Genomic DNA, 60,948 nt, shown 5'->3' on the forward strand with positions numbered 1-60,948 from the left:
TACACGAATGCGGATTAGGGGAGGGCTCGATGATCTTAGAATACACGATAGAAAACAAGTAAATAAGAAAGAATGTTCGACAGCTTTTAAAAAGTAGGTCATAAGAACAAAAAATAAATTTGACTTTAAAAAAATAAGATCAGAACCTAAAAGTAATTAATTGAAAAGCCTGATATTTATTGGAAAAATTTTGGGGAATTTTACATAAATGACTAACATTTAGGGGTTTTAAATTGGGCATAGCTACATTTTAGCTATTTACATTTCGTAGCTACAGTGCGCGCTACAGTAGTTTGCTACAGTTAATTGTATTCAGAAATCGGATTGTATTCAGAAATCGGATTGTATTCAAAATTAGGTTGAGTCAGATTTTGGTGTATTCAATTCAGATTTTGCTGTATTCAAATCAGATGTATTCAACTAAAACATCAAAAACACAAAAATTTGCACTAAAAAATTAACGAATACACTCAAAAACTGAATTCAAGAAATAAATTTCACTTTATTCATTTGTATACACTTCAAAATTCACTGTATTCATTTGTATACAAGAAATAAAATTAACGAATACACTCAAAACTGAATACAAGAAATAAAATTCCGGTCAGATTCCGGCCAGATTTGGTTGTTCCCGTCCAGATCTGACCGCCTCCACCGTCGTCGTCATCAACACCGGATTGTATTCAAAAATAGAAAGCCATTTCCGGCCAGATCTGACTTCGTCGTGAGGGAGAAGAGAGAGAGACGGTGAACAACAACCACCACCACAGCCAACAACAACAACAACACCGTCACACCATCTTCTTTCTCCCTCCTTCACTCCACCACCATTACATCTCTCTCTCTATACTATTTTTTCTCTCTGTTGCTCATCTTTCTTCTAAGTAAAGCTCCATTTCACCATAAAAATCCAAAATCACAACAACAACAGCAACAGCCATCGCCGGAGCTTACTTCTCCGGCGAACCACAACAACAACAACAACAACACGAACCACAACCAACAGCAGTGACCGGAGCTTACTTCTCCGTCTGGATTTCGCATGAAGCAGTGGTGACGATGAGGGAGCAGTGATCGGAGCTCGTTCGCCGGAGCTCCGACGGCGATATTGAGGGCAGAAGGGAGGGAGAAGGAGGGACTAATACACGAAATTCAAATAAAAGAATGTTATTCGCTAAAAACAGAGGGAAACATCTGTCAGTTAATTTTGACAAAATTAATCAAGCAGTTCATAACTTCATATGGCTTATCCAGAGAGACGGCAAGTTCACATAATGTAATAACCATGGTTTTACCTATTCATTGATGCAACTATATCGGAGGAGAGAGAAAAATATGAATACAGGGGTTGCTTTTTTATTTTAACCTATTTTGTATGTTTTAGTTATGGAGTGTAATTGATATACACCCTTTATTTATGAGGTGTAAATAAATTAAAGTATAAATTCTTAGATAAAAATAAAGTCAATGTTAATATACCACTACGTAGATTTCAAAATTTTGTGAGGACTACAAAAGTCCTTATGTTCTCTGTTATATATAATAGTAATTTCATGCATACTTTTCGGGGGGAAAATAACGTAGCTTTCATGAAGACTCGACGACATGTTCAAAGTCTTCGGAAATGATTAATTAATTGTTATATTAAACTATTTCTAAAGACCAGAAAAGGAGCACGAAACTACCACTTCAGTTGATTGCAACTTCTTTATGTGCTACCAGCGGAATATTTGTTTCTTTTTTCTGGTAAGTGCGACCAACCGAATACTCCATTTCTTAACAATTTCTTTCTAGGAAAACCATGTTCCATGTTTTAAAAAATTTAATATCTCTCTGTATTTTCTTGCTTATGTTATGACAGAATAAATAGCCTATGCCATTCAAGATTCTGGCAGAGAAGTTGGGGTCCTGTGCTCTGGTTAATGGTTATAGCTTAATTCTTCTTAGTTCATTGTATTTTCTACTGGTAAACTTGCCATTTTTCTTATTAATGCATTTCTATGTTTTGCAGTAGTATTGATATCTTTCTTTGAACTCAGAGGATTTGATCTTGAAAATGTCTGCAAATAGATTCCTGGATGAAGGTCCTTCTTACGAGGTTGTGTTTCTTAGTTCTCTCTCTGTCTTTTATTATCATCACCATCATCATCGTCATTATTATTATTAATTGGTTAAATCTATTTGAAAAAATTGAATACAGAACCAATTATCAGAAGATGAGAATGAGGATGTGATTCGTGCTATTGAATTCTCTCTCCAAGAATCAAAGGCAAAAGATATATACATGGGTGGTAAGGGCCATTAATAATGTAGACTTTTCATCTGGCTAAGCTAAATTTTGTTCTATTAAGGAGTTAGTATATATATTCTGCTCAAGCTCATAAGTTTCATGATTTTGGAGCTTCACTTGGTTATTTTGACAAAACTATAAAGTGCTCAACTAGTTTCTTACTTACTTTAGGCCAGTAGTCTCATATATAAATTTGGTCTCTTCTTTATCAGATATGGAGTTTCCAGAGACTGATGATGTAGAAGAACTTGCACAAGCACTGGAAGAAAGCACATTATCTTCTACAGACGAGAGGTAAATATGCCCTGTGATTAGCTTGTCATTCCGTTCTTATATGGGAAATGAATACCATTATCCACTGAGTTCTGAACCACGCACAACTAGCTCTCGGAGATTTCTCAGATAGAAACAGATATATGGGAAGTGAATATTTCCATGTTTCCTTAAATCACATATACTCCTATGTAATTGTCCTATTCACCTCCCTTTTGTCACGAGCTGATTAAGTTTAAGATCAGATAATTGTTTACTAAAGGTTTACCTTATTACAGCACGAGTACCGGAGGCAGAGAACTGAAATGGTGGAAACTTTTCAAGGAGTTAAATCCATTTGTCCAACCATCAAAGTAAGTGTTACACAATTCAAGTGCTTCTACATAAGTAATGAAGTATATGCAATTAGGTCTTTAGTTATCCATGCAAAAATCATGCTTCTATTTGTTCTCTTGATAATGCTTAGGAAGTAAATCCTTGAAAAGGTTGTTAATTCCCGATTTTGGAAAAATAACAAGCAGTATAAGAAAGTAAAGACATTCACGAATACAGTTTCTTATCAATTCTTTTCCGGGTTTCATTGTCAGATTATCATCTGAAGTATTTTCGCTTAGATACTTTCTTCTGCTTACCATTTAATCAAATTGACACGCTTTAATGATGATGTAGGAGCACTTCTTTCTGGAGAAAGAGTCGCAAGCGGTGCAATAAACTTGTTTGTGATGTTTGTGAAGAACAGGTTTGTGTTCCCTTTCCTTTCCTTCCCTTTAGTCTTTCTAAACAATCTATCCCTGTAAATCTGAAGATGATCGGAAAATATCTGAATGAGTTACCTCATACTTCTGTTATCTTTCGTACAGATTTGCTCGGATTGGTTAGTGTGTACCTACTGGCGCCAAACTTTCTGTGAGAAGCATACATCTGATGGAACTCCTCAGTGCCACAGCTGTTCAAGATTTAAGGTTTTCAAACGCCTTCTATATTATTAGATTGAAGATGTTTCTGATTGAATCTATACTCTTTAAAATGAAGGTCAATAATGAGCTAAATAGGAACCACTCAATCAGCATGAGAATTATTAAAAATGAGAGTGCAAAGTAATCTTTTTGAATAAATCAACCACTTGCAATTGCATGACGAATATTCCCGAATAGCAAACATAAACAATGAGCTTTTTAGCTGTGACACTGGCTTTACGTTCAATGATACAGTACTAGATGTCAATTACTCAGCTTATAACATGTTAACTGAGAACTTACTCACCTATTTGTAGATAGGAGATGTGAAGTATATCACCCTGAATGATGGTCGGAAACTTTGCCCTGATTGTCGTTATACAGCAGTGATGGATCCTGGAGACTGCAAGCCCCTTCTTGAAGAAGTGCACAGATTTTTCAAAGGATTAAACATGAAAGTCAGATATTACATTCCAATTCTGTTAGTTGATGAAAAAGAGATGATCAGAAATGATAACAACAAGGTAGGCAGAGCAGGTGTTTACATTAGCAAGAGGAATTCTGTTACTTCCATCACATTCTGTAGTAGTAAATAGGTATTTGGTTGGTTTCACAGAGCTCACTTGGCTTGACTATTTATGAAAAATCTACATTGGACGCCGTAACTTATGTGAGTACATTTGTTTCTATTATAGATTTCTCTTGCCTATTGTATGAAGTGATCTACTCTCTCACGTTGCATTTCATTCACTCATGCTAGGTGTCAAAGTCAATACAAAAGGGTGAAAAAGTTAAAGTGGTGAAAGAAGTAGAACATCTGGTTGAAGGACGCAAAGTGAAAGCAATGCTGCTTTTACACGGCTTTCCAAAGTAATCTTCTTCTAAACTTCTATACCATCACATAAGTAGTCTTCTTGATGGATCCAGTATATAACTACAAGCAATTGTCACCTAGTAATTTCTGGGAGATTAAGCAGGAAATATATCTCATGATCTTCATCTAGATAGGATCAGCAAATAAGAAATTTCACTTTTGACTTATTCAAAGTTTTATTTTATGCAATGAGGTAGATGCCCAATAGGTTTATCTACAAAACTATATAGAAATTAACATCTAAAATAAGTCTGCATTTTCATATTTCATGTAATAAACAGTCATAAAATGCCATTTTGAATGAACACAGCCATTTTGTATGAACACATCCTATAATAGATAGTACGACCAGCTGAAGAAGTGAAACTCACTTAGAATAGTAGAGATATCACTCATTAAAAAACAATTTTTAGGATTCACAGAAGCTATCAGAAAAATCTGCATTGTTAACAACCGTTTCCAGCTACTGTTCTTGCCTTAAGGTAGGTCCTTACATGTTACTCATCCCAAGATGTCACCTAAATCGGGAGTGATGATGTCCGTATTCAATCATTTTTGGTCTGTGATATGCTTGACTTAAGATCGAAGTTAAGAAAAATGCTCTGTTGTTTTCCAGAAATAATATGATTCCAGCTTTAAGAGGTTATGTAAGGTTGAAACAAGTTCCCTACTTTAATTTATGGTATGCATCACTGGCCTTTGTAAACAGGATGGCCTTGGGAGCAACTTTGGCTCATGAAATGATGCACGCTTGGATGCGAATTGAAGGTGGTTTCCAGCTTTTAATATAATCTCTAGTTGCTTTTTGTGTAACTTAACTAAAAATAAACCAGTGAACTACATTCCTCATGAATCTACCTTTTTTCCATCTGACATATAGGCTATAGAGGGCTGTCCCTAAACATCGCAGAAGGTATTTGTGAAGTTTTCGCTCACAAGTGGCTAGAATGGCAATCTTTTACTGGTGATGACAACATAAAGGGTACAAGTGACAATGCTCAGTTCTTGAGAAATCTGAAAGAGTATCTGAAAGAAGGAATAGAAAAAAACCATTCTGAGGCATATGGGCATGGATTTAGAGAAGCAAAATGGGCAGTTGAACGTTATGGTCTAAGATCCACGCTGGAACATATATCTCTTACAGGCATGTTACCTGAATGACTTAATTTCGGTCAGTATAACATTGTCTTTATGTTCAACTCATTCATCATTTGGTGGAAACTGAAAAACTGATGGCTCTTGGACGGACATTACTGTGAAATACCTGTAAAGAAAATTTATACTTGACTTTGAGACACCAGATTCAGGTCATGTAAGTACTTGGTTAAGACAGATACAGACTGAAGTGAACATAAATTTCCAGCAGTCATGTCAACACTGACCTGTACAACGGACGAAATATCCCCTGATGATCAGATGATAAATTTGGCTTTTTTGTTAGTTCTATATATATATACTAGCTGTTTCCCAATATGTTTTATCGGACTTTCTGCCTTAGAAGAACTTCATGTGTCATACATAGAATTCTTGAGATCCTGTCTTTTGTCTGTGAATTTCTGGAGATAAAGATTTCCAAGCATGCGTGTCATAAAAGAAATCCATTTAGTAAATTTTTTGGAGCGGGATTTACTTGCATCCCATAAAGATTACAAAATTTGCATGTTCATCATACCGTTATATGCATGATAGTACAGTAGTTTAATCCATACCTCTGCTACTACTTGGGGATTTCATCACTAATCAGAAATACCCCACCTAACCTTGTTTTGCTGGACCATGTCTACAATATATATATATATATATATATATATATAAACTTTGTGAAGTAGAACAGTATGTAGATTTTAATGGTAACCAACAGGAGCAGCTGACTCCTGCAATTTCTTTCCTTGATAATGGATATCCTGCACAACAAGAACAATAACTAAATCAGTTGCATCATTAACTTTTACACAGAATGCAAACCGAAGATAAAATTTCCAGCTAAAACGTGGAAATTCGCAATGATGTTTAAGTTTAATCTAAGAAATAGAAGACGGACACTTACAGATGCGAAATGGTTAACGTCTCTATGATGAGCTTCATCAGCACGGATGACAGTAATAACATCCTTTAGAGTTGCATCCTTAGGCAGTCTCCAGTAGTCAATTGCAATGGCAGGAGCTGGAACATTTTCAATTTTACCGCGACCAATATCATTAAGATACAAAGTATATGAGTGTATAGCCTCCTCTTCCAGATACCCAACAATTCTGTGTGCAAGTTTGGGGGACAGCAAGTACAGCACGAAGTAAAAATTGAAAAACACTCCCTGCACAGCAATAACTAACAACCTCTCGTACCATTTAGGTTGTACTAGCTCCACCATAGTCATCAGATGCATCCTCTCATTCTCAGCTTCTTCTAGTAATGCTTTTATCCAGCCACCACTTTGCTCAAACTTGCGCAATGACCTCAGATGTAATAGCATACCTCCCACCATTCCAGGCACACCTGCCACTGTTTCCAACATCATTGCACGGCAACCGTATTTTTCCTGCAATACAAATCAGATATTAGAATCAATGGTGACAAGAAGGTATTTGATATAAAATCAACTCGAGGATTACTGTTGTAGTGTCCAGAGCAGAGAAGTTCTTCTGTTATACATATTTCCATTACTCTTAGTTAGTCCATGAAGCAATAACTGTAGTAATTTTGGCATGTGTTTCTTTTCACAAAAAGATGTACTACTATAGAAGAATGACCTAAAGAGCACATCTCCGTGGCATCCTGCTCAGGTGTGCCATCAGAGCAATTGGCCACATGTACATATGTTCATTACCAGACCTTTCACATGACGTGTGCATGACCAGTTGCACAAAACTGAAGGTGGTGACAAGCAAGAGGCTGAATCAGTATCTGCCGGTGGGCCCGGTGTCATGATATTAATAAAAAATGGCTTGGTGGTGTGGTATGTTAACGAATTGATCCACTACAATTGATTGGACAACATATTCTTTGCAAAGGTGAGTGGAAAGCAGACCTTAAAAAACAAATCGGTTGGAATCCTGAGAAGTTTCACTGTCCAATAAGCAACCTTGTCAAGGAATGTCTTGGGCACATGGTGCTTGCTTAGATCAATAGACAAGTCAGCCTGATATGTCTCCCAGGGCTACAAACGAAAACAGAAAATAGATATAAATTAGTTAAAGGCAAGACTTTCTTTTGTCTTTTTGAGCAAGTAAAACAAGACATTGTCAGATGAACTTACATGACATCTTGTACCCAAGGACAAAGGAAAAAAGAAAAAGACACAAGAAAGTTTCAATTAAACATTTGCAAGATTCCCTAAATAATAGGAGTACTTAAAATCAGAATAAACAAAAGAAGAATAAAAACAGCTCCAGCTCTTTTATACAAGCGCGATAAAGCAGTCATTTCAAATATAAGCATTCTATCTCCGAAAACTACAAATCATAGCCATGTAGTTAATTTATATTATTTCTAACTGGAAACCAAGGATAATTGTTTTCTATCAGCAACTTCAAACACTAATATCAAACTACGAACTTCCAAAATCTAGTAGACTCATCAACTAGTAATGCCGCCTACACCAAGACATAAACCAGCAATTAAAACAGAGTAAATAGACATGGAAAGCAGGGCAGAAAGTAAGCAGCAGTCAATCAACTTTATCCCCAGGAAATTAAAGGTGATCTAGCAGAACCTCCAAATTATTGCCTGTTATTTGAAACTTTGAAAATTAACCGAAGAAAAAAGACTTAATACAGAGTCAACTCTTAAACTTGTCAAGATATTCCATTTAGACACTCGAACTAAGCGTTGTTCCAATTGAACACCTCAATTCCCAACAAAGTATTCCAATTAGACACATTCGGTTCAAATTTTGGGAAAACGTTTGCACGTGTTTTCATTTGTTTATTAGGTAGTTACGTTAACCCCATAAAATTTGTTATCTCTTTTAATTATATGCATCAACTCAATGTTGGGAGTTTTATGACTTATTAAGGCGAATGCGTATAATTAAAGAAAATCCAAAATTTGAACGGAAAGTATCTAATTGAAACACTTTATTATAGTTAATGTGTTTAATTAGAACAAAGACTTAGTTTGAGTGTCCAAATGAAAATACTTAAGAAAGTAACAAGTTGTACAGTACCATGAAGCAGTTCCAAGGCCACACAGAGCCATCTTCTTTTGTAATCTTTGGCCTCGATACACCCCAATAACTGGAAACAGCTACTTCATCTTCCCTTTCCATCTTCTCTACAGAATCACCACTCGTTTTCTTGTCCTTATCGTCCTCCTTCCTCACTACAGTGGACTTCGAATTCTTGGTTGGCGGTTCACTAGTGGAGCTCATCATCCTCCACCATTGACCAGAGAATATCAGCCGTTGATCACTCATCATCACAACTGACTCACTACTCGGCTTATGAACTTCCCTCCACACTACCAACGGCGGTGATGACAGTTGTGACGCTATGCAACGGTTACAGGTACTGCCATAAACCAATCGCCTCATCACCGACCTTGCCAACAACAACTGATTCATCTTTCCGATCATAAACGGGGGCCAAAATCGGAAGTTTGATTATTTACTTCAGTGATAAAAGAAGCGGTTAACCGGACACACTCGTAGAGCAAAGCATGAGTTAACCACACGACGAACGTTGTACGTTAAGATTTAGTGACGGTTAGACTTTAAACGGGCATCTGGCTTTACCTGTGCTCCAAGCGAACTGGAAAAAAGGAAAGGAAAAGAAAAAAGAGAGACAAGGAGGAACTCGTAAATTTAAAGCGAACGTGGGCCTTTATGGTCTGGATACGTGGCCGTAATGACTGAGGAAAGAACAACGACAACAACATACCCCATGGTATGGGGTCAAGTGGCGGAGTAAAATATCTGTCACACGCTTACCCTGCATAAATCAGGAAGGCGAGGGGAGATTTGTTTCCCTCGGCTCGAGAGAAAACATGATGAGAATGATTGAGGAAAGAAATGATGACTAAAAGCTTAGCAAGAAAAAAAAATTACAAAGTTGGTGACGATGTTGACTTCCGTGACCCGGTGGAATAGTATAGTAGATGTATTTGTGAAGTCCCACCTCCGTGGGATGAGGATCATTTGAACGGAACTTGGATAATTTTTCTCTCATAAGCTAACTTTTATAGATGAATTAAGCTCATGATCCATTTCTTTACCGTATCATTTCATCTGGATAGATCTACAAGCCTACAAATGTCTGTTCAACTTAATCATGATTGAATAAAATTGTTTGCATACCAAAAGCTTTATCAATTTCTTGTCGAGAAATTGCTTTTCCTTTCTCTTTTTCACTTTGAACTAAGCATAAATTCTGGATGGCTCCTCTAGTAAAGTTTACAACACTCTTCTTTGACAATAAATAATGGAGTGCAGTAAATTAGGATTCTCATCATAATATAAGTTGAAGACATGTAAATATAATAATTTTATGTCATGCATGCATATGTATAATTCTTTCCTACTTTTTTCTACCACCTTAGCTCCTATGACTAACAAAATGTTCAATGAATTTATGATATAGATGGAGAAAAGGCATGAGCAAACTTATTTTAATTAAGGTGGGATATTAACTTTTTTATGTGGGCTGAACCTATCGGGAGACACTCGTGATTGACAATATCTTTCACTTAGACACCTTGATGGATATAAATTATTCATGTAATTTCGATATATATAAATGAGATTTCAAATTAAAACATGAATAATTATATCCTATTCTTGTATTTTTCTAACAATTCTTGGAGGAAAAGAAATACATGGAAAAGGAGAAATGAAAAGGCTAAAAATCAAAGAAAAGAAGAAGAAAACTACTTTGGCCAATATGAAGATGTAATCTTGTCAACTTTGTGGGAAATAAAGAAATGAAGTCACTTTGCCCAAAGTAATCTCATTTACTTTGGCCAAAGTAATCACACTTACTTTGGGCAAAGTAGAAGCAATCAAAGGAGCATTCTTGTTGCTATAAATAGCCACATCTTTTGTCTTAAAAGATCATCCAATTGTAAGAAGAACAAGAACTAGTCTTGGTCTCCCTAGGTTCTTTCTCGTAGAAATAATATTTTTTTAGTCTTTTTAATTATTTATAGTCTTCTAAAAGACCTTTTTTAGTTTCCTTACTCCGTAATGGAGTAATCTCTTTTTGTTGGGATAGTTGATGAAGCTTGATACATATTTATGGTACTACCTTGGTTTTAATACATCCTTGGCTTGAAATTTTCTATTTATATTTCAAACTGTGCAAGAATGATAGTTCTTAATTAATCATTATTATCGCGTCTATATATTTTATGTCTAAGTTATAATTATATTGATTTTGTATTCTCACGGAGCAAAATTAATATTTATAACTAACGAGTAGAATAGTAGAGTGATAGTAAATTTTAGTTATCTATTATTCCAAATCTTTATCTTCTTTCTTTCAATCCTATTCTTATAGAGGGATCGAATCAAATAATTTATTGATTTGAGAGGTCGTTATCTTATTTCTTTCAGTCCTATTCTCACGGAGGGATTAAATCAAATAATTTTATCGATTTGGGTGGTATCTATCTTAGTTCTTTCAGTCCTATTCCCATGGAAGGATTGAATCAAATAAGTTTATTGATTTAAAGGCTAATCGCAAGAGGTCTTTACACGTCCTAGCACAATTCAAGCAAGAAAATATTTCGGTTTAATTGTCACTAGTCATAAATTAATTAATCGACATAACCTCACGGAGTGTTAATTAATTATTTATTTCTTAGTGAGAAAAATATAATTGTATTAGCAATAAGCAATTATTCTTTAGAGAAATATGTGTGAAAACTAAGATTTTATTATAATAATATTATCAAGTGAATTCATTCAACGATTCCCAACTCTTTCTAAAATATAAATCTTCCGAAAGTGATTTGTTTCAAGTTAAGTAGTTTAGAATTCCAAACTCACCTTTCATCAATTTGATTCTCTGAAATAATAGTCAAAATATTATAAGCTTGTAGCATAGATTTTTCAATCTCTGTGGGACGATATCATAAACTATACTAGAATTTAACAGAGTACGAGCAAAAAATCCTATCCATATTGGCTTCGTAACACCTCAACATAAGGGTGTTCGTATTGAGCACGCAGACTATATCAAATTTGTTTCAATTAAATATTTTTTTGACAAACAGCTAAAATTAAAAAGTGTGTGTAATTCACTCGCGGTGGCGTGGCGTGATGACTAATTAAAAGAGGACATATGACATTTGGGTCCAGAATAATAATTAAAAAATAAATTATAAGGAAAAATAAAATAAAACCTATTTTTCAATAAAAAGAAAATAAAAAATGTATTTACTAAACCCCACAACCACTTACCCACCCCTCCTTCCCTCAGAATCCTCCCGCCGGCATCGTCTCCTCTTAAACCCAATTTCTTCTTTCTCTCTTTTGTTTTTGGTTGTTATTAGATTTGATTATTTCTTTTGTTTTTGGTTGTTATTAGATTTGATCATTTCTTTTGTTTTTGTAGATCTGATTTTTTCTTTAAAATTCTAAATCTGACGTTTTCTATTTCTCGTTTGAATCCAGCCGCCACCGGCCATCTATAGTCGCTTCCTTTTCGTCGTCGTCGTCCATCCTCAATTTTTTTTCTTTTTTCTTTTTTCTTTTTAGATCTAATTATTTCGTCGTTATTAATTTTTTTTATTTTTAGCAGAAGAGAAGGAGGGAGAGAGAGGAAAAAAGAAAGAAAGAAAGAAAGTGGTGATGGTCTCTTGTTTTCTCGGCGAACAAGATAACAATGGTTTTGAAGGAGTTTGAGCTTGAGGAAATGGTTGGGCAAAAAGGGGAAGAAGAAGAGAAAAATAAATAAAAATTGACTAAATAACGCTACGCACGCGCCACTAATGTGTGTATCACACTTAGCATGTCAAGTCAGCAAAAAATGTCTAAATGATACAGTCTGGCCCTATTCCAAGTGTCGAAATGGAACAAAGATGTCACGCCCCGAACCATAGCTTAGGCATAACACGGCACTCGATGCCTTGCTGAATGTGACCGAGTTAACCATATGGCTTCTTTGAATCAACATGGGATATGTACTGATATGGGATATAGGTTAAATCATAAAAGTCTGAATAAGCATGAGGTTTTGTAATCATAAGTCTGAAAATAACGTTTTAGACATAAGTACGGAAATCATGATAATGTAGCCGACAAGGCTAAACACAACTGAGTATCTAACATGACATGCTAGACTAATCTATGAAACCTCTGAACATGATTCTAAATGCTAAACTGTTTACCGGGACAAGGCTCCCAGCATACCTCTACTGCATGACATGACATAGACATAAAATAACAATAACATCCTGAATGAAGTGGGGCTCACCAATAACTGATACGAAAAAACCTGTTATACCCCATTTAGACCGGGTTAAATTAGGTACAACATATTGGAGATTCCTATTTTGCTTTATTTTAGGAGTCGCCACCTAATTGATTTTAAGGTGAATTAGGGCACCTAATTATTAACTAAGGTGAAGCTAACTAAACCTCCGTTAATGGTCTGCTTAATTTTCAATTCTAGGTAAGGGTTCTAATTATCCTAAAGGGAAGGGGTTAGGCATCCTCTAGGATCCGTTAACTACGGTTCTCTTCGCCAAACTTAGATTAATTACTTAAGGTTAAATAAGGTGCCTAAATTTTAAGAAAATGGCCTATAATATTACTAAGGTTTTAAAGAAAAATATAATAACGTTGTTTAAAATAAGATTTAAAAATATGCTAAGGCTTTAAATGAAAATGCTATTTTAAAACAAGATTTGCACGAAAAAAGAGACTGCGAATGTTATTTAAAGTAAACTATAAATATTGCTAAACTTTAAATGATAATGTTATTTTGAAAATGAAACTTGCAAAATAAATGATTCGTATACAAATAGAAGCTTTTTAAGAAAAGATCTAGCCAATTTAACTTCAGGATAAAATTACATTATGTGGGTATAGTGGTGTAGAAAATCTAGACTTATTTTATAAATAGAATGCAAAATATGATGAGTTTTCTTTTCTTTTTTACTAATTTATTTAACGGTGCTCGGCTAAAATATGTATAATTGGATGAATCTTGAAAACAATGTTTATAAAATATTCTTAAGTTTATATTTGCGTATTAGTGACGTTTTGAAATGTATATGATAGTAAGGATAAAATATGATTCCCTTTACTTAAAATATATAGTCATGCTATTTTGCAAATCAATTATTCCCAAATAAAATAAATATTTAGATATTACGAATAATTTTCACATAAAAAAAAAAAGAAGAGAATAAAACTCGAGGAATTAAAATTTTTTAGTTTTCCTTAACCTAACTACCCACTACCGAAATTAAACCTACTAATTCATTAAGGTTTATCTAAACTAAGAAAAACAAAACAAACAAAGAGTTAGTTGTATGATACAAATTAAATGCAAGATGATGAAATATAGGAGCAAGTAAGTTAATGGGCTCAGCCCATTTTCAAGACGGCGGCAATCTGGGCTGCTGTTGAATTTCGGCCCAATAATAATTTTTATGCTATTGCGGATGGATTGATGAGGAATGACTCGAGAAGATTGCATTGGGCTTTTAGCCCAACACCGAATGCAGGAGAAGAATGAATCCCTCGACCTCGTAGGCGGTGATCATGCATAAAATGAGAAGGAAAAGGATTAGTGCGTGATCAAGATAGTTACTAATGCAAAATTCATAACTCAAAGAAAGAAACTTCAAATACCATCACATAACAATAAGAAAATTAAATTTAATTGGGTTGTCCATACACCAGCATATCCATACACGAAATCAAATTTACGCATGTTTCATGTTTTGGACAAATGAAATCATAACAGGCCCAGCAAAGAAAAACAAACGTGAAACTTAATTACAAGCACAACTAAAATCGATAGGATTCAAAGAATCACTATGCGAGTCATTTTTAGGGACAGAGCAGGTTAAGAGAAAAGCACATTTGCTAAGTTAAACATATTCAGATCAGTAAACTTTCAATCGAGTATAGAAAATCTATTCTTTTCAAAATGTGGCCTCAAGTTAAATACTTTTCCATCGGCCCAAATATGGTATTTATGCTCAAATAAGCGAGATCTGTTCGCTTTAAACTTAAAGGGTTCAAATAAGCTATAATGGTAGCAATAGGCAGCCATAATACGTAGCAGGACAACAGCAATATGTCAAGAACACATCAGCTCGTTTGAGGAAAATACAGCAGTAACTATTTGCCTCGAAATGTCTCATGAATGCAACTTTTTTTTAAAATCTCAATAATGCAACAGTTTATCCTTTGAAAGGCTAAGAGACTTGCGTCTTTCAGTCCTAAAACGCAGTAATCATTTGCCAATAATGCAGCAGTTCACCAAAAGAAATAGCAGCAATTCACCCTCAAATGAGGCAGCAACTAAAGTGTGACAGTAAACTGCCTCAAGTAAAGTGCCTGCTCTTGATCAACAGCCCGAATCTCGACATGCTGCCAAAGCAGCTCGTCAAGATTGCAGCAGCAAATCAAGTGCAATACTGTTCCTTGTCAAATTTCAGGAACACAAGAGATGTTGGGATGAGCACATAGATCGTCACATAGTTGGGCATAAAGGCCAAGCAAATATTACGGATTATGTTAAAGTTATGTTAGGCTTGAATCACCTAGAGCAACTACGTGACAAGCATAAATGAGCTGGATAGGTTCATACCCCTTTAGACACATAGTGCGACAGTACTATAACCTAAATCAGATCCCTATATACCCCAAAATCCATAAGTGAGCACCTACTAATTTATAAACAGCTTGAGAAACTCATTTTTTCATATTATCATCTTTACAAGCATAGACCTAATCAGACCTACCATACTTGCGAATCATCAAATGCACTATGAACAAGATTTAGACCATATTCCCCCAGCCAAACCTTATAAACACGGAGGACGACTACTTAGCACGTCGTTTACAATAATTAATTGATTTGAACTTGACTAACACAAGGACAGATTAATGCACAGGTTGTTTCCCACCTTTAAGCTAACCATATGATTGTTAACTGATTTACATTTTGATTGACTAAGTCATATTGAACTAGACTGACTCAATTAAACTAATATGAACAACCTTAAACAATAAGTGCTTATACATGCTTAACCAAACCTTAACCAAATTAACTAGGAATAAAATCTAAATAGATCTGTAAAACTTACTAGATTGAATTATCAGCGTACAAATAAACAGTATTCAAACTAAGCCAAACATGCGAATAGCTTAAACTAAATTTAAGTAATAACAGTAGCCTCCAACAGGATCTAAACTAAGCTAAAACATAATAATGACTAATCTAATAACTAAGCCGAACAGTGAACTAAACCAAACAAGCATGTCAGCCTACGAAACTAAAATAAAAGGAATGGGATTTCTTTGTTCGAATAACACATTTGTTTGAAAATCCTAAAGGATATAATCTCTTTTGTTACACTCCAACACATTCAGCAAAATAGCATACATTACACATTAATGGTGAGGCAGTTTCTCAAAAATGCCGATAACGTGCTACATATAAACATATTTTCATAAATCCCAAGTATTCCTTAAACCAGTAAAGAATGAACACTGATCTACATCCTAATATGGATAACAACTAACATATACAGGGGAGTGTTTTCATTGGAAAGGAAACAAATTTCATGCTTTTATATGATAGTGAAACAGAGATCTTAAGTCACATTTTTAGAAAAGAAAAAAAAAAGAAAACACATGAGTATACTAACTAAGCACCAACCATTATCAAGAGACGAATTTAATTTCCTATTTACGACATCGGACGTAACTTTCTATTTTACGACATCGAACAAACAAATCTTAACACAGCACCATCTTGAAATTAAAACACTTTAAACATACAAACAAAGCATCTAAATACGCATCGAAAATCAAAACAAACTAAAAAAAGAGTGGAACGAAGAGATTGCATTGACCTTTCTCGTGTGCAGTGAACTGAGCCGGTGTCAAAAATCTACTCGAATCCCGATTTAGAAATGATGCAAACGGAATGGAGACAATATTGACTAATTGTTGTGAAGGGGATATGCGGCTAAAGAACTTTTGAGCTAAAAAAGTTGGCTGATAAAAATTTACAGAGGTATATATGGGACGATTCTCTCCAAAACCAAAAAAAAACCCCGTCGAATGACCCAAAAGCGAATATTTATAGGAAGATTTCTAGGGTTTGCTGGGTTCGAAAATTTAGGCGGGATTTTCTCATCTAGGGTTTGAAAATGGGTCAAAAGAAAGCTGTAAAAATCTGAATATGGCCAAAATTCGAACAGATCTTCACGTGACGACTCAGATCTTACCCGAAAATGGTCGACCATTTTGAATCATTGGAGATTATATTGCGTCTTGAGGCGAGAAAGGGAAATCTTCAACAGAGCACACATGGTAGGCAGATGTAGCGACGAGTTTTGCACGGAAATGGGATAGGCAAGACCTGCATATGGCTGAGGAGCGGCTGACATCGATGCAGAAAATGGAATGAGAGAGGAAGGCGTTGAATCGCTGAAGATTAGGTTTTTTTTTTTGTTTAGGAAAAATGGGAGAGGGCTGATCGGGTATAATGGAGTTGGGCTCGGCTGAAATGAATAAATGTGGGCTGATTTTACACAGATTGGGCCTCAACTTTTCTTTTGGCTGAATTAACATAGTGATAAATAAGGAACATATATGTATATGTGATATTAATAATAATTGAGCCATTAGAATTAATAAGGCGTAATTTAATAAAATATAAGTAAGTAGTAAATGAGGTTTGAAATTAAGTAAATGCTATTGTCCAATTGTATAAAATAAATACGATGCGTTTTACATGAGACAGTAAAAGAAAAATGTTAAAAGCGACTATCGCGATTATAATATTAAGTGCTCGCAGTATAATGAAAAATAATAGTAATAAAAGCAAATAACCGTGGTAAAGTATACATAACTATTTGCAAATAAATATTTCGAAAAAGGGGCGGGACAAAATCGGGTGTCAACAAATCCTAGTGAGCAAATCTGTTGTCATGTAAATCAATGCTTGCACGGGTAAAATGGATGTAAGTACATTTGAATTGCACTTGTATGTAAAGCAACTGAATGAAAGAATAGTAAGTGAGGTGTCGGGGAATGGGCAAACCAAATTAATAACATTGATACATTAAGAAATACGAAACTGAAACTGAAACTACAAGCTGAGCAGGAACATGAATAACATCTGACATGAATATAATATAACATAAGTAAAACATTTTTAAGTGAAAAATCCTTAGTATAACCGACAACATGAAATCACCACGTGAATACGTAGAGTCTGTTACCTGACCCGACCAGCAGAGCAATCCATACCTTGCCGGACTATGAGACATAAACATGACATGAAAGGATTCAATTAATAGTCTGAAGGTATCGTCCTAACTGGGCAGAGCGATCCTGACCCTACGTTGGCATACATAGTTTCAAGTAGTCTACACCTTCTCGGTAAACCTATGCTACTCCCAAAATAAGAATATGAATACAGGTGGCATCTGAGCCCATGGTTTTTATAACATGACATGTAAGCATGATTTGTAAACATGGCTTGTAAACATGACTTGTAAGTATAATATTACATGTATATAGATATATAACTTGTGTAAAGCATGGAAACATGTAAAATGCATGGAGTAGAGTAATCTTGATTCATGAATTGTAACTGAGAACCTATGGAATTCAAAACATGAGTACTCACGGATTACGAACAGATTCATGGTAATCGAATTGATATTCATGAATACAAATAACGGAAACATGATTGAGCAAGATAATATAGAATTATTGACATGTATCTAGGGTCTATCATGAACTGAGACATAATTCTCTAACTCTAAGGAGAAAATGTGTTTCATGAATTAAACGTGGCGTGGGGAAGAACAATGATGTTCCCACACATTGATAGAAGCCCTATATACCTTAATTCATGCCTTGAAGCGTACTACAATGTTCGTCGCTTTCTTTCTACTTTAATCTAGAGCAATATGCGTCAAAGGGAATCAATATTAGTAAGAAACCTCATGTTTTGGTTATCTAAGCATTTTATCAAACATTTGATGGGTATGAAGCTCCACAACTCTCATCAATGGTGTTTTTACACCCAACAACCCATCCTATTGCGTCAAGATGATTCTACAATCTTATAATGCTACAAGTATCATCATCCCTCATCACCCATAAAATAAACAACACCGAAAGTCAATAATCAACAACCCAAATAGATAATCGTTCATATTTTTCTATCAAACCCATCAACTCATATCTCATGAACTTATAGTCTATAATCACCAGTACAAGGTTATAATCAATTGAAGTAGGAAAGTCTTACCTTTTGACATTCAGGTCTCCTGTATTCGGATTCTAGGGTTGTTTTGTCCAAGACGAAGATTCAATTGATAATCTACGGAATAGACGAGGATCCTAACGTTAATCTTTGTTAAAATGATGTAAGGAACTCACATTGGATGCTTTGTGGAAGTCCAAGGGTGTTTTCTCTCTAAAAAAAAAAAAAACGATTTAGAACGAAGTGGGAAAAGCTTTACGAAGTTAGGCTTTTATAAAAATTCGGGAAAAACTGCTTCAGGCATAAAATGGCTGGGATGCTTTGTGGAAGTCCTAGGGTGTTTTCTCTAAAAAAAAACGATTTAGAACGAAGTGGGAAAAGCTTTACGAAGTTAGGCTTTTATAAAAATTAGGGAAAAATTGCTTCAGGCATAAAATGGCCGGGCACGGCGCGTGTCACGCACGATGTAAATTTCTATGGTGTCAAAATTTTAAGTTTTCCTGGAAATTTGGCCTGACAGGGCGTCGCTGGGCGCTAGGCCATTCTGGAAGCATTTGGTAAAATGGGCATAACTCCTAGCACAGAGCTCTGTTAGGGTTCCACCATATATCGTTGGAAAGGAATTTCAAAGGGCTACAACTTTAATGTTTTAAGTTTTCTCAAATTCCCAACAGATTTTCACGAAATCAGGATGGAAGGTAGACTTACCGTAAACTTAGCAGATTCTATCGAATCTTATGCTCCTCACTATTCGTCTTGATTCCGAAACAATTATTTCCACCCAAACTCATTCCGATGCGACTTCATGTGGCTAAAATGTTACATTAATACTCATTTAACACGTTCACACTTAATCCGGATTTACGGAGTGTTACAAAAGAGTATTTGAGGTGTTAAAGTGAAAAAATTTGACGACCACAGGGGGCCGCCGATGGATTTGGCCTTTTTATGCGACTTCAATAATAAGTCATTATTTTCATGAGATATAATTTTTCATTTCAACCTACAAGCAAGGATGGATGAAAATGTTCAGTTACATGTTCACGTGAACCATATTTTACCCAAAATTAGATGTGTGTGCATATATATATTAAAGTTTCACTAAATATTTATAAATATTTGATTGTAAACTCAATTATTTATAGGCAACCATAAATTTAAATTCTGGACCTGCCATGCAAGTGGTGGTTATACAAATGAGGCGCAAATCCATTTTGGATAATTAGGAGTAGTACTACTTTTTAATGATTAACGCTATTCCGTGATTGAAAATTGTGTTTAATTATTTGACCGAATTACGTATGCGTATATTCGTTTCCCACGAATTTGAAAGTTGAGTGCAAGTTGGATTAAGAGTTCCTATCAACGACAAATCATTATTCTGAAAAGTCCTTGTCTATGACTCATTCCCTTTAAGTTACAAATTCAACACCTTTTTTCCACCTATAAATCTAAAATCCTTCTTAATAGCCGTCAACAGTTGCAAGGAAGTTAATTTCTTTAGGTAAAATCATGATGGTTCCAAAACAATTTATGAATATCTCACTTGAAACTGTCGAGTCATTTTTGAACTCAAATGACACGTTGAACGATCAAAACGGCCTCAAATAGTCCCTACTTTGGATTTTGTCATGCGATCAATTTATTTTAATCTTTTCTGGTGACTTTTTTTTTTTTTTTTGTTAAAATTGTAATTTCAATATCAGAGGAAATATCTATTAGTTTAACCCATCGTAAAAGATAATATGATTTTTCTAACTAAAAATGATATTGTAGTCATTGAGTAGTATATTTTAATTATACTTGTACCAAAATTGTAAAAGTAGAAACCGAAGAAGATATTTGAATATGCATGGTGGGATAATTTATAGCTGGGAGAAGTGGAATAGTAATGACATTATTTTTTCCAACCAATAATATGTCATTAGTACTTAAAACAAAAACAAAAAAAGTGAACATTTTGAAAATATTGATGAGATTTCAGATTTTACTCTGCATTTTAACAGGCTGAGTAATAGCTATAATTTCCCTCCTTTTTATTAACTTCACGGGGCCATTTTGATAGTGGAATCGGATTACTTCAATTCATAAAATAATAAAATAAAAAGTGAAACAAGAGAATTAGCCAAGAAACTTAAAGAACTTTTTTTATTTCTTCTTCTTGATCTGTTCTCAATAGGACATTAGAAAGCCTATTTATAGGAAACCAAATTTAAGTTTACAGCTTCCAATTTAGGAAATCACATCCACAAAACAAGTGGTTTTGTAACGTCCAGAAATCAGGTTAGATAAGACTTCACGAAAAGTTAAAAGGATTTCACCGTGTAAATTAAAGGTGTCAACCGGTTCGGGCTAACCGGTTTTAACCGGTAACCGGACCGGTTAAACCGGTAAAATCGGAACCGGACCGGTTAAACCGGTTTAACCGGTGAAAATAAAAAATAAAAAAAATAAAAAAAGGAAAGAGCCGTTAGGCGCATTAGTGTCCGTTAATGGGCCGTGTAACGGTCCATTTGCAAAAATGGCCGTTGCCAAACGGCCATTTTTGTTAATTTTTTGCCCCCAAATTTTTTTTTTTTTTAACACTTTAACCCATCCCCCACCCCTATATAAACCCTTTCATTTTCATTTTAATTCACACCAATTCACTCTTCTTCATCTTTCTCTCAAATCTCAATCTCTCAATTATAATTATTTTGCAATAACTAGCCACAAAGTCTTATTATAGTTTCAACTTTCAATTACTAATTTTGCAATTATAATATTGTTGGTGGAGTTCGTGATTTTGCAACAATCCGAAGTAGCTTTGGTGGATTTGCAATTCTAGCCGCCTTGACTTTGTTGGAAATTAATGCAATTTGGTACCTTCGTTCAACTCTATCTTTATTTTTCGCAATTTAATTCTAGCAATTTAATTTACGCAATTTAATTTGTTGTAATTTATTTTCTTGTGATTTATTTGATTGTGATTTAAATTAATTCTATTTAATAATGTCAAAGAGATTAAGACGTGGTGCCGTAGTAGTAGTCGTATTGTTAGGGGTGCGCTTAATGAGGAAACATTTGTGGAAGAAATACCTAATTTAGGTATTGATGTTGGTGGAAATAATCCACTTTTAGGTCATGAGGCAATGCAACAACATTTTACCGACACTTTTAATGAAGACTTAAATGATGATGATGAAACACTGACCCGAAAATCCCATAGAGATACGTATCTGCACAATCACATACACAAGACAAACCGCCTAGAACTCGTAAGCCAACAGCTAAAATTTGGAAATTTATGACTAAGAATAGGAAAACCAATCGGCTACATGTAACATATGTGGACAAGTATTTAGTTTTAAGCAAGGGCTGTAAGGATGGTGGAACGGGTACACTAAATGCTCGTGAGAACCAAACATATGGATGCTTGGGGAGAGCGAAACGGGTTCAAATGTGGGGGGATTCAAATGACGATAGACCCACAAATCGGTAGAAATTTTAAGTATGACAAGAAAAAGAACGCGTAGAAATAGCTAAAATGGTAGCTTATGATTGTTTACCATTTTCCTTTCCTCGGGTTTGGGGTTTGTTACTTACATTCAACGTTGTTATAATCCGTTATTTGAGGGTATTCCTAGAAGTACTTGTAGAGCCGATGTTATAGATTTGTTTAAAAAATATAGATTTTATTTGCGCCACGTATTTAATTCTTTAAATTGTAATGTTTGTCTTACCGCCGATTTGGGTCTTAGTATTAACCATTTAGATTTTTTTTGCTATTACATGTCATTGGGTTGATGACAACTGGGTTATGCAAAAGAATTATAGCTTTTTTATATGACGAAGGAAAAGGTCCTCACGATGGAAAATTTTTAGCCGATTCAATGTCTACTATTATGAGATTTTTTAACATTTATAGAAAAACACTTTGTATTGCTTTAGATAATGCTTCTAATAATACAAAGGCAATTGGTCTTTTAAAAAGAGAAATAAACCCTCCTCTAAAAAATATTTTTCATGTAAGATGTAGTTGTCACATTTTAAATTTAATTGTTAAAGATGGTCTTGTACATTTTGATGATTCTGTTCAAAAAGTTAGAAATCTTTGCGTTTCTTTTTTGTAATGCTAATAGGGGAAGAATTAGAGATTTTAAGAATCTTTGGTGTGGAAAATAACCTTAGACCTAGGAAAATTCAAGTAGAAATTGAGACTAGGTGGAACTACACTTACATTATGCTACAACAAGCATATGAGTATAGGATTCCCATACAACAAGTTCACAACAAATATAATACTGATAGTCAGGATTGGTTAACTTTTATGCATTGGGAAGATGTTAAAGAATGTATTGAACTCTTAGAAATTTTTTATAATGCAACTCTTGCTTTTTCTAGACAATTCTATCCCACGGTAACCGAAATTTTAGCCTACTTAGCGGAAATAGCTAGAGTTTTACAAGAGTATAAACATAAACCCGGTTATCAAGCGGCTATTTTTGAAATGATAATCAAATTTAAGAAGTATTTTTTTCTCATCCCAACTTTATTTATATTGGGTTCCCTTTTAAATCCTTGTTTAAAATCTGTCTTATACTAAAAATTTGGTTAGTCAAATTTATACATTTTTAGAAATTGAAAAGGAGTTCAACCATCTTTATTTGTCGAACTCACTATTGATGAAGAGTTTAGAAAAGTTTTACTCATTTTTCTAGTTTGGAAGAACGTCAACACACCGTTGCTCCACGCCCTACTACTTCTCAAAGTAGCAAAAAGGGCTTGTCGGGTTTAAAAGTTTTACATTCACAACCAACTTCTTCTTCTACGCAAACTTTGATGAATATAACTTTTATTTGATGCACCCAAATGTAGATATCAACCAACCGGATGAGGTAGACGTCTTAGCATGGTGGAAGAAGTACAAGGCAAGCTATCCGGTACTTTCAAGAATGGCTCGAGATATCCTTACGGTTCAAGTATCAACCGTGGCTTCGGAGAGCGCATTTAGCCAAGGAAGACAGCAAATTGGAGACCATAGACATTCATTATCCGGCTTTAGCTTGCAAGTACTAGTGTGCATTCGAGATTGGATTAGATCGGAGCGACGCAACCAAAACTCAGAAGCGGAGGAAGGCGAAGAGGAAGAAATTGAAGATTTGATAGCTAGTGGACCGGACCAAATGGAAGACTTTGAAGATATTTCCATGACCGAATATGATGTGGGGGAAATTAACGAAATGGTTCAAAATTGGTGATTTTATTATTCTACTATTTTTGTACAACTCATGTATTATTTGCAAGTTAAAAAAAAATACAACTTGCAAATAAATGTTATCCAAGAATGAATAAAAATATGGCTCATTGAGCTTACTTCTATTTATTTGTGTTCATATTTTTACTTTTATTAAGTTACTTATAGTATATAAGTAAGTATATATATTAAGTTATACATATATTTAGTATATATATTAAGTATATATGTATATATAGTATATATATTAAGTTATACCTATATATAAGTATATATAGTATATAGTACATATATATATAGTTATACACATATTTAGTATATATATTAAGTATATATAGTATATATGTATATATATTAAGTTATACATATATATAGTATATATATTAAGTTATACATATATATAAGTATATATAGTATATAAGTATATATACTATATATATTAAGTTATACATATATATAAGTATATGTAAGTTATACATATATATGTATACGAAAAACACTATTCGTATTCTTGACTTGCGTTAGTGTAAGAATATTTAAACTTTAATTATAAAGTTGTATAACATATGTAAAAATACCTACAATATACAAATAAATACTATAATATATATATAATACAAAAAACAAAAAAAAAATATTTTAAACACTCCAAACCGGACCGGTTCCGGTTTGGAGTTTAAAACCGGTAAACCGGAACCGGTTGCCACCTTACTGTAAATATATGGAAAAAATAGAATAAAAACCGGGTAAAAAAAAACTGAACCGAAAGAGGCTAAAAAGTGAAGAACCGGACGGTTCTGGACTCGGTCCACTTAAAGCTGGTACTTGAGTGGGCACATGACACGCGTCAGCATACAATTGGCTATAACATGTCCCACCAAACTTTACAAGACTTGACAAGAAGCCCTCTCACAAGTCTGAAAGTCTTAAATTAATTAATAGAAGTAATAAAAATCCACAATATTGAAATCTAACCCATCATATTCACACCAAACATTCTCGATTCTCGTTTTCATTCATTCCCAATTCATCTGCTCCCTAATTCTAAAGCTTACGGGTCGGGTCTTGTGATTAAGTTATCATCAATGGCGGATTGTGGATTGGATCCTCCTGGATTTCGATTAGGTAATTAATTTGTGCCCTAATCGCTTGTTGTTATTATTCATGCAGTTTTCCCAAATATTTCTTTATGCTATAAGCATTAGATGAGTATAGCTCACTGGTATGAACTGAGTTGCTGTTGATTGAACTGTGAACGTAGAGGATGTACTGATTTGTGTAATGTTTCTATTTTTGAATTGATTGAATTTTATAAGTACTGGAGAATTGGATACTTTTTGTTCTGTTTTTATCACTCAAGGTTAACAGTATTGAAGTATGAGTTGTCTTTCTGAAGGATATACTTGCATGAAAGGGTTGTTGCCTAATTGTGATGGGCTAGAATTTTGTTATATAGGGCGTGTTCGGTATGACGGTAAATGTTTTCCAGGAAAATAAGTGGGTTTCTTACTTGTTTTCTTGTGTTTGGTCAGTGAGCAGAAACTATTATTCTAAAAGCACTTGTATGTAATTTAGACAAAAACTATGGGAGGTGTGAGGTGGGGTTGGGGCTATGGGGGGTAAAGATGAGTATGCTTGAGGGTGGGGATGACACAATCAATGTGGAATGTCACTTGTGGAAATTGTTTCCCTGCTTTCACTAGGGAAGCCATTATCCTCATTTTAAGGGACTTGTTTTCCTAGAGAAAATATTTTCCAAAAACATTGACCAACTAAACATGGGAAAAATTAAAAACATTTTCTTCCATACTGAACACACCCATAAACTGCTAATTATCAGAGTTTTAGTTTTTTTTTTTTTTTTTTTTTTTTTTTTTTTTGGAGATGGTAACAAGAGTTCTAGCTTTTATATCTCTATTGCAAACAGGCAGTTAATACAAGGCACATACTCTGAAGTTATTCTGGGTTTAAAATGACGCTGTAAAACCTCTGAGAGAATTGTGTCATATGTAAATCATGTGGTATTGAGATGGTTAAAACGTGTCTGATTTATCCTCGAAATTTGGAATTCAATCTCATATAGTTTCAAATTATGTGCAGAGTATTTATTTTGTAACTCTAATCTCTCCCTCTAGGTCAGACTTCATAGTTTAGCTTTCCCTTTTCAAAATTTCAATCTTGTCTCTGCAACTTTGTGTTACAAAAACCATGTAGAAGTCGAGATCGGCCACTTGAGGGTAAATTAGGGAAAGTCATTTCAAAGAGGTGTAATTCTTCTTATATATATTTCTCTTCATTTCTTAAATATTCTTTCCTTTGATAAGAATAACAAAGTAAATCTACTGCCCCCTACCAGAACATTAAGAGAAGAGTTCACTAGATATTCTTAACCTTTCACAAAACACTATTACCATAGTGGAACCAACTAGAGTGTGTTAATCTAATTGCCAATGGTTCCATACATCCGAAAGACACTTATCCACAAGTGAGAACATCAACGTGTTGGTTATGTAAGTAGTTTTAGTTGGAGATATAAACCGTTCATAGGTTGGAATATAATAGTAGTAGGTGTATGTGAGCCAAGTGAACTTTTCTTAGGCTCAACTCCTGTCAAATAGAGAACTTCTTAGCTCTCTTGGCTAGAACTAGAATAATACTGCCTTCTGGGTCGAGCTGGTCGCACGGGGCTTGCTTAGTGCGGGTTATCTCTCCTGTGTGGTTTGCGGGCTATTGCACAGGAGTGGGGTTTACCCTGTGCGCACCCGAAAGGTAGTGGCTGCGGGTTCCCTTGTCATGAAAAAAAAAAAAAAAAAACTAGAATAATACTGTTGACCTCTCAGAGATGCCATTTCAAGTCCAAACACCTTCACCAATGAGTCATTAGTGATCTTTCAAGTCCAATATTATCCAACTCCATCTTATTAGAGTATGTGGAAGTGAGACATAATCTCTGATTTTAAGTTTATGTCACAGATCTGGTTTGAGCTGTGACTTGGAATGAGTTCTCCTTTAGTGTATTAGAGGCTGGAGTCTCTTTCTCATGCTCTTTCTCTCAGAAAACAGAGACACAATTATTAAGCATATACAATGTATCAGGCTTTGGCCAGTGTTTCAAGTTTTGATCCTTACCATTGTCTTATGTTACATTTGCATGTTTTGAATTAAAGGTGCTTCGCTGAGGTTATTATGTATGACTGACTTGATATAAGCTTCTTTCAAAAGTTGGACCATTGTATCTTTGAAAACATAATATGTTTATTTGTTGATTTTGTGTTGCAGACATAACACAGATATTATCAGAAGTACAACATCGTTGGCTGAGACCTGCAGAGATTTGTGAAATCCTGCGAAACTATAGGAAGTTTCATATAACCCCAGAGGCTCCATACAGGCCAGTCAGTATGTCTACTTCATTCTAATCCATCTATTTTTGAAACTTGTGATATTCTTTTGACTTTAGAGCATCTATGCCACTTCGCATATCCTAACAGACACTTCTAGTAAAGAAAACTTTCTGGATCCTTTGTTTCAAAGGAAATTTGTAAAGTTTTTGCATTATGCCCTAGCTTTAATGTGTATTTTAGTTCTAGGACTTGCAGTCTCAATTTAAGCTAAATTAAAGTGGATTTGATTTTAGACAAATCCGCAGTCTTACTTCCATTCTTTGTGAGGACGCTAATTAAATTTCTTTTATAATTGTTGTCAATGAAATGATAAATATTCATTAAGTAACATGCTGCTTCTTGATCTAAAAATATAGTCTTTACGTCTATCGGTTTTCAGCGTGCTCATTGAGACACCTAATTTGTTTAGACTTTGTAAATGACTTTTCCATCATCCTGCTTTGTCCTGCAAAACTCTCATCTAAGTAGGGAACTAGAAGATCCTCTGAGAATATTCCCATATGCCATGTCTTTACCAAAAATAAAAAATAAAAAAAAATCCCATATGCCATGTAGATTTTGTATCAAATTGACTAGAAGAATACAAGTTATCCACCCTGTGAGACTAGGGACCCCAAATGACTGTTGATGATTGGAGCAGTCTGTTATAGATCCTTTTTTATGTGCATTTTACTTTTATTCCCTAAAAAGGAAAAGCTAATGATTTGATTTCCCTCCACTCGTGCTTTTAGATGTTTGTTCTTAATGCGTGTTTTGTTGTTCAGGTGGTTCTGTTTTTCTTTTCGATAGGAAGGTGCTAAGATACTTTAGGAAGGATGGACATAATTGGAGGAAGAAGAAGGATGGGAAGACAGTTAAAGAAGCTCATGAGAAGCTGAAGGTAGGTGTTGATAGTTTGGCATCAGTGTACCGTCTTCTTGGATTGGCTAGATGAGTCTAACTTTTGTGAGCTAAAGATAATTGACTTTTTTATATGCTTCATGCTTTCTGTCGATAAAATCCTTCTGCAGGTTGGAAGTATTGATGTGCTACACTGCTACTATGCCCATGGAGAAGAAGATGATAATTTTCAAAGGCGTTGCTATTGGATGCTTGAACAGTGAGTATGGACCATATAGACGTGGCATCATTTTGGAAGCTCCTCCTTATTTTTTTCTTATTTTTCTTTTTGCACCTCTTCTCTTTTTACTTTTGTGTCCATTTACTTCTCACGGCAAAACTTGAAGTTCAAACTAAGAAACTGAAGTACTTATCAATTGGTTAAAGTACCTTCATACAAGTGGTATTAAGCAAAAGTAGATTAGAATATGTACCATGTCTATTTCATAGGAGTAGAGTAAATAAGTGATTACATAAGAGTTTATAATGAGCATTTTATTCCTTCTGCCTACTAGTCCTACAAAGAGAAATTGTTTAACTTATGGATTAAACTATTTGCACGTTCTTGTTAACGACCTATGCACTAAACATTCTTTCTTCTCACTTGCTATGATGCAGGGATCTCATGCACATAGTTTTTGTCCACTATTTGGAAGTCAAGGTCAGACTCCATAATTTCTTTCCTTATCAGGTCTTTAAACAGTTTAGTTAATTGTTACACACTCACGAGGGATCAAATCAAATTACTTTCTGTGAGAAATAAAGACTTGAAAAATATTATTAAGATGAGTCAACTACATTACAATCCTTTTCCATGTAGGACAACAATTCTATTCCTATTCTAACACTTTCAAAGCGGGATGCGAGAGCGCAGTTTGTGCATGATCTCTGTATCCTTCTTTCTGATCACTCTTTAGTAACATCCTTGTAGAACCATGGAAATCACCGATCCCACCCTCCTGCCTTTTAGGAACAGAAAAAAGGAGAAAAAGCACAGTGATCACTGAAAAACTCCATGATATGTCTATTGCACATCCCTTTTATCGGACTCTGGTTCCATGACATATATATGGGATAGCAAGTTCTTTAAGCAAGACTGCATTATCCATTGGACTGACTTTTTGAGCTGAATGCTATTTGGCCGATGACGATTCCTTATGTACTTTTGCAGTACTGCCTTGGTACTAGCTTGAATAAATACCATAATCTTAACAAACGAATCTATGGACCTTTTCCGCTTCTCCTTGACAGGGTAACAAGGTGAATGCCAGTTGCATTAGATCAGCTCACTCAAACTATTTGAATGAAGGCTCATTGTCCGATAGTTTTCCTCGGGGTCACAAGAAACTAGCTTCAGCAAATGCTGACTCAACAAGTCTAGCAAGCTCTTTAACAGAAGCACACGAGGAAGCTGAATCAGGTAATGTTCTTTGCAGTTGGTTTTAATGTAATTTCTTCAGCTGTCTTGTAGAATTTTTTTGCCTATACTTGATTTACCTAGTTGTTTGTGCCGAGTACTAAAACTGTTGTTAAAGGTCTCATACTGAAATCAATTTATTGCAGAAGATAGTCACCAAGCGTGTTCTAAATTTCATTCATATTCAGATCGAGCATCTGGAATGTACAGTCATCTGGTGGAAAATAGGGATACCATCTGTAGTTCATATGGTTCACCTCAATCTTCAGGTGCTTTTACTAAGTTTTTATTCGAAGTTATTGCATTTCTCTCCATCACTATGGTTTCTTCAAGACCGTTTCATATTCTTTCATTGTCGATATATGTCTAAAACTTTGCAATTATTATTTCAGTGGAGTATACATCACTTCCTGGTACAGATGAAGGTGGACAGTGTGGTTTTGGTAATTTTGCATCTGGTCCTCAAAGAACAACTGATTTGGGATCTCAGGAACCAGTTTCTCAGCATTGTTCAAATGGTACTAAATCGCTTCAGAGCTTTTCTGTTATCAGTTTGGGAAATGAATAGGGTTTTAACCAAGTCTTTTGCAGGCGAGATGATATGCCAAGATGATCTCAAGAACAATTTGTCAGTCCACGGAAATTGGCGGGTAAAGCTATTACGGTCCTTTTTTTGTACATTATTACATTATATTCTTGATCAAGATTACTGGTTTAAGTACGAACCTCATTCTAGTTCTTTTGAGCTTCTCTTTTGGAGAGTCATTCCGTTGTTACATATTTGCTGGCATCTCCAGTCCACTTCTAGGTCTGTAAATCTGGATTTACTAAGCACTTGTATTTCTCAAAATTAAAAGAAACTTTCTAGGGTTCTTATGCGTCCACTTTGTTTAATTTAGAAGATTCTCTGTTTTCCTTTTTAGAAAAACTTAAATTTTTCTAATAATTAAGACTCTCATGTATGATATTTTCTTGTGTTGGAACTGAATGCTGTCCTTATTCTTGTGGCAAACAAATACATATGTCAGGCAATTTAAGAATGTATTCATCTGCATGTGTCTCTGTGACTCCAGTCTTTTACTTCTGAGTCAAAATTTGGAGATAATTTATTTTATCCTCTTCTCCTTGCCCCCTTGGGTTTCAGCCTTTCCTATTCCAGGTTTCCTTGTTCTTCAATGCTTATGTGCTAAACCTTGCTTTATTTTATCAGTATTCTTTTGGAGACTCTCAATTGCAGTTCCATGGACAAACTGTCAATCAGGATTTGATTGCAGATACGAGCTATGATTTGGAAAATAGTTTTCACAACAAAAACGTATCTTCAAATCTACTTCCTGTTAGGGGGCAATCGTACTTGTATCCTGATGAGCAAGAAGAGCAACTAACACAATTGAATCTTCAATATCTGAATTCGCTTGTGGAAGTTCAAGGTGACAGCAATCAAGAGAATAGTGTTGACATGCTAGGGCTTGGAGACTATTCAACGATTAAACAGCCTCATTTGAGCAGTGTAAAAATGGAAGTAGGCCTGAAAAAAGTTGACAGCTTCTCCCGATGGGTTGCAAAAGAGCTTGAGGATGTTCAGGAGTTGCATATGCAGCCAACTAATCAAATTTCATGGAATGCTATAGATACTGAGGATGATGGTTCCTGTCTGCCCAGCCAGTTGCATGTGGATTCACATTCACTGGATCCCTCACTTTCCCAGGAGCAGGTTTTCAGCATCATTGATTTTTCACCTAATTGGGCTTATTCAAACTTGGAAACGAAGGTAATCATTTGGAATTTAAGTTCTCTAGCTTGAGTGCTAGATTGGCACTGCTTGCATCGCCTGTTGTCTGAAATCTCTTGATATTTGCTGTAGTTTCATGAGTTGGTGTCCACTTTTTCTATCAAATGCAATTACTTTCTTGACCTTGCTGCAGACTGGTTGATTGGCACCAAGCTTCCATAATCATGCAACCAATTATTCTATAGCAAGATTGTTTTAGCTAAGCAATTGAAATTTACTTACTGAAAGATATTAGATGAATTCCCAAAGTTGTCTGATTTTTCGACACACAAAGCAGGTATTGATTACTGGAAGATTTCTTAAGAGTGAAGGCGAGCTGGTAGAGTACAAGTGGTCATGTATGTTTGGGGAAGTAGAGGTTCCTGCAGAGGTTTTAGCAGAGGGGGTACTTCGTTGTCATGCTCCCCCACACAAACCAGGAGTACTCCCTTTTTATGTGACATGTTCAAATAGATTGGCTTGTAGTGAAGTCAGAGAATTCGAATACAGATTTGGACCTTATCAGGAATTTGGTACTGCTAATGATTCTACCACTGAGATGCATCTTCTTGAACGAATTGAAAATTTATTGTCCTTGGGACCTGTTAGTAGTTGTCACAGTTTTGACAGTATGGAGGCTGCTAAGGAGAAACAAAGTACGGTGAATAAAATCATCTTTATGATGGAGGAAGAGAATCAGCAGATGATAGAGAGAGCGTCAGACTCTGGTACATCCCAATGCAGGGTGAAAGCGGATCTATTTCTTGAAAGAAAACTGAAGCAGAATTTCTATGCATGGCTGGTTCACCAAGTTACTGGTGATGGCAGAGGGCGAACTGTTCTCGATGATGAAGGTCAAGGCGTACTTCATTTGGTAGCTGCACTTGGTTATGATTGGGCCTTAAAGCCAATTTTAGCATCAGGGGTAAGTGTAGATTTTCGTGACATGAATGGATGGACTGCACTTCATTGGGCCGCATTCTATGGCAGGTAAATTCTTCATAGACTGATTTTTCATTTCTTCATTTATGGTTCACTTAGCAAGTCAGTGGCCCATTCTCACTGTCCTGTGACTTTTCTTTTTGGATTCCTATCTGGTTTTTTTTTTCAGTTAAGAAAAAGAGACCAATAGCCGATAGAACTTGCCTTAGTTCTGTAGAGATCCAAACACTGTTGGATCTGTTTTAGTTGTTATCTTAGAGTTCAACACAAAATAAACAAAAAGAAAGAGAAAACAAAAGACCGATGCTATGCTAAAGCAAGTAAAGCGAACATCAATAGAGTCCCTCGTTTCTTTTTGTTTGTAATCCAAGCAATGTAGAGTCAGCTTTTTACCAGATAATGTTCTCGCATTAACATAAAATCTTCAACCAACAACCAAAGGTGTTACAATGGATTCAATTTCACTTCACTCTTAACAAAATTTTAATGTGCTAAATATTTTGCTAAAGTTTTGGTACATCCTACCGTTACTTCTGGCTAATTTCACCTTCTGAGAGGAATGCTTTTATAATGTTTCATTAGTTCATTAGATATGATATCCAGATGCATTGAGAATTGAGATTTACATATAAGAGATATCAATGTTGTTAGTATTTCAGAAAAATATTTCACATTCCATCTTTATTACATTTTTGTTTTTCTAGGATTTGAACCTGAGACCTCATGGTTATCCTCTCATTTGATTGACTACTATGCCACTGCCTTGGGTGCACGTTCCATCTTATTACATGTATATAAACAGTCATACATATAGATATAGTATGGAGAGCTTTGTGATGATTGGTAGCATGTCAGTCAAAGCTGATTCTCTTCAATGCATTCTGCTATTGTTGTAGAGAGGAGAAAGTCTAAAGGAAATTCAAGTCTAAAGACCAAGCCATGTTTTACTTTCATTTTATCCCCCTTGACATAAATAATCTTATTACATAGTGCAATCATCATTCATTCCCGTAAAAAGCTTCCAAGAGAAGGAGCAGCTTGCTAATTGGTTTTTATCTTGCAGGGAGAAGACTGTTGTTGGTCTTGTCTCTTTAGGTGCATCTCCTGGAGCACTGACAGACCCATCTGCTGAATTTCATTTGGGTAGAACCCCCGCTGATCTGGCATCTGCCAATGGACACAAGGGAATATCTGGATTTCTTGCTGAATCCTCTTTGACCACTCACCTTTCTAAGCTTACTGTAACTGACGCAAAGGAAGAGATTGCTTCAGAAGTTTCTGGAGCAAATGTTGGAGAAACAGTTACAGAGCGTGTGGCTGTTACAACTACTGGAGATGATGTGCCAGATGTACTTTCGCTTAAGGATTCTCTGGCTGCTATACGCAACGCTACTCAAGCAGCTGCTCGGATACATCAAATTTTCAGGGTTCAGTCATTTCAGAGGAAGCAAATTATTGAGCATAGCGACAATGGGTTATCATCTGATGAGAATGCTCTTTCTATTGTAGCTTCCAGAGCTTCAAAGTTGGGGAAAAATAATGGCATAGCTCATGCGGCTGCCATTCAAATCCAAAAAAAGTTCCGTGGCTGGAATAAGAGAAAAGAGTTTCTTTTAATTCGACAAAAAATTGTTAAAATTCAGGTGTGTTGCGTCTTTCAAATAACGAATGTTGTTATATACTTGCGGCTGGTTTCATATGTTTTTTGTTTTTGTTGATGCATAGAGTATCTTGCCTTTAAGTTGTTTAACCAACTCCCACATGCAAAATTTTATTCACGAGTCGGGGTTTGTCGTTATGGAAGCTGTGCTAATCAGATTTTCATATATGGGTCCTTGTCCTTCAGCTGATCCGTTATTTTTGATCTATTGTTTTAAAGTTCCCCTTTTTATAGAGCTTAACATATATAGGCCTTTTCTTTTTTTACGCTGACATTTTCACTGTTCATTGTGAAGGCTCATATAAGGGGGCATCAAGTGAGGAAGAAATATAAACCAATTATCTGGTCAGTAGGAATTCTGGAGAAGGTGATATTGCGGTGGAGACGTAAAAGAAGTGGTTTGAGGGGATTTAAATCAGAGGTGGTCATGAATAAGCCAAGCACACAAGACGACTCATTACCGGAGGATGATTATGATTTTCTGAAGGAAGGAAGAAAACAGACTGAAGTCAGGATGCAAAAAGCCCTTTCTAGGGTGAAGTCCATGACTCAATATCCTGAGGGTCGTGCTCAATATCGTAGGCTGCTTACTGCTGCTGAAGGACTTCGTGAAGCGAAGGTATAAGAATGAATGTTTCCAAGTGTGTGCTGCAATATGGTTGCTATTTTCAGTGTTATTGAATGTGCTTTTATGCAATACTAGGATGTGTAGATAAAAGGGAGGAAAACTGTAGTTTTTTTTTTTTTTTGGTTTTGGCTGGGCAGAACATAACAACTGCTCCCATCGCCCAGCATGCACATATATGCATCTACTTAATGATTTGATCTATGGGTTTGCTCTCAAGTTGCTAAACATGAACTATGGGTTAAAGCTAGGCTGCTAGATAAAAAATTATTGAGCTTTTGTAGGCCAAAAACTTGGAAAATCCGGAGAAAAGTAGATGAGAAAGGAAAAATAGGATGCTACATCTCGTGATGCCTAAATATTTTTTTTAGGTTGATACTTCTGTAACTCACAGAGTTTCATTAGTCATTATGGCTTGGTTACTTTTTCATGACCAAATGCAACTATGAACAGTATTAGCTGTAGCTACCCTCTTATGACACTTGCTGAACATAAAAAGCAGATAAATTTGTTTAGGACAGATCTGTGTTGCAGTGAGATCTTATGGTTAGTTACATAGTTTGATTAGTGTACTGTACCCTGACTTTCTGATTGTAGTTTGGTGGGTTGATTATTTCAAATTTTTGATATCATTAAACTGAACATGTGCGAATCCTCAATTATACATCTGACTGAATTTGTCAGTATTTTTCTTGTTACAACTGTAGTGTCTAGGAAATGACAGCCAATTCTGTTGTGTTGCAGTTATTGGCTGTACCTTGTTCTTGATGATAACCCTTGGACCATGTTATATGGTGAATCTAAATTTCAGCTGCCTGACTGGACTCTTATCTTTGATTGGCTTTTGATGTCATTTGTTTTTTCTTCGTACCTTTTTCTTCACTTTCAGCAGGATGGTCCATCTCAAATCCCGGAGATCCCAGAAGATAGCATCTACCCTGAAGAGGAGTTGTTTGATGTTGAAAGCCTGTTGGATGATGATACTTTCATGTCTATAGCATTTGAATAAGCTTATTTTGCCTTGATTAGCCCAATTAATAGTTGATTCATTGTATATACATAGAACATAGTAACTAATTATGCACCGTCAAGTTACTTGAGGGAAAACTCAATTTGATCTAGATTCTTGTAATTTTTGTTAACATAAAAGAAATGCTAATATATGCAGCCATCAATTTTCACCAAAGTTTTTCCTAGTCAATTTTCACTTCTGGAAACTTGTTTGCCTTTGAGATTATCCTAGCATAGGGTCTACCGTATTAGCTTTGTACTCTGGTGCGTTTAGTATTGTTCCAATTTTGTTAGGTCAAATGTTGATAATGTTGCTGCTCGCGCCTGTGGAAATTTTTGGTTCTATGAACCTGTTATATAAGGGTGAATTGTTCCTTCTACTTTTCAACGGATTGGTTCTGAAGCCATTAAATAGGTTCATAATTCCATTGTTCCTTGATTTGACACATATGGTCATCGATTATATCAGCCGCTAAGGTGTATATTCCCATTTTGATTTGGTACAGCAGGTCATTTACGTACTTAGAAAACCGGTCTTGGAGCATCCAGGTGCGGTAATAGTCGGAATAGTTTCAAGAAAAATATCTGTTGTCATACGTATGACAAAGGTGTTGGAGTATGTATTTTTCAACAGTAAAAAATTTCCCTGATTGTTATGCATGAGATTTTTAGTTCATAACTTATCAAGAATACTTCCAGGCATTGCACCCGGTAGACACAAACCTCCAATTATACTTTCCACTTCGGCTGATAGGGTATGAAAACTTTATTTAGATGTTTAGCATAGATAAGCGCTAACTGGGTCCGGCTTACTTTTATACCCGCCTAGTACGAGAAAAAAGAATCAAGTATTAGAATCAAAGAGAAGTGTGTTAGATGACTTTACACTAGCATAGTATGAGCCAAAAAAGAATCAAGTATTAGAATCAAAGAGAAGTGTGTTAGATTGACTTTACACTAGCATAGCATGAGAAAAAAGAATCAAGTAATAAGAGTCGAAGAAGTGTGTGTTAGATTAACTCTACACATGCACTGTTAATAAGAAAGAAAAGGAATTAAGTATTAGTCAAGGTCCATAAATGTGCATCTCAAAACGAAACGAAACAAAACAGGAGCGGTGCTTTTCAGATTAAAATTACACAAAGGAAAAACTTATTCCTGCTTTTCGGATTCTGCAAATGTTAATTGGCAGTTGTTGCAGTTACGAGCTAATAATACAGTATCAACATCTCGTTTGAAGTTTCTATACCAAGATTTAAATCTCTTTATTGTCAAAGCAAAGTCAAAAAGCTTGCAAACCCTTTTGTGTTGTACACCGAATCATAAACATTCGTTACGCCAGTCCAGTGAACCATGGGAAAGCTAAACAATGACATAAGTTAAGCAGACACAGCGGGATAGTTAGGTCTCAACGAGTGAGTACTCTCATCAGCTCTTGCTTGCGGCAAGGCTCTCATAGAAGAGGATATAGCCATGATCCGTATTGCTCGAGTACTCTTGAGCTGAGCCAAAAAAGGTTTGAACAGCAGACTCATCAATGATCTCCGCGTTCTCATCATCAAAGAACAACCAGTGGTTGTGGCTTTTCACAAGACTAACATAATGCCCGTGGTTTGGCCCACTCCCGACATGAACCACAACAGCAAATAGAGAATACTCAGAGTCCGTGTTTTCGATGGTGTTACTGAGTTTCAGCTCCAGAGGAAACACAACACGGTAAGACAATTTTTTGTAACGACCTAGTTGTTCCATATACTTGAAACGCTTCAAATGAATGACCAGGATGTGTGGCGGTTTCTTTATCTTCATCCGTTTTTGTGCTTCCTGCAAGCTGAATTCACAAAAAGAGAGTAACATTTCCCGTCATTCAATTGTTTAACAAGAACAAGGTAAAGGCACCTACCTACAACACTTGTCGCAGAAAAATTTGTCTTCTGCATTGAGGGTCTCTGTTGAACTGAAATTTTTGAGGCAGCTAGTAATTGAACTGTTCTGTTCAATATCAAGGCTCAAATCAAAAAATGTCTCATCCCTTGCTGTGACCGTCTCACACCTCAAACATCTTGTTTCATTGGTTAATATACCCTGCATTCATATCATATAAAAAAGAAACCAGTTAAGTAGATACTAGAGCTAGAAGGTAGTAAAAAAAAACCATTTGTGAAGTGCTACGATCCAAAATCGGCATCACAAGTGGAGTGCAGTGAGCACTTTTAATTTTAAACATATATGAATATGTAAACTGATGGAACCCATGAGCATCAGATACACATTTAGAAGACCAAAACAGGACCTTGCCTCTTAATCTTTTCAAATGAAAATACAAAAGAATTTCATCGATAGTATTCTAAGACAGAACTTCACATTTTCCTCTACCTCTGAGTCTGAGATACAAATTCAAAAGACCCAACTTAGAACCTTGCCTCTGTTTCTTTTTCAGATGGAAGTATAAAAGAAGTTCATTGACAGAAATTTAAGAAAAAAACTTCAATTTTTCCTCCTTCACTACTCCCTGAAGCTGCAACACAGATGCTAAAACTGACATCGTCAAATTATATATAGACAAGAAGAAGGATGAAATTCTAAATGCGTAAAGACATAGTAAGATAGTTTACCTGAAAATTTTTGTGCACCCAGGTAACAAGTGGCTCCTTCTTAACACCATTTGTGTGACCATTACATGATCCATTTGCGACTTTTTCAGGAGACCTTGCTGTTAAACTTTTTGCTGTATGTGACTCTTTCTCCAAGATATCAACGAGTTCATTTAACAAGAAGTTCAAGAACTCATGGGCATCCTGAGCAAAAGCATGACCAAAAATCAACTGTTGTATTAAAAAACATTGATGATCTAGAAATTGATTTTGCATTATAAGCAGTGTCCTAATAATTCTGGATAGCACATGGGGTAGAGATCATACACAATAACTAAGCACTTTGCTGCCTAAACAATTGTTCATGGCAGTTGGACCCTTCAGCGTTAAAGAGAGTATTAACTTAACCCTCTGTAATTTTAACTGATATCTCTAACCTGTAAGGACAATATAGGACTTACAACTAAGTTCCTTCCTAACTATTTCTTTCTTCTCCTCCTTGTAGTCATTACCCTGTTCCATTAGGCACACAAGCATCATAACACTAACTCTTCCTTTTCATAGTCCTATTTGTTCTTCTCCTCTAGCAAACAATTACCCCATAAACCCCGAGCTCGTTTTCCACCTCTATGTAAATGATCAGATAAAGATGGTAATTATTTAACGATAAAGAAGTGGCATGTTTTCAGCATGTAAAATACAGTATGGGTAAGTAGGAAGGTAAAACCTTCTCTGCCTTGCTGTAAAAACACGATTAGAAACACTAAGTATGTCTCCCAGGAGAAAATACATTGTATAAGGACACATGGATTCACGACACCTTGAAGGTGATCCAAATTACAAGATAGATCCAGAAGTCGAAGAGTGCATACTTTCAATGCTAAAGTACATAAGATGAACTTAGGATCAATATTAAAGGTTTCTCATTTCAAACTGATCTTAGGACTAATTATGCATCTAAAGTAAAACTGAGTATGGCACATCTCCCAGTTTTGACATTTATAAGGTATTTCGTTCTTGTTGCAGATGATTGTCTTTCGTTCTTCTTATGTTCTTTTAAGCAGGTCTCTTGCTCTAGGTCACCAGTATGACTTTATCTTAAGAGATAGTGATGGCTCCTTTAAGATTCTCTTGAAGCCTACAAGAAGTTTACGGTTAAGGAACTCGTTCCCTCATGATCTAACCATAAAATGATTCTTGCATAGATGTTGGACGGTTGCTACCAAATAGCAAGCATACATAACTGTATATAAAAATACGTGCCTGATGCATGTAACCTCGGAAAAGTTCATTCTGCTTCCTGACTCTTTGTACAAAGCGCCTTGGAGCAATAACACCGGTTTTCTTCTTCTGTGAACTTATCTGCATGATAACGACAACGATTTATGTGCTACAATTTCTCAAAGAGCATATATTAAAAAAAAATGCTATTCTCATGGGTACAAATTTTATTTCCTGATGATAATTCTTGAATAATCATCGTTCAACAAAAATTTAACTCATGGATACCACGGAGAGACTGACCTTGTTGAAGGGAAAATGCCTGGTTATTGCAAAATCGGTTAATAGCACATCCCATATTCAGGTCTAAATTTGCTAAAACTCTACTATATAGCAAAACATAACCAAGAGACAAAGAAATGAAAGTTCAAGGAAGTGGAGTTTGGAAGAGAAAGTTTAAACTTCTTATATATTTCTCTTACGCTATCATGTTGTCTTCATTTTCTTACTTCCCTAGCACTTTGGATTGACTCTTCAGTTAAATCAGCAGATCCATCATCCTAGCTCAGCCAATCGAATAGTAGTGATTTCGCCTTCTCAATTGAGAAAATTAAAAAAATATAATGCTACTATCCTAACTTCCTTTAATTTCCTCTGACCCAAACTAAGAAAATTGGAATATGGTTGCTAAACATACTGAACTAGCACTTCATTGGCATTTAGATTTAAGCCCACAACAGTTGGAGTTCTTCTGCTTAAGTCTCATACAGCCGGCATTTAAGGCTAGACTTGCCAAATTCCTCAATTGAACATGTCACATGGAGGACATCAAGCATTTTGCTAGGACTTTTTTGATCAAGTAAGATAATTACTTTACTGAGAACTGTTAAAAGTCACATTCAATGGAACAGAATAATCAAACATTCAAAACACGATTTACTAGACAGAAATCCCACACATTAAGATCGAATCTGCTACCTGTGAGAATAATTCAGCCAAACAAGTTAGGAGATTCTCCTCTGCTTCTGGAGGACTTTTATTATTTGCATAATACTCTAGCAGCTGCTCGCGGAAAGGGACACAAAAGTATAGCGCCTGTATCAGAAGAGAAAAATGAACAATCAATAATCACATCAGAGGCAACAATCACTCCTAATATGAAGTGCTTTATCACCCGAATTACTCACGAGTATAATATTCATTACTGACTTTGGTTTACCTGAGGACAAAATACTAATCGAAGTTTAAGATTGCAAAACTATGCATCCAAATAATCCTCATTACTAAACCTATAATTCAACTGGATATCAAAAACAAAAAAAGGGGACAACTAAATAAACTCCAAATTTAACTAATCAGAAATCCAAAGTAAACTAACTCGTCTTAAATTAATAAAATCATCTGAATAAAAATAGGTCCAAATTGGGATATAGAGGATCCATATAGTTACATACACCAACAAGCTTGATATCAAGGCATACTGTCGTTGTTGTGTAAATCCAAGCCAAACCCAGATTTTATAAAGTCAAAAAATGACCCACAACACCCATCAAATGTAAAAGAAGGGAAAAAAAACAGGAACTTTATAGTAAGAGAATCAAGAATCTGAGGATTAAACAATAAAAAGTAAGGAGAAAACAGTATTTATTAAACCTGTAAGACACTGTTGCAATAACAAGTGTTGCCAAAGTTTTCAAGACCAAAGTAGCGTTCGCCTTCAGGGAACTGGTCTCCGAGGGCCTTTTCGAGCTTGGAACCCGTTGCACCCATGAGACCATCTACCAGATACCAATACTCCTCTATTCTTCTTTCTTTCTTTCTTTCCTTTTTGGTCTTCAAATTCAACAAATGGGGTGGGTATTTATGAGGTCTAGAGAATAGACTATTGTTGTGACTTTATAGAGAATAGACTATTGAAATGTCGATTGTGTTTGGGGCTGAATGTGTCATTAGGCGTGCTTGTAGAGGCGCTGTCAAGTAGCCATCTGTTCTCTCTTTCTCTCTCCACCTTTCCCCCTAACTTATCCTCCTCATTACTGCGTATTTTTTGGTTAGTATTTTGGGTGTGTTTGGACTTTGGTGGGGAGAAGACTGTTTTCTGAAAAACAAGTAATTTTGTATAGTAAAAGATACAGTATTATTTCAAAAGCATCTATATGTAATTTAAGCAAATACAGTACTTTTTCCATTCATTTTTACTTGTCATGTATTGATTTGACATGCCTATTAAGAAGTCAAAAATAGAATAACAATTTTATCATATCACCTCTAATTATTATTATGTCATCTAATGGTTGAAATCAAGCAAACATATTTCAAAATTTAGACAACCACTAATCAGTCCTTAAAGTTTTTAACCCAATAATTAATAATAATACTAATAAGGTTAAAATAGGAACAAAATGGTAAAATATCTCTTGATTTTCCACAATAGACAAATAAAAATGGACAACTATTTTAAATACAGGACAAGAAAAAATGGACGGAGGGAGTATGTATTGTGGTAATGAGGTGGGCAGTCTTAATTTTTCTATTAGATTGAGATATCAAAGAAAGAGGAAAAAGTAGGGATATAGTAGCTCAATTGGTTGGTTACCTGAACTTTCACCTTATTGGTGAAGGTTCGAATCCTTACGTTGTAATTCCCTTTTCCCCTTCCCCTTCCCCTTCCCCTACCTCCTCTATGTAATAAAAAAATTTGAGAAGAAAAAAAAAGAGAGAGAGAAGGAAATGAATATGCTAAGAATTGAATTCATACTTATATTAAATGCTTTTATCCAACCTAAAATAGGAAATTAGAGATGAATGTTTATTGTTGCTAAATAGTAAACATTTGTATTAATTCTGTTTAACAAAAAAATATTAAAAAATTCTTTTAAGTATGGACTATTCAGCGGTAGGTTAGCAATAGATTTTGTAGTTGATTCTAATTCTCGTTTTTATAAACGGAAAAGGGCCAAATATACCCCTGTGTTATCGAAAAGATATACCCTCGTTATACTTTGGGAACAAATATACCCCTGCCGTTATACTTTGGGGCCAAATATACCCTTCATCCGTTAAAGTTGTCTAAGTGGACATTTGATCTGTGGCTGCCACACATTCGATGAAGTGGATGCCACATGGCATGCCACCTCAACACTCCTAACCCATTTTACCCTTCCACTCTATTTATTCTTCCACCAATAAAATTTCCTTCCCCTCCGTCTCCATTATCATCATTACCGCCTATTCAAATTCCAAGCAACATCACTAAGCAGATTTCAGCAATGTTCATAAACGAGTTTAATATTTTTGTACCAAAACAATAAACAGATTATGAACATTGCAATGTAAAAAAGAGTAAACCCTTTGTTCTTCGAATAGTAATTTTTTTTTTTCTCATAATCAATAACCCCAGAAACAATTGCTAATCCAAGTTCAACTGAACAAAAATTAAGATATGCAAAAAAAAAAAGCATAAAGAATCACAATCCATTAGCAAACCTTTTACGAACATTCAGATATTAATCAATAACAATCCATATACAATTGCAGAAGAATCAATCGAATAGAAGCATTTTGATTACATTAATAGACCTCCAAATCCAATCACATCGAACAGAGAAGTGAACTGTAATCATCTCACTCCCCAAAAAAAAAAGAATCATAGCCTCGAGTTTTAATTCCTCAATGAAGCAAACAGATAGAAAAGCATAGTTGTTCCGATCAAAGCACCGGAAACCGGCACGGAGAAGCCTTCTCCGACAACAGCGTCGGAGTTACAGAGACCTCCTCTGCTAAAAGCTGCTTAGTGATGCTGCTTGGAATTTGAATAGGCGGTCATGGTGGCGGTAACGGTGGCAATGGTGATGGGGAAGGATATTTTAACGGTGGAAGAACAAATAGAGGAGAGGGGTAAAATGGGTTATGTGTGTTGGAGGAGTGACGCCACGCGCCTTCACCTCATCGAATAATGGCACGCGTAGGATAGTAATATTAAGTCGTTGACAACTTTAATGAATGAAGGGTATATTTAGCCCTAAAGTATAATGAGGGGTACATTTGGCCCTTTTCTGTTTTATAAATTTACCAGACGGTTAGTTGTGTGTTTAATTAATCTACGGAAAGTAGAAAGGTCTAAAATATTGTTGTCAAGGAAAAACAATTTGACTTTCTATATAATATTAGTATCATATAGTACTATAATAGAATAAAGAATAGTAAATATTATTAATTCAGGAAAAAGTAACTCATTTTGTGATAAATCAAACATAATAATTATTAAAACGATAGTTTAATTGCTAAAATCAAGATATTTATATAATAAAATTCTTAAAAGAGAATGGATCGTCGCTCCACCTTTAATAGGAGGTTTAGGATTAATACCCTGAGAATAAAAAAATCGCTTAGAAGTCATTTACCCCTAATGGGGCCCTACGGTTAATCCGCGATATAGTGGGGCCCAATAAATCTGGTCTTACATTTAAAACAAAAAAAAATCTTAAAAGAGCAAAAATATGTTGTTGGAGCAATTTTTCTTCTTAAAAAAGTTGTATACTAATAATTTTTGTTATACGTGGATGGTGAGATAAAGTCTCTTGGACATTTATAATAAATTCATAAAGTGGATTAGCAGATTATTTGTTCTTTTAAATACGAAACATAGGTTTTGATTAGACTTCCCGAAGCTTTTACGTGAGTTTCACTTTCTTCCCCAATATGTAATTGGAACTTGACTTTGTTTACATATTTTTGACTTTACAAAACCAGCTAAATGTAGTATAGATTATTTAAGTAAGATGAAAAGAATAGGAAAAAGAGGTGACAATAAGTATAAATGTTTAAGAAAAGGTACATTTTGGTGAAAAGAATAGGAAAAAGAGGTGACAATAAGTATAAATGTTTAAGAAAAGGTACATTTTGTTGATTAGTGATACCCTTGCCTACTTTGGCAAATAGTACATAATTAAACAAGAAGTCAATGAAGATATGGTGCAATGCATCTCTCTTAGAAAAGTTTTAGATATCTCATTAGTCATATATTCTCAATCGCATGATGTCAAGTCCTTGAAATTAAATAATCTACTTTTCGAATTAAATATAATATTATTTTCATTACTCTAAAATGTACAGAAAGGGCCGATACTGGCAAACAATTCAAAACAATTATGAAATGAAAACAAATCTAAAGTGAATAAGCCATGATAAACCATTATATGGCAGACACTGCTAAATCAAGGGACAAGGAACTATAGAGCAATGTAACTCTACCGTAAGAAAGGATAAACGCGACTACCTACTAGCCCTCTACCCCTAACTCGAGTCCTCCATGTCTTTCCTATCTAAGGTCATATCCTCAGCCGGCACGCGCCATGTCCCGTTCAATCACCTCTCCCCAATACTTCTTCTACTTCTTACCTCTACCTCTTCTTCAACCGTCCATAGCCACCTCTCGCACCTCTCCGCACTGGGACATTTGCGTCTCTCCGCATCACATGCCCAAACCATCTCAAACCCTCGCTTCCCGCATCTTGTCCTCCATCGAGGCTACTCCTACCATGTCTCTTTGATAACTTCATTCCTAATCCTATCGCTCCTACGTGCCCACATCCATCAGCATTCTCGTTCCGCCACTTTCATCTTCTCAACACGAGATTTTCGACCGCCAACACTCCTACCATACAACATAGTTAGTCTAACTACCACTTTCAGAGAACTTTACAAGTTTGTGGCACCTTCTGTCGACAACACCCGGGAGGCAAGCCTCCATTTCATCCACTCGCACCAATACGGCTGTGCGACGTCATCATCAATCTCCCCATTTCCTTACATAACAGACCCGTTACTTCGAAACTATCTTTCTTTCTCGTACGTATCCGGTGCCAAGCTTTCCTCCACGTCGCCCTACGTACTATATCACCGAACTTGTACCAAGCACTTTGTCTTCGTCCTACTCAACTCGAACTCCTTAGACTCCGCAGTTTTTCTCCAAACCTCCTGTTAGCGTTAACTACCGGCCGCGAGTCTCTCGTCAATCGTACTATGTCATCCGCGAATAACACACACCATGGCACCTCACCTTGAATTTGCCGCGTCAATCCATCCATCACCAAGGAAAATAAAAACGGGCCAAGAAAGCCGATCCCCGGGTGCAACCCCATCGTCAACCGCGTTGCTCCGAGTCTCCTCTCATAGTCCTTACCCGCCTCTGCCCCATCGCATATATCCTTGATCGGCCCTAGTGTATGCCTACGTGTGCACACCTCTAGCCTCCAAGCATCTCCATAGAACTCTCTCGACACTTTGTCGTACGCTCTTTTTAAAGTCGATGAATACCACGTGTGTAAGTCCCTCTTCCTCTCCCTATACCGCTTCACCGCCCTCCGTACAAGATGAATAACTTCTGTAGTTGAGCGCCCCGGTATGAATCCGAATTGGTTCTCTGAAATAGACACGTCTCTCCTCACGCTCATCTCCACCAACCTTTCCCACACTTTCATAAATAAGGCCTTAGCAAACTCGATCCCTCCTCGTAGTTGCCGCAACTTTGAATGTCGCCTCGTTTCGGCTCCAATGAATCACCTGCATCGCATCTCCATGCTTCGTGCATCTTAGCCGTCTTAAAGATGACATTAAAAAATCGAGTCAACCACTCCAAACTCCGCCCTCCGCCCGCAATCTTCCAAAATTCTTCAGAATCCAGTCTTGGCCGCTCTCTCCCCTACTCATCTTACGAACAAGACCCTTTAATTTCCTCAACCTTTTATACTCCTACAATATCCAAAATCACGACACCTCTCGGAGTACTCCAAATCTCCCAACACAATGTCTCTGTCCCCTTCGTTGTTCAAGAGTTTGTAGAAGTATGACTGCCATCTCCGTCTAATGAAAGCGTCCTCCACCAATACCCTGCCATCCTCATCTTTAATGCACTTCACATGATCCAAGTCACGTGCCCTCCTCTTCCTTGCCTTGGCTAATAGGTACAACTTCTTATCCCCACCTTTGTCCTCTAATTCTACATACAGGCGTTCAAAAGCTGTTGTTTTTGCCTCCGTAACCGCTAACTTTGCCTCCTTCCTCGCTATCTTCTATAATTCCCTATTTGTCCACTTCTTCTCATCATCCTTGCTGTCTACCAACTTCGCATACGCCACCTTCTTTGCTTCCACCTTCTCTTGAACTTCTCCATTCCACCACCACCCCTTGCCGACCATGGCTACCCTTTCGAGGACACCCAAAGACCTCTCTGTACCGCTTCCCCTAATGCAATCGGTCGTCCTATCCCACACGCTTGGCCACCTCCCCTACTACTCTCCCAAGCTCTCATAGCCCTAACCCTTCACCCATCTCCGTGGCACTCGCCATGGTCAAACTCCCTTTTGGATCCTGTGCCCCGTCATCCACGACCCTCTTTCTCTTCCTCATCTCGATCTCCAAATCCATCACCAAGACCTTTATGCCGGGTCATTAGGCTCTCACCTTAAATCACTCACAGCCTTTACAGACCTTATCGTCCTTCCTATGAGTAAAAAGTCTATACGCGTCTTAGCCACCGAACTACGAAAGGTTACCAAGTGCTCTTCCTTCTTCGGAAACTCGAATTGCTACCACTGCCCCAAAGGATTTTGCGAAATCCAACAAAGCAACTCCTCCTCGCCCTCGTCCACGAAACCACAACCTCCATGCACATCATCATATCCCCCTGAAATTGACCCGATGTGTCCATTGAAATCTCTTCCTATGAATAGCTTCTCAGTAGGCGGTATACCTCCCACCATCTTGTCCAAATCCTCCCAAAAACGTCTCTTCTCCTCCTCGCCTAAGCCCGCTTGAGGAGCATAAGCATTGATAATGTGCAAAATAAACCCTCCAATGACCAGCTTAATCGTCATCATCCTATCATTGACCCTCTTAACCCCTACCACCTAGTCTTTCACTATCTACTAAAATGCCTACCCCATTCCTATCCTTCGACCTACCTGAGAACTATAACTTATACTCGTCCACATCTTTAGCCCTGGATCCTACCCATTTAGTCTCCTGGGCACAAGCTATATTAATCCTCCTCTTCTTCAGAATCTTAACTAGTTCAATGGACTTCCCCGTTAAAGTCCCTATATTCCAAGACTCTACTCGTATACTAGAAACTCCCTTAACCCACCTACCCTCTCCAACCCTCACCCCCGTCCGAGAACATGACCCTAGTCTACCATCGTCTACCAAAGCCAGTAAAGCAAATATAAACTACTCTTACTGGCAGGAATCAATACTAAAACACAAGTTAGCAATAATCTAGATGAAAGTCTAAATACTACGACAATAACGATATGAGTAATGCAAGAATGTAAATTAGCTACAAGGATAAAAGACAGAGAATTAAAATTAAAAAAAAAAACAAAAAAAAAAGGAGAGGCAACCGGAGGTACCAACTCCAGTTAGACAGAACCTGCTCACGCCTGATTCATTGTTCACGCCGGGTTATACAATAATAAAGAAAATTTGAAATACGCCAAATTAATTGCGCGCGTGTGGTGGGTGTGGGGGGGGGGGAGGGGGGTTGGGGGGAGGGGGGGTTGAGGAGGGTAATCTAAAGGAAGATGTATAAAAAGCATATACTTAAAGGAAGTACGCTTGGTAATATTATCAGAATTATAGGAAGATTATAATATTAGAATTAAAGGGTCATTCTTGGATTAAAAGTTTGAACTTTATGAGTTTAAGTTCAGAATTCTACTACATCCACTTGAGTTATTGGGCTCTAAAATACTACTCTCTCTGTTTCAATTTGTTTGAACCTATTTCCTTTTTAGTCCGTGTCAAAATGAATGACCTCTTTCCTAATTTGGAAACAAATTCACTTTATGAATGATTTCTTAACATACACAAATTTTCAAGGCTTATTTTGAACCACAAGTTTCAAAAGTCTTCCCTCTTTTTTAAATGTTCGCCCAACAACAGTGCTCATATAAATTGAAACGATGGGAGTATTTCTTAAAAAATATATTAAAATATCTTTAACTGAGAGGGGGTATGAATGTAATTATCTATAAAGAAGCAAAAAAAAAAAAAAAAGAAGGTATTTACTTAAAAGGAGTACCCTCGTTAATATCAAGAAATTTAACTTTTATGCATTGTTTTTGCATATTTACCATAAAGGATAACGTAATATGTTTTCACTATTATATAACTTAAATTTGAAGAGCACTATTATATAACTTAAATTTGAAGGGAAATCTATCATTCCATTCTCAAATACTTCACCGCAAAACTTATTTCATTTTTCCTTGGTCTGACGTCAATTTCTCTCTTAAAGTCAAGTTTAAAAAGCTTGTAAGCTAGTTGCTAGAAGGAATTAGTGGTCCAAATATGTTACTCCTTAACCTGGTTTTCTAATCCGCCAGAATTGAATTCTGTCACCATGTATGATTTTAAGACACATTAACATAGAACCAACATGAGTTGTGATGGAATGGTTGGGGGTTTCTCCATTTTAAATAGAGGTCTTGAGTTAGAACCTGAAAAATCGACATTGAATGGTTCCCTCCATATATCAAAGTTCATGGCAAATTTGTTATCCTACCTCAATGCTCTTCCTATCCACCCTCCTCCAATTTCATATAGACTAATCAATTCAGGGCGGATCTACAATATTATTTGCAAATTCGGGCAAATTAGACAACAAAAAGTTTATTATTTAATTGTGAGTTCTCTCTTTAGTCTTACTATTACTAAATTGTAATACTGATTTGAAGATTCAATTACACAAAGGAAATAATTAAGTAATACTTGACTGAAGCATTAACGACTATCCTTTTACGACGTAGCTCTTGCTATAGTAAGCAAAAAAAAAAAAAAAAAAAACTCATGATATACTGGCCTTTTCTGCTAATCCTATCGAATAAGCTAAATAACCAAAATTAAAAGAGGAAGAAATTAAAACTACATTAACCAATTCTTTTTAATGAATGTGCTCCTCTACGAACCGACGCCTTTCGAGAAAAAATATGTTTGCTAAGATTTGCTCATGCTTCACCATTAATGACCGCAATAGTCCATCACTTTGCTTAGGAAAATGGGTACCCTAAATTGCGTGAACCCTCTATAAAAGCAATCATCTGAAATTCTTGAAACGACTTTGCAGCACCCTGTGGATAACGAAATTTCATCCTTGAAAAAAGAAGTTATCAATTCTGATACACACCCATCCACGTTGATCAAAACCGTCAAGCAATCACTTGACTCGCCACCCGAAAGAGCCGGTGGTGGTGGTTTAACCGCCGGTGAATGAGATGATGAAGGTGGTGGTGGCGGCATACAAGCCTCGTGCAGTGGCGTCGGAGGCGAGGACGATGATGGAGACGGTAATGGTAATGGAGCTGCATGTGGTGGCAGAGGTGGCGGTGGAACCACATCATCAACTGGTAATGGAGTCGTATGCGGTGGCAGAGCTGGTTGTGGAGTTGCATGCCATGGCGGAACCACATTATCAACCAGTGATGGAGCCACGTGCGGTGGCTGAGTTGGTTGTGGAGCCATGTGTGGTGGCAAAGGCGGTTTTGGAGGTGGTGTAGGGTTGTTTGGGTGGTGTCTGTGATGATGTCCCCATGGTACATGGGGTGGGTGGTGGTGATGGTGGTGTCTGTGATGATGCCACAATAGGGTCGGGTCTACCAGTGGCGGTGGTGAAGATAGGGATGGAGTTGCTTGAATATTTCTCTCACGCCATGATTTTACCCATAAAGAAATTGGCGTCCATCTTCTACCAAACAACTCCTTGTTTTCTCTTTCGGGATCCCTTGCAGTGGCAGTAACGATGCCCATGCAAATACCCAAGAACAGAAATACACATAATGTGCTACTTCTCGACATGTTTCAAACAGGAAATGATAGCCTCTTGAAATTTTGTGAGGACAAAGATATGAATGGGATATAAAGAAAGAATTTATCCAAGGCAGTACTTTTGAGTCCCATTACACTTCGAACTGCTAGTCTTCTAGTTCTATCCAAATTCTAATTCTATGTCGCACTTTGAATATTTGATAGTTTCAAGACTTCTAAACAACTATGAGTTGCAATCAAACCAGAAGTCCTTCTCAGCAATCGACAAAACAGACCAAAAACTAGAGAAACAAAAAGATAATGAATATTTTTAATGACTTGGTTGCATAGCAAAGGCTGCTTTGAACAGAAACTATGAAGCATTAAAATCAGCGATCTCTCTTTTATGAATTATTGAATAGGATGATACTGCTCTGATACACGTTTTGGCGGCAATTTGCGCAGGATAAAAAGAACCAAAATACAAGGCAAGATCTCCGCCACCTGCATAAAATAGACAAAACAAATTGATCATCATCTTGTGAAAGATCATTTAGGCCTATAAAAAGCGTTAAGGAAGCTTGAAAATAACAAGATGATCATAAATAAAAAGAAATTGAATAAACCTTAGTATAGGTCCCTAAAATAGGAAAATAGACGTGTTCGATGTTTCATAAACCTGAATTTGAATTTGACAAGCTATCTGAGTATTAAAAATTAACTCAACTTACCATGTAATAAAAGAGAATGAGAACAGGATGGTCAATGACATCAACATCAGCATTCCCGTTAAAAGCAGAAATAGCAACCTGCAAGAAGGAAATAACAGGAAAATGGATTGTCTTAATCATGCTAGCTAGGGTTGAAAATGTGTATCCCAGATTTAGTGGAAACTTACCACAACACATCTGATCAGGAAACAAGTGCAGCAAATGCCAGTCACAAAACCGACCTGCCAAAAATAGATAATAAAGACCAAAAGCAGATCATATATTCATTATACAGGGATTATTTTTTCCCTTTATGACATACCAAACTACATTGAATGCTCAATATTTTTTCGATTTTATCCCTGGAGTATAAAATCGTTTGGTATGGAACAATCTCCTCCAGCTGATCCTCCTTAGTTCAATCAGAACCTAGAACTGCGGATAGGTTCTAACCGACAGGATATAAAATAGAGGATCTTGTACCCGATCGGCCAACTAGTTTGGAATTAAGGCACAATTGATTAATTGGTTGATATCAATATCATAAACCCTAGTTTCTTTATTTTTTTAATAAAGGAGGTATTCTTCGACTATCACATGTATCCTCTAATCAGTACAGGCACATGATAACTCTGCCAACCAAAGATTATAGACAGACTGTTTATGGTAAATCCTTTAGTTTTATTCCTTATATATATATATATATATATATATATATATATTGGAAGATAAAACCTATTATCTACACTATTAACGAAAAAAAAACAAAAAGTATGAGCTAGGAAGTAGGAACTGGATTTGTAGTAGTTAATTGGTGAAGACACTAATATGAGGTTGGGCATAAAAGGTAGCACTTGATACCAAAAAAAAGCTTCAAAAAGATGCATATGTTTCTGAGGCAAAAACAAGCACCGAATGAAAAGTAGCCTTGCATCTGACTAAACAATGTACATGGAAAGCGAATGACTGAAAAGAAAAGGAGGGCAGCTATATCATGTACAAACCTCATGAAGCTTCTTCTGACGGCCTCTCGATTCAATAGGAAAGCGCCGAAGCATTGCGAACAACCTCAAGAAAGATTATAAAGGAAAAGAAAAAGGGTCAATTTCATGAAACATGGATATAGGAAAGTGAATATGGCTACCTGTACAATACTGGGGCACCAATTACCTTCCACCATACATGACAAATCCCAGAGCAGCACAAAATGAAATAACTGCAGAAAGTGTAAGACCAGACTTTTAAAACTAAGATAGTAGATTACAATGGCCTAGAAACAATTGCATGCCCAAAGAGATATAGAGCACCGACCTGCGAAAAAGAGTTTAGCAGTTTCAACTCCAGCCGAAGTTGGGCCAACCCTAATGAAGATCCATATGCATATCTGCAGTCATATCATGGTTCCATAAAAAGCAGGAAACTCAGAGATGCTTTCGTTGCTAATGCATTGATATACTTTTCTGTGAAGTGAATAGAACTCGGATGCAGTACCTGAATAAGATATACGACTGCATTAACTATGTAATATGCAGGTCGAAGTTTATCAATTGGAAGGTTTCTTGCCTGTAAAAAATAATAAGGAATGAGTAAGGCTTGATCCATGATGAAAATAATTAAAATGGGTAGGGGTTCTTTCACGAGGAAAATAATTGACGAACAACCAACATGATTCCCTTGTTAATATCAAGACATTTGAGAACTAAATAGCATTACCTGATGGTATATTTCAGCCCAAAACAGAACTAGCAGTGTATATGTTGAGAAGAATAGAAGACCAGGGAGATCCAGAAGCATCATCTCAAGTGCCTGTTTAAATGTTGATTGGTGTTAGCTAAGCAGACAAATCAATGCCTGTTCTTTAAAGAAAATTTGAAATTAAACTTGGACCCCAGTTCTGATGCATGCGAAATATAAAAACGAAACTATCCTAATATAGTAAAAGTAATATGTATCAGAATGGGTTCATATCAACTACAAAGTCATGGAATAAGGAGAGAGCAGTAGGAACGAATAATCTGACCATTTGTGCACTGGGAATCTCACAAGACAGTCCAGTTCAGGAAGATTTTCATATGATTGTTTCATCAACATTAGACGAATGCTACTTAAACGGCGACATTCACGAATTAAAATTCCTTCTCTTGCAGTGTAATTCCCTTGAAAGTCCATTCTAGAAGTTATAGCCTTTTAGGAGTCAATAGACTACTTTGCAATTTATTCATCAGCAGTTTGGAGAAACTGAAATTGTCCTATAGGAATCGGAATGGTTAAGTAAAGGGAAACAAAAGACTTACTTTCGGTCTCAGATAGAACACACTTCGGTAGACACCAAACAAAATCGCTCTCACTGCCAACAAATCATTTGGTTCTTGTGAGCATCAGAATAACTTGATACGAACAGTTTCTAGCAGCAGAATAACTTGATACGAACAGTTTCTAGCAGAACTTTGAGAAAGTAAAGAAACTCTTACATCCACAGACAACAAAATTCATCAAGTGAAAAACCTTTTGTGTTGTCCAACCAATTCCTGAAAGACGCAATTGGATGCGGATGAGTTGCACCTGTAATACAACACATGAACATGTTGAGATGATAAACTCCAAGAATTTGGCATATGCCTCATCAAGACAAGCTAGCTGGAATGGTGATGGAAATTTGGATACATTTCAATTTTTTCCATATCTCAGTGTATTATTTTTGAAAAAATACCTGCAGAGCCATAATTACTATTCTTTACTACTCAGATCATTAAAATAGTAACCACCCAAGTTAGCAATACAAACACACACATACCCCTTGAATGGGAAAGCATAAACACAATAACTAAAAATCACATGCAAAAGAAAAGGAGAATACATAAAATTTCGCTGGCAGATCTTTTAGTATGTTCCTCTTTTTTCTTTTTATGTCTGACGGCGTTTCAAGCATTCTAAAACTCTTGTCTTCATTATCCCTTTTGGTTTTGTTGGACGGACTATTTACTTTTCATTTGATTAAATTATCCTTCGAAAATGAATAAAGAATACAGGCTAGTAGTTGCAATACTTAGGTCAATTATGCAGGTTTACTAGACAGCTACCAAGAAATAAAATAATCTTATTTGTTTCAAGCCTAGAAATGTGTTTGCCACGGCATAATCTAGCTGCATGCCTCAAAATTGAAAATGTCTTGTATTAACAAATCTATCTCGCTTACATGTTTTCATTTATTTTTAGCTCATTTTCTGTGGCTCTTGACCTCTTGTGAAACCCGCTTCAAAGAGTAAGGAGAGGAAAGTCAGATACTGAAAGTCTGAAAGTGTGTGATCTTGTTGATGTTGTGCTGTCAATGCATAGTATAAGTTGCTTATTCAGGCTAGGCAAAATTCTCAGTTAAGTTGACTTCAACATATTAGAGAATATTTCCTGCTTAAGTAAAGACATGAAGTTAAGGGGGACCAGCAACCATATACCTAAAAACCACTATAGAATGGTAGCTCGACAATTCATATATAAAACCTAGGTAATGGGTAATCATATATCAACCTTCAGTTTAGTAATAGTGATTAGTAAGAAACTAAGAGCATTCAACATCAAATTGTATCTTTGAACGTAACTAATTTATGACCCTAGCAGTAAAAATTCTAGTGTCAAGTCTAGCTGTCAAGGTTTCCAGGTTTCATCTTGAGTCCACTGTAATGGTAATAAAGCCGGAACTTACCAGAATTGTTTTTTTTTTTTTTTTTTTTTTTGAAAATGTAACATGGAACTTACCAGAATTGTAGCAACAGAGTGTTGCTAAATTAACAAGAAAACACTAAATTCACCTCCATGTCTGTACGACCCGCTTCTTTGGTTGCGGTTAGAAGGAAGAAGACTAGGTAAGTGTGGTAGATTTACCCCTTTGCTAATCACCATATTCTGCCACTCCTAACTACCTCCACATGACTATGAAACACTTGCTCAGTCTCCAAAAGGACAAGCTATTACTTTTTGGGAGAACTACCAATGGTTTTTATTATATATTTATTTTTTTGACCTTCCGTTGATCGTTCCATGTGATGAAATCTGCATGAGGAGCAACTTTTTTGGTCTAGTCCAAGGATCGGGCTTCACAAGGCCCTAGATATATACTATAAATATAGCAGTATATTAATTAAATGTGTCTAAATTGTTTCTGAATAAGATTAAGAATTATTGATCTGAAACGTAAAATCTTTGCTTTGACCCTACCTCATTCAATACATAACAGACAAAATATACATGGGTCAACCAAGCATCAATGGTTTAGTGCCAAACATGTCTACATCATCTAAAAGGAGTGTGAACAGCCTTTGTTATTAAAATTCATCACAGTATCGCTTACCAAAGCAGCAACGGAAAACAAGGGTATCACTTCTTATTGGTGAAACAATGAACTTCAAAGACACGTGCACCTTATACAATGAGGGGCAAAGTGATCGAGTGATAAATATTAGCTTCTTCATTTGACAAGCGCGGTAGAATCAACTAACAAGCGCGGTAGAATCAACTAAGGCTTTCTTAGTGAACATGAACACAAGACCATTAACTGCAAGGTGACAGACACTGACGGTATGCATTCGACAAGAATTCTAACACGGTTTTATACCCATCTAGGAACAATGAAATATTCTCAAAACTTTCTGTTGATACGACATGCTGTTGTTACCATTCATTCCCTTTCAGGATCAGTCGTGATCAGCCAACTTGATCCTCTTCCTCAGGATTTCAGATATGAAAACCCTACCCTAGGATAGCCGCCAACTCCAACTACCATCCGTCTACGATCCTCTATGTTGTTGACCATTAGTAAACCCATGTGAATTCCTCTTTGTAGTTTTTCACTTCACCAGGACCGTGAAATGATTTGAGTCTTTCACTTCAAAAATTCAATAGGATCAATATAAGATTGGGGATATCAAAGAAAGATATCATTATCCTAATATTCTCACCATTGGTCACTGTCACACCTTCTCAATCTGCTAATCAAATGATCCCATTGCTAAAAGAATTCAATGTCGCAACCCGAAGGCACCATGTGATTGCCATTAAAAGATTAGGAAAAAAAATGCACCAAAGAGTTAATTTTCTTTCCCTTTTGTGCATTTGATAAGGGGAGTGTTTCCGGAAAAGCCATTAAAAAGTTTCCAACATAAAAAAAGAAAATTAGCAAAACTGCATAGAACTGAAAGGAAATGATTTCTTCTCATTCTGAAGCTTCCTTTCCCTTTTAAACAAGAAAAAAATCTCCTTTTCCTTCACTATATTTTCTTGCAACTTTATCAACAAAACTAGGTCTAGGGGCATATACTCCACAACAAACGTGTGCACAAAATTAAATAACCCAGCGTAAGTTAAAGCTCATATAAGAAAAGAAAAAAAAATGGACTCTAAATGGATCCAATAAATTGCCCAAATGAAAGATGGAACAACTACACCCAAAAATCGGGTTTAAAACTAATTTAATTAGGGTTTTGGCATTAAAGAAACGTGGCTATCACAACACCATATCAACTAGTATTAATTGTCAATCAAATAAGATCCAGATGGTACAAAATAAGTCTTCAGTCATAATTAACCTAGGAGTTATGAATCCCAAATAAAGTGGTAACACAAGTATAATCAAAGAAACGTAATTAGTGATAGAAAAAAAGTGTGTACCAGGGCAATGAAGGAGACAAAGGCATATGCGGCACATAGAGTATAAAAGATGTCTTCTTTTTCATTATCAGAGAACTCCAACATTCCATTAAACCAATCAAATCTTCCATTAAAGTAACCTTTTGTTACTTCAACAACAACGCTTTTAGTAGCTTTTAGCATTGTTTCCAAGCTAAATCAAGAGAGAGAGAGAGAGAGAGAAAATGTTGCTTTACCATACAGAGTTCAAATTTAGAGACTGACGAAATGAAATAGTGGGGGGTGGAGGGTTTTAAGGGGCCGCACGTGGATTAAGAGACAGGTGTACAACACACATGGGAAGTGACTAAGTTTGATTCCTGTTTATCTTCAATCTTTAAGATTGTTATGATCTCCCTAGTTCATTAACAGCTTGTTTGGATTTGGATGGTTGTTAAGTATGTTCCAATTAACAGCTTGTTTTTTTATGGTTATAATGTTCGGATAGATTCTATCATTTTTTGTTGTAATATAATATTAATATGGGGTAGAGTTATAAGAGTAGTGTATTTAATAATAAGCAAAGGTAAAATGAGGATTAAAAAAAGGGGATAATTTTAATAATATACAATTCAGCATAAAATATTACATCCACGTAATCATGTTTTTTAATTTATATCGGCATAGCCAAACATTTTTCTTTTGCAACGGTGTTTATACACATGATATACAATATTATCCACTGATTGTATACAATGTATAAATCTTGTATAAAAGTGTATAATAATGTAGAAAAGGGTCATTATGTTGGCCATTTCGGATAAATATTTTCTCCAAATAGACATAGAGTGTTATTTTCCCTTTAAAAAAGTAACGATACGACTATATCAAATAGGATGAGACTTTTTTCCCGTTACGTAACGATGATTTTAACGATACGATACAACAAAAATTAAGTAATTATCAAAACAAATATTATATTTTATATTAGACAATACAATAGGTAACAACCATCCAACCAAGCAAGTTTCCGGATGAACAGGCTTTAATTTGATGGGAACTATAATGATTTAAAAAGAAAGCTTACGTTTTAGATAATTCACAAAGTGGAAGAATATACTTTGCTTGTAGTGATACAACTTCAAGGGCTATTGGTGCAACAATTATATTCTTGAAGATTTTCTGGGTCCTTTTATTTGATCAGCGACTAAAATATTCTCATTTTCTTTCTCTCTGTCATTTTTAGAATACGATTGATTAGGTGCAACGATAGCTACTTATTCTTCGATAGAGTATACTGTGCTTCTTTCAAACTTTGAGGGGGTAGAGTTTCTTTAATACATTAAAACAAAAAACAAAAACAAAAGGGCAATTTGCACGATTGTCCTTCATTGAGGGTGGTCTTTAATTTTTGGCCCTCAAAGTAGTGGTCTTTAATTTTTGTCCTAAGCCTAAAATACCCTGAGGTTTTGAGTTCGAACCGCGTCTTAGTCATAAAAATAAAAATAAAAAATCGCAAGGCAAGGCTTTGCAAAAAGTCTGCCTTGTGCGAGAGACTTTGCTTTAAGGCATAACTAAAAGTCTGCCAGATATGGCAGACTTTGCCTTATAAGGCAAACTTTTAATTATGCCTTAAGGAAAAGCCTGTCTTATGCGGCAGGCTTTTAGTTATGCCTTCACCAAAGTTTGCCGCATAAGACAGACTTTTTCTTAAGGCATAATTAAAAGTATGCCTTATAAGGCAAAGTCTGCTGTCTCCGGGCGACTTTTAGTTATGCCTTAACCAAAGTTTGTCGCTTAAGGCAGACTTTTTGCAAAACCTTGCCTTGCAAAATTATTATTTTTTTGACTGAGTGGGAATTTGAACCCAGAACCTCAGGATATTTTCGGCCACCCTTTTAAGCGAAGGACAAAAGTTAAAGATCAGCAATTTGAGGGACAAAAATTAAAGACCAACCCAGAAGAAGGAAAAATGAAACAAAAAACAGCATTTACTTAGTTTGACACATTGTTTTTGTTGGACTGCGCTTGTCTGGGGGAGAATTCTAAGGGGCAATTCGTTTGGGGTGGTCTTTAAATTTTGCCCCTCATATTTGTGATCTTTAAATTTTGCCCTTCAGCTAAAACCCATGGGTTTCAGGTTTGAACCCTCACTTAGTCAAAAAAAATTTTAAAAAAATTACAAGCCAGAGTTTGAATTTCGCTATACCCCCACCGGCAGAATTTTAGTTATGTTTCTAAAAAGTCTGCCATTTAAACAGACTTTGCTCGAGGCATATATATTTCTTTTTTTTTTTTTTTTTTTACTTTTCAAGGTAAACTTTTAGTTATGCCTTAACTAAAAGTGTGCCCGTAAGACATAACTAAGTATGCCACATGGCGGAACTTTTCTTAAGGAATAACTAAAGTTATGCAGTTTTAAGCATAACTATAAGTTCCGCCTTATAAGGCAAAGTTTATGCCTTATGAAAAGTTCGACCTTGGCATACTTTTAGCCATGCCTTAAGGAAAAGTTCGACCTTAGGCATACTTTTAGTTATGCCTTAACTAAAAGTACCTTGTCATAAGGCATAACTAAAAGTATGCCCCGTATAAGGCGGAACTTTTCCCCAAGGCATAACTAAAAGTTTGCCTTATAAGGCAAATCTATGTCTTAGGGAAAGATTATCTTATGGGGCATACTTTTAGTTATGCGCTTATAGGCATACTTTTAGTTATGCCTTAACCAAAATCCTTGTAAGGCATAACTAGGAAAAGACTTTTAGTTAAGGCTTAACTAAAAGTCGCTCATGAGTATGGGACCCGCATACTTATGCTAATCTGCCCGTAATGTAGTATCCGGGGTCGGCATAACTTTGGTTATTCCTTAACAAGTGTATGCAAGTCCGGCATAACTTTGGTTATTCCTTAACAAGTGTATGCAAGTCCGGCATAACTTTGGTTATTCCTTAACAAGTGTATGCCGGGTCCGGCATACACGCGACCCAAACCTTGCCTTGCGATTTTTTTTTTTTTTAATTTATGCTTGTGCGGGGGTTCGAACCCAGAACCTCAGGATTTCTGCGCAAAGCTCAGGATTACAACGCGAAGGGCAAAAATTAAAGACCAGCAATATGGGGGGTAAAATTTAAAGACCACAAATATGAGGGGCAAAATTTAAAAACCACCCCAAAAGAAAAGCAATCCGCACAAAAAAATGAATTCTAAGTTGGGCTCGGTCTATTGACCATAGACCAACTAATGCCCATGGCGACGGCTCAATTGGGCCTCAGATTGACAAATCTCTCCAAATAATTGGGCTGGTTGGTCACTTTATGATCCACTTTTTAATGTTCAGTCACCTTGAAATGTAATGACAAATAATTTTTTTTTATTTTTTTATGTTTTATAATAATGATCTTTTTTCTCTTATCGTCTTGAGCAATAAAAGAGTCGCTTCTTCATCTCTCCATTTTTGTGTAGGAGTTTAACTTTGTAGTACTAACTAAGGATTTTCAAGAAATTTAAACTGAAAGATCCAAATCTTCGGAATTTGTTAAGTTTGTATATTATAGTGATATAGTAATATTTTTCTAGATTCGTGAATGAAATAATGTTAAATAATTATTTTGTTGAATATCAAGAGTGAGATATGTACCACAAGTAAAAATAATGTTAAAAAATTATTTTATTCACTACTGTATAAGTTTCTATTTATCAGAAATGAAATTAATAGAACGAGTGAAATAATATTAAAGAATTATTTCACAATATGGCTGAAATTCCAAGATAGTGTCCTAGAATTCAAACATGTCTCATTATATAAAAAGTAAGAAATAAAAACTGATTTATAAAAGTGAAACTCCAAATATAGTGTCATGAAGTTCAAACATGCCTCACTTTTGAAAAAAAAAAACATTAATTTCATAAAAGCGAAACTCTAGGATTATATCCTGAAGTTCAAAATTATACAGTTGAAAGTCGACTAAATTTTGAAAACTTAATTAGCAATCTAAAAAGTGACAATTTGCCAATTTCATCCTAACTCCACGGGCTTAGAATAAGGATAAGCACAATATTTATCAAATGGAGTAGTACATTTTGCCGCCTCCTTAGCTTTGAACTAAATGAAAGATTTTTAAAAAATATTCTCATTTATATGAACTTCGCGAGTTCCAATTTTATAACTTTATTCAAGTCTTTATTTTGTTGTTTTATTCCTTTTTAATTTTTTCTTTGGAATTGTTTGGAAATTAATGCACTCAATTTTCTATGATTATTT

General features: G+C 35.8%; 6 protein-coding genes across 14 annotated transcripts; 2 read left to right on the top strand and 4 right to left on the bottom strand.

Annotated features, from left to right (window-relative positions):
• Positions 1-1,571: 1,571 nt before the first annotated feature.
• LOC132064677 (protein DA1-like) lies at positions 1,572-6,187 on the top strand. Of its 5 annotated transcripts, none has more exons than XM_059457754.1 (13): positions 1,572-1,746; positions 1,862-1,925; positions 2,040-2,098; positions 2,201-2,291; positions 2,503-2,584; positions 2,842-2,916; positions 3,233-3,302; positions 3,424-3,525; positions 3,837-4,043; positions 4,136-4,189; positions 4,280-4,389; positions 5,103-5,161; positions 5,274-6,187. In XM_059457754.1, exons 2-13 carry the CDS (start codon positions 1,874-1,876, stop codon positions 5,552-5,554), a joined length of 1,242 nt encoding a protein of 413 aa, XP_059313737.1. In that variant the 5' UTR covers positions 1,572-1,746; positions 1,862-1,873; the 3' UTR covers positions 5,555-6,187. The 5 variants fall into 5 exon arrangements, with proteins under 5 accessions (XP_059313737.1, XP_059313739.1, XP_059313738.1 ...); XM_059457756.1 differs by having other exon boundaries at positions 1,574-1,746; positions 2,012-2,098; XM_059457755.1 differs by lacking the exon at positions 1,572-1,746 and having other exon boundaries at positions 1,767-1,925; positions 2,012-2,098.
• Positions 6,078-9,252, bottom strand: LOC132064678 (ubiquinol oxidase, mitochondrial). Its single transcript, XM_059457759.1, has 4 exons — positions 8,556-9,252; positions 7,419-7,547; positions 6,441-6,929; positions 6,078-6,297 (listed from the first exon to the last, which is right to left on the bottom strand). The coding sequence occupies exons 1-4, from the start codon at positions 8,961-8,963 to the stop codon at positions 6,238-6,240; spliced, it is 1,086 nt and encodes a 361-aa protein (XP_059313742.1). The 5' UTR covers positions 8,964-9,252; the 3' UTR covers positions 6,078-6,237.
• A 15,628-nt stretch (positions 9,253-24,880) lies between these two features.
• On the top strand, positions 24,881-35,915 carry LOC132064679 (calmodulin-binding transcription activator 2). 5 transcript variants are annotated; one of them, XM_059457763.1, is made up of 14 exons: positions 24,881-25,156; positions 27,311-27,430; positions 28,200-28,315; positions 28,446-28,534; positions 28,933-28,975; positions 29,566-29,734; positions 29,878-30,000; positions 30,124-30,249; positions 30,323-30,381; positions 30,942-31,502; positions 31,801-32,492; positions 33,508-34,087; positions 34,400-34,723; positions 35,474-35,604. In XM_059457763.1, the coding sequence occupies exons 1-14, from the start codon at positions 25,117-25,119 to the stop codon at positions 35,495-35,497; spliced, it is 3,066 nt and encodes a 1,021-aa protein (XP_059313746.1). In that variant the 5' UTR covers positions 24,881-25,116; the 3' UTR covers positions 35,498-35,604. The 5 variants fall into 5 exon arrangements, with proteins under 5 accessions (XP_059313746.1, XP_059313744.1, XP_059313745.1 ...); XM_059457761.1 differs by lacking the exon at positions 35,474-35,604 and adding an exon at positions 35,622-35,915 and having other exon boundaries at positions 24,884-25,156; XM_059457762.1 differs by lacking the exon at positions 35,474-35,604 and adding an exon at positions 35,619-35,915 and having other exon boundaries at positions 24,888-25,156; positions 29,920-30,000.
• An 860-nt stretch (positions 35,916-36,775) lies between these two features.
• On the bottom strand, positions 36,776-41,433 carry LOC132064680 (ubiquitin carboxyl-terminal hydrolase 4-like). Its single transcript, XM_059457765.1, has 6 exons — positions 41,209-41,433; positions 40,534-40,650; positions 39,598-39,696; positions 38,356-38,538; positions 37,644-37,825; positions 36,776-37,571 (listed from the first exon to the last, which is right to left on the bottom strand). Exons 1-6 carry the CDS (start codon positions 41,323-41,325, stop codon positions 37,169-37,171), a joined length of 1,101 nt encoding a protein of 366 aa, XP_059313748.1. The 5' UTR covers positions 41,326-41,433; the 3' UTR covers positions 36,776-37,168.
• Positions 41,434-49,575: 8,142 nt separating this feature from the next.
• Positions 49,576-50,409, bottom strand: LOC132062167 (protein TRACHEARY ELEMENT DIFFERENTIATION-RELATED 7A-like). The gene has a single exon (XM_059454793.1). The coding sequence runs from the start codon at positions 50,407-50,409 to the stop codon at positions 49,576-49,578; it is 834 nt and encodes a 277-aa protein (XP_059310776.1).
• A 50-nt stretch (positions 50,410-50,459) lies between these two features.
• LOC132064681 (tobamovirus multiplication protein 1-like) lies at positions 50,460-57,092 on the bottom strand. The gene is made up of 11 exons (XM_059457766.1): positions 56,730-57,092; positions 53,540-53,630; positions 53,363-53,415; positions 52,782-52,874; positions 52,560-52,631; positions 52,380-52,452; positions 52,239-52,284; positions 52,073-52,136; positions 51,257-51,310; positions 51,090-51,167; positions 50,460-50,862 (listed from the first exon to the last, which is right to left on the bottom strand). The coding sequence occupies exons 1-11, from the start codon at positions 56,889-56,891 to the stop codon at positions 50,770-50,772; spliced, it is 879 nt and encodes a 292-aa protein (XP_059313749.1). The 5' UTR covers positions 56,892-57,092; the 3' UTR covers positions 50,460-50,769.
• Between the last annotated feature and the right edge of the window lie 3,856 nt (positions 57,093-60,948).

Source organism: Lycium ferocissimum, chromosome 7, assembly GCF_029784015.1.
Source record: "Lycium ferocissimum isolate CSIRO_LF1 chromosome 7, AGI_CSIRO_Lferr_CH_V1, whole genome shotgun sequence".
Lineage (NCBI taxonomy): Eukaryota > Viridiplantae > Streptophyta > Magnoliopsida > Solanales > Solanaceae > Lycium > Lycium ferocissimum.

Bases quoted from the DNA above. Each gene is read 5' to 3' on its own strand.
- LOC132064677 (XM_059457754.1), top strand. From the start codon at position 1,874: ATGCCATTCAAGATTCTGGCAGAGAAGTTGGGGTCCTGTGCTCTGGTT. The intron at 2,585-2,841 runs GTAAATATGCCC...ACCTTATTACAG, and splicing joins TTATCTTCTACAGACGAGAG to CACGAGTACCGGAGGCAGAG. The intron at 4,044-4,135 runs GTAGGCAGAGCA...TTGGTTTCACAG, and splicing joins TCAGAAATGATAACAACAAG to AGCTCACTTGGCTTGACTAT.
- LOC132064678 (XM_059457759.1), bottom strand. From the start codon at position 8,963: ATGATCGGAAAGATGAATCAGTTGTTGTTGGCAAGGTCGGTGATGAGG. The intron at 7,548-8,555 runs GTACTGTACAAC...TTTCGTTTGTAG, and splicing joins GGCCTTGGAACTGCTTCATG to CCCTGGGAGACATATCAGGC. The intron at 6,298-6,440 runs GTAAGTGTCCGT...CTTGTTGTGCAG, and splicing joins ACGTTAACCATTTCGCATCT to GATATCCATTATCAAGGAAA.
- LOC132064679 (XM_059457760.1), top strand. From the start codon at position 25,117: ATGGCGGATTGTGGATTGGATCCTCCTGGATTTCGATTAG. The intron at 25,157-27,310 runs GTAATTAATTTG...TTTGTGTTGCAG, and splicing joins TCCTCCTGGATTTCGATTAG to ACATAACACAGATATTATCA. The intron at 34,088-34,399 runs GTGTGTTGCGTC...TTCATTGTGAAG, and splicing joins AAAAAATTGTTAAAATTCAG to GCTCATATAAGGGGGCATCA.
- LOC132064680 (XM_059457765.1), bottom strand. From the start codon at position 41,325: ATGGGTGCAACGGGTTCCAAGCTCGAAAAGGCCCTCGGAGACCAGTTC. The intron at 39,697-40,533 runs GTAGCAGATTCG...GTTATCATGCAG, and splicing joins TGGCTGAATTATTCTCACAG to ATAAGTTCACAGAAGAAGAA. The intron at 37,572-37,643 runs GTAGGTGCCTTT...TTGTGAATTCAG, and splicing joins TTCTGCGACAAGTGTTGTAG to CTTGCAGGAAGCACAAAAAC.
- LOC132062167 (XM_059454793.1), bottom strand. From the start codon at position 50,409: ATGTCGAGAAGTAGCACATTATGTGTATTTCTGTTCTTGGGTATTTGC.
- LOC132064681 (XM_059457766.1), bottom strand. From the start codon at position 56,891: ATGCTAAAAGCTACTAAAAGCGTTGTTGTTGAAGTAACAAAAGGTTAC. The intron at 53,631-56,729 runs GTACACACTTTT...GTTGTATTACAG, and splicing joins TTGTCTCCTTCATTGCCCTG to GTGCAACTCATCCGCATCCA. The intron at 53,416-53,539 runs GTAAGAGTTTCT...ATTTGTTGGCAG, and splicing joins GAATTTTGTTGTCTGTGGAT to TGAGAGCGATTTTGTTTGGT.